Raw genomic sequence first — 72,089 nt, 5'->3', positions numbered from 1 at the left:
GAATTCAATTATTTTTATAAATAAAAAAATTATTTTTAAGAATTCAATTACCTATTTAAAAAAATTTTAATAAAAATTTTAGCGAGAATTAAATTATTTTGATAAATAATAAAAGTTATTATAGAATTTCAATTATTTTTCATACAATTTTAATTAAATTCCTCGAAAAATGCAATTATTCTTAAATATTTTATTAAAATTTATACAAAGAATTCAATTATTTTCAAAAATTTTGATACAATTCGTTTATTAGAATTTAATCATTATTTTTGATAATTTCAATTAAATTTTTCGTAACAATTCAATTATTTTCAAAAAAATTAAATTAATTTCTACTTAAAATTTAATTCACATCAAAAATTTTTCGAAATTTAGTTACTTAAAATATCTACTATTTCAATAAAATTTCCTAAAAGAAATCATTCTTCGTAGAAATTTAATTAATTTTGAAAATTTTTCGAAGTTTAATTATTTTTAATGTCTATACTATTTCATTGAAGTTTTCCAAAAGAATTCAATTGTTTACAAAATATTTTAACAAAATTCGTCGCAAGAATTCAAATATTTTTTTATAAGTTATAAATGTTCTTGGGCAAAATTCAATTATTTTCAAAAACTCTTAAAAAATTGTTTGGAGAAATTCAGTTATTTTTAATCCAATTTTAATAAAATTTCTTGATGATGGAATTTAATTATTTATAAAATTTAATAAATTTAATTTAATTTCAATTATTTTTAAATTTTAATACAGTTTTAATCGAATTCCTCGAAAAGAATAATTATTCTTAAAAATTTTATTCAAAGTCGTTGAAAGAATTCAATTATTTAAAAGTTTGATGATAAAATTCTTTATAAGAATTCAATTTTAAGAAATATTTAATTATTCAATAAATTATTTATTTTTGTACTTAAATAATTGAATTCTCGTTGAACTTTTAAATAAGAATTGATTTAATATTGAATTTCAGTAAAAAATCTTTGTTAATAATTGAATATTAGAAGCGATATAGTGTCGATTTTTAAAAAACCACAAGCTTTGAACGTTCAAATGAACAAAATAGGTACTGGTTATTAAAAATATTTTCATAAATTACTGATTGCAATAAAAAATAAAAACTTACATTAAACATTTAGAAACTTGATAATTAATTTTTTTAAAATGACTCAAAATAATTGCAAATAAAATTTTAAATTGGAGAAGAAATAAATAAATTTTGTTCATTTGAACGTTCAGAATTTTAGGAACATGATTTTTAGAAGTAATTAAATTTCAAAAGATTTTTTAAACGAAATCTTTAAAAAAATTTTATTTTGATATAAAATGATTAAATTTTTTAATAATTCTATTTAAAAATTCAAAGAAAGAAAAATATTTGAATTTTGGAAGAATTATTTTTTATTTAAAAAAATTAATTTTTTAGAATTACTATTTTCGGAGTAAATTTTCGAATTTTTGACAATGTAAAACCTATTACTATCAACAAAACTTTAATTTAACAATTAAAATAATTAAACAAAACTGAATATACTTAAGAAAAAAAGTCAGTACAAAAAAAAGAAGAGAAAAAAAACAAAAAAAAACGTCCTAAAGGACGTTTAGTACCAAAGGACATATGTTATTCATTCAAGAGTATGTGGGTCACGTGACGACTGAATAATATGACCTTAAATGTGACACTAAACTTGTTTCAAGTTTACAGAATTGAACCTTGAATAATTATCAAATTAAAATCAACAAAACGTTTTATTTGAATGTCATGAAGCGACCGCGACGCATCATTAGCGTGGGTTGCTATTGGCGTCGTCGATCTCGAAAGACGTCCTTTCGACCCACCTACAAAAAAATAAAAGAAAAAAAATAATAATAATAATAATAATAATGCGGACGTACAGCAATTAATTAATGCGTTTGCATAAAGCGTCAATCTGCATAATTAACTATCATCCTCATAGAAGTGTAGACTTGTCATTTAATCCGAATCCCACAGACTATAAATTGAATCCTATTTTAATTACATTGCGATGTATATGCGCAACAAAATCCCCCTCAGGCTTTCGAGATTCATTTAATAATTCGACTAAACAATTTCTAATAATGAAATATTCAAGTGCAAAACAAACGGTGCTTGGTGAATTAGAATTTGCTGTTGAGATGAAGTGTAGAGATGACGAGCGTGGGAGATTGAATTTCACGTGTCGTGCTCAAACTATACGTTTCTTTTAATATTCACGGTAAATTGATTTTAATTTATTATTATATTATTAATATTATTATCAAAGTCGGCAATATATTCGAATATTATATTTATTATCGAGCAGATAATATTGAGATTTAAATATTTTTTGTCGAGTAGATAATAACATGTTTGAATAATATTACATTTATTATCAAGTAAATAATATATTTAATATAAATAATATTACACTTATTTTCAAGTAGATAATATTATATTTAACAATATATAACAATATTTAAACAATATTTAGGAAATATATTTAAATAGCTTTCCTTTTGAAAAATATAAATTCTCTTTCAATCGTCGATCATAAAATAATAAAATTTATAAAGTTCAATGACGTCCAAATTGTGTTTGAAAATATTTAAAAAAAAAATGATGTAAACGATTTATTAATAACAAGTCAACAATTTTAATGAGGTCGTTTTGATAGATTTCGCGGAATGGTTCACACACGTTTCGTCAACTACTTTCTAAGACGACTATTGACCTTGTGTATCTCAGTTTACGCGCTTTATTGCGCAATTTCCAATAGGGATGTACAAAGCTATCATTAGACATCATAACTTGGTCCAGGGAATAAACAGCGGAGAAAAAAATTCGTACCATTAAAGCTCGGCAAAAAAAAAAAAGAAAAAAAAGAAAATGAAAATATACTATTGATGAGCAGAATTTAACTTTTATTATTAAATCGCTCTTGGGAGATTTATAAATAGCAATTTAGTTTTTTTATTTTATTTTTTATTTCTTCTCTGAGAAAATTTTCATTTTAATCCAAAAATATGTAGTCAACAAAAAAAATATGTTTGAATTAAACATGTTTTAGAATTGAATTAAACGTAATTTTTATTGATGTAAAATTCGTTTAACACAAATGTTATTTGTTAAAAAATTCATTTGACATAAATTTTAATTTTTACATAAAATTCATTTGACATAAAATTTACTTGACATTAATTTCATTTGGCACAAAATACTAATTTCAAAATTAAGCCAATCACAATATTTTTGATAATATCAGATTTGTTACTTTCAATATTAGCACTGATATTTTTATGACAAATGAACTTTATGTCAAATAAAAATAAATTTAATGTGAAATAAAATTTTGCGTTAATTGAACTTCACGTCAAATGAAATTTATGCTAAATGAATTTTACGTCAAGTTACATTTATGCCAAATGAATTTTATTCACGTTAAATGAAATTTATGTCAAGCTATTTTTGGTGTCAAATCAGTTATTTGTCGAATAAAGTAAATGTCAAATTAAAATTTAACTGAAATGAAATCAGGGTTGCCACAGGTCAGGGAAATCAGGGAATTCAGGGAAAAGTCAGGAATTTTTATTTAAGTAACTGGAAAAAATTGAATTTTTGAGAAGTTACAAATGATTGCAGAAATTCAATTATTTTCAAAAGTAATAAAATTCTTCGTAAAAATTCAATTATGTTCAAAAATTAAAAAAAATTCTCGTCAAAATTCAATTATCTTTGAAAATAATAAAATTCTTCTCCAAATTTCAATTATTTTCAAAAATTTTAATAAAATTCTTTGCAAAATTTCAATTATTTTCAAAAAATTTTTCTCAATTCAATGATTTTCAATATCTACAGTTTTAATAAAATTTTTCAAAAGAATTCAATTATTTAAAAAAAAAATTTTGATAAAATTCTGAGCAAACTTCGCAATAATTCAATTATTTTCATAAATAATAAAATTTTTTAACAAAAATTCAATTATTTTCATGAATAATAAAATTCATCATAGAATTTCAATTATTTTTAAATTTTTAATACAATTTTAATTGAATTTCTCGAAAAATTTAATTATTCTTGAAAATTTTTATTAAAATTTCTCGAAAAAATTCAAATTTGTTGATAAAATTCTTTATGATAATTTAGTTTCGGAAAACATTCATTTATTTAATAAATTATTTATTTTTCTATTTAAATAATTGAATTCTTGTAGAATTTTTCAATAAAAATTGATTTGAAAATAAATGTTAGTTAAAATTTTAGATAATAATTGAATATTAAAAGCATTGTAGCATGAATTTTTAAAAATACATAATTGATAAAATACATAATTGAATTCTTTCGAAGAAAATTTCTTTCTTTTTAACAAAATTTTTGAAAATAGTGACATTTTTTGAAGAATTTACTTAAAATTGTATTAAAAATAAATAAATAATTGATATCCTGTGAAGAATTTTATTAATTTATGAAAGTAATTGAATTCTTGCAATGAATTTTTTCAAAATCATTTTTAAATAATTGAAATAATGTAAAGAATCTTATTATTTATGAAAATAATTGAATTCGTGCATCGAATTTTATTACATTTTTTTAAATTATTGATTTCTTTTGAGAACTTTTATTAAAAAAAGTAGATTGTGAAAATATTTGAATTCCAACGAAGAATTTCATTTGATATTTTTGATATACTATTATAAAAACGGGGAAAAAAAATACATTTCCTCAGTTTAAATAGATTAGTAATATTGCTGAAAGTACTTTCGGAATAATTTGCAATCGCAAAGGGTTATTTTTTTTATCATTATGCGACTATGTGAAGATAGTATTCAAAGTTCCCGGATCAGAATTAATGGAAAATCGGTCTTCTGAATCAGCATTCGCCACCTCATCATCACATGAATTAACAGATGGTTGTGCTATTAAAATTTCTAATATTTATGACAACTTGAGTAACCTCGATTAATGTAATACGCAATTCATTGATATTTTGCTTATATGAAAACTATTTGCGGAATCATCCTGCAAATTCCTCTTCATCATCATCATCATCAACACCATCGCAGAATTATTACTGTTTAAATTTGCTCGTCATTAACTTATCTCTCCTATGTATAAATATGTGATGTATAAAATAGCCGTACTTGCGAAGGTTGCGTGCTGCCGACGTCAATCACCTGACGCAGGTATATATCGTCGAAAGAGGAATATTAATTTTTCTCATATCGGTATTAATTATCGTTAATGGAAGCACTCCCTAATGGGCTACAGACTTTCGCAAAAGGTTGTATATATGTATACGTAGTGGTTTATTGCTTCGAACGTGCAACATACACACGTCAATGCACTGCACGTTTCTCGGAATTAAAATTTTGTAAGATCCATGAAAAAAAAAAAATCTCTTGTATCAGCTGGAAAAATTTACACTCAACAATTCAGCGACATCGACAAATTTTTCACATTCCTTGATAAACAAAAATTTTTTCTCTACTTTTTATTTTTTGAGCAAAAAATAAATAACGTGTAGGTACAATTAAACAGACTTGAGTACTTGCTGATATTTTCTTAAATAATTTTCGAATGAAACATCAGAATAATTCGAAACTTTGAGATTCAGGATTAATTTCAGATGTCAGAATCAAAGTGGAAAAAAAATTTTCTTTACCAATATTTGCGATTTTTCGCAAAAATACTATATGTATTAAAAATACCGTATACAATTTTTCGATTTTGCAAAATATACACATATGCTGTACCCCTGAGATTCTGTATTTAAAATTATCACCTAAATTAATTTCTTAAGTAACAATATTATATTATACTCCAATAATACTTAAAAATAATAACTGATTAAATTAACCAAAGAATTTTGTGTGTATCAATTTTAATTAAAAATTGATTACATTTTATGAGCGTGCATCTGCGTGTGTACAGGTTCTGCAAACTAGAAATGCCAGTTTTGAAATCTCATACTATTTCTGATGTATGTAAAGATAGGTACTTATCTACACATTATTTATTTATTTTCTTCATTTTTTTTCGAAAATTATTATTTTTTTCTTTTTCTAAAAAGAAGATTTCTTACGATATATATATATGTGGTGAAAAAAATGGATAACAACTAGACCTACAATTTTACAGCAATTACGTGCGACTGTGGGGGGTCTTTCGCGTAATGGTTTGACATTTCGTGTAAACTTTGTGAAAGGTGACAGTACAAGTGGCGATGATAAAAAAAAAGGGATAAAGAAAAAATAAAATCTTGGACACGCTATAGGCACCACGATGCTCTCTTCTATAATAACGATGATAAATGTGGCGCGTAACTAATTGAAAATTAGCGTCAATAATCTTATCCTTTCTCCCTTAAAATGCGACATTTATTTACATTAACCATTATTTATTATAATTAATGAAAATATTTTCATTTCAATTTTCATTTTAATTCGATTTTAATTTCATTTCATTTCAATTTTCATTTCATTTAATTTTCATTACATTTCAATTAATTTTAATTTCATTTCAATTTTCATTTAATTTAATTTTCATTGCATTTCAATTAATTTTCATTTCATTTCATTTCAATTAAATTTCATGTCATTTCAAATGAAAGTTCTGTTTTTTATATTCGTCTCCATTTTTCACTATTTTGCTCATTTTTTGCTCTCTAAATTTGAATTAATTAATAATAACTAATTTGATAGTAAAAAGTCTGTAACTTATTCAAATCAGGGACCATCACTAAACAGAACAGAATTTAAATTCAATTTTTTTTTTAAATATAAAACAAAATAATAAAATCCGAATTTTAAACATTTATAAATTTTGTCTTTAAGACCGAATTGAATCATATTTAAAAATTTTTGGATAAAAATTTGTTAAAAATCGAAAACAGGAAAAAATGATCAACTTTTGTTTTGTTTAATAAAAAACATAGCTGACGAAACGAAAATTTCCTGTCGATTTTTGTAACACTGAAAGTTGTGTTTTTCTTTTTTCTTTTTGAGAATTTGCACTACTTCACATCGGCTATTAGTTAAAATAAAAAAAATTGTTCTAAAAATTTTTGTTTTATTTCTTAGAAACAATTCGAAACATTTGAATAAAATACTTTGGAACAAAGCAATTATCTTTAAACGCTTAAAAAAATTTTTTTTTTAAAAACTTAATTATTTTCATAAATAAGGAAATTCTTTATTGGCAATTTATTATCATCAATATTAAAGCTATTTTACTAATTAATTTATCAAAAAAATACTATAAAATTCTTCGCATGAATTCAATATTTTCATAAATAATAAAATTCTTCCCAGGATTTTAATTATTTTTAATAAAATTTAAAACGAATTCCTCGAAAAATGCAATTATTCATAAATTTTTTTTTTTAATTTTTCGAAAGAATTAAAGTATTTTTTTCAAGAATTTTGAGATAAAATTTCTTATCAAAATTCAATTTTAAGAACTAATCAATTATTCTATTATTTATAAATTCTTTTATTAAAATAATGTAATTCTCGTTCAAATTTCTAAAAAGAATTGAATTAATGATGAATTTTAGTCAATATTTTAATTAACAAATTGAATCTTAGAAGAATGATTTTCATGAATTTTTAGAAATAATTAAATTTTTAAAAGATTTTTGAATTGAAATCTTTGAACATTTTAATTTTTGTAAGACTTGTAACAATATTTAAATATTTATTGTAAAAAATTATTAATTTATTATTATTTTCTAAAAAATTCTTTTTTGCATCAAAAGAATATTCAATTATTTTTTATGCATAAAAAATAATTTAATTTTGAAAGAATTATACAGTTGCAATCTTTAGGAATTGTAAAAAATATCAAAAGACTTTTGCATTAAAATTATTAAAAATTTTAATTCCTGTGGAAAAATATATGAGAATAAGTAATTTATTCTATATTTTACAAAAATTATTGAATTTTCAAACAATTTAATTTAGAAATTAAAAGAAAAATTAGTCTTTTGGAAAATTGCAATTAAAATTTTTTATGGTAGTTAAATTCTCGTAAATATTAAACAAATTTATTAAATTTTAATATATTAGAAATTTTGTCAACTTTAATTGAATAAATTTAAGATTTTAAACAATTTTTTTTTATTTAAAAAAATTTTTTTGCGTCATTAATAAATTCTAATTAAAAATTAAAAATGATTTTTTTTAATAAAATTGTGTTTTTGATAAATTTTCGACTGCTACTTTTTTAATACTTTTTTTCAGTTTGAATTGGTACTTTTTTAAAAATAATTATCGAGTGCAAACTGTAAAGCCTGTTACTAATAATTAGCTATTTTTTACTAAAAGTAAGTCTCGATTTTATTAATAATTAGTCTGTTATTTTTAACTAGTTCAAACTTAGAGAGTGAATTTACTAAATTAAAACGAAATTATACGGAGAAAAATAGTGAAACCTATAAAAAAATTTTTTTTAATTTATTGCGATTTTTTTTTAGTATATAAAATTAGTTAAATTAACCACAATTATTAGTTGGAATTTTATATTTAGTTCTTCCTCTCTTAACTATATAAGAATTTTAGTCGACTTTTATTTTTGCTCTCTTGAAATTTTTTGTTTAACAATTTTTTTTTTTTGTTATAATAATTGGAAATTGTCGTATAAAAGTTTATTTTAAAAGAGGGGAAATTGAGAGAAAAAAGATATACTCAAGCTAATATACCACATCCTTTGATTAATTCCGTTATCTCCTGATTCTCAGAGGGATAGTTTTATATATGGGAAATAGCTGTTAATAATCAACGAAAAAATTAACAAATAAACAAAATGAAAATGAGAAAGAAAAAAAGTTGTTGAAGAATCATCATGAAAGATTCACGTTCTAAGAATGATTATGAGAAGGTCGTAGCTTCTAAGAAAAGTGGATACGGGGTTCTTTGCTCAGCACGCATTCAACGGAAATGATAGCCGTAAAGAGGGAAGTTTTTGTGCATTTCAATCGGATTCAAGCAAAGTATAAATTTAACCGCCTAAGCGGTACTTTGATTACGTCCCTTTTCTTTCATATGCTATTTTGCATTTATTTTCTCCTTATTTTCGGCATCAAAAAATTGTTTTTTTATTTTCAAATTTCATTTATCTTTTAATCAGATAATTATAATATTCATTTCTGATTATTGCATTTTTTTTATTCTAATGTTCATGGTATTTTTTGAATTTAAAATATTTTTTTGATATAAAATTCGAATATCTAACAAAAAATTAGAATTTTAAATTTTGTATGAAATTAGTATTTTTTTGTATGAAATTAGTATTTATTTTTTAATATAATAAAATAATGTGGAAAAAGTTAGTTTAATGATTCGTTGACTGAATTTTTGTGCTCCGAGCGACAAGTATTTTATTGCTAATATTTTTCACTGTAGATCAATTCAATATCTAGAGGCAAGACACTAAATCAATGCTATTAAATATGCACTTGTGATAAATCTCGATTTATCGTTTACTGATTATAAATCATATTTAAATATATACATCGCCTTGCGTACAAAACTTGATACAAGATTTAATATTCATTTCTAGACGCCAACTATAATAGGATGATACTAATTTGTGACGATTATTATTTTTTATTATATTGGCAAAGAACAAAATTTTATCTCAGCTCAAGTTTTACAGTGAAAGTATAGTAAAAGTTTGCTTTAATCATTTTTGCATTTAACATTAATTATTTCATTGGACAATAAAATTCGTTTGACATAAAATTCATTTGACATAAAATTTATTTGACATAACATTCATTTAGCATTAATTTCATTTAACAAAAAATTCATTTAACATCACTCTCATTTGACACACTTGACATTTTTATTAGGCTCAGAAAAAACTTGACACAAATTTTATTTATCATGAATTTCATTTAACAAAAATTTGATTTATCATGAATTTCATTTAACAAAAATTTGATTTATCATGAATTTCATTTGACAAAAAATTTGATTTTACGTAAATTTCATTTAACATATATTTAATTTGATAAGAAATTTATTTAACATTTGACAAGACTCATTTAACATAATTCTCATTTGACAAACACATCACTTGACATAAATTTCATTAGGCATAGAAAAAATTTGATACAAATTTAAATTAAGGTAAATTTCATTTAACAAAGTTCATTAGACACAAAATTCATTTGACGTATAATTTACTTGACATAAATTTCATTTTACACAAATTTCATTTGACAAACGTTTGTGTTTACGTTAAAAAAATTTAACATGCAATGAACTTTATGTCAAATAAAATTTGTCAAGTAATTTTTATGTTAAAGAAATTTAACATCCAATGAACTTTATGTCAAATAAATTTGTCAAGTGATTTTTATGTTAAAGAAATTTAACATCCAATGAACTTTATGTGAAATAAAATTTGTCAAGTGATTTTTATGTTAAATGAAATTTATGTCAGGTGGAATATTTATTCCTACCAAAAAAATGGAACGTTAACTATTTTTTTTTTCTTTGTAAATTGAATAATTTTTTGTGACGTCGCTGAAAAGTAAAAAAATAATAATAATGTCAAGAGTAGCAGTAAAAGAAATTTTGCATTCCAACTGAATCTAAATGCTTCTGTCACGGTTCGCAATAACTCTAATGGTTGAAACACGATGTTCCTGCTTCTGTGCGGAGGCACTGTCTCTAATTCATCGCACAGCATATATAAAGCCGGTAAAGGATATATCCTTGGATGAATCGTTGAGACTCCAACATGTGCCTGTGCTGGAGACTCAAATTTCCACATGACCTTTTCAGCCTCAAAGTTTCTTTAATTTATCTAGATCTGCCCTAACGGTGAATTCATGTAAAGTGAGAACAAAAGTCAGGGTAGAGACTATTAGGCATAAAGGAGTTGAAATTCAAATGGTTTTTGTAATTTTTTCATTGAAATTATTTTTACTAATAAGCAGGGTTGCCACAGGTCAAGGGAAGTCAGGGAAAGTCAGAGATTTTTATTTCTGAATTTTGGTGTCTTTTTATTTCCAAGTCATAAAATTCTTCGTAGAAATTCAATTATTTTCAAGTCATAAAATTCTTCGCACAAATTCAATTATTTTCAAAAATAATACAATTTTTTGTAGCACTTCAATTATTTCAACGAATTTTAATAAAATTCATGGCGAAATTTTAATTATTTTCAAAAATTTTCTTCAATTTAATGATGTCTAATAAAATTTTCAAAAAGAATTCAATTATTTAAAAAAGAATTTGATAAAATTCTACAGAAACATTTAATAATTTTCATAAATAATAAACATTTTACAAGAATTAAATTATTTACAAATTTTTTTATAAAGTTCTTCGCAGAAATTCAATTATGTTCAAAAATTAAAAAAAGAATACTCGTAAAAATTTCAATTATGTTTGTATAAATAAAATTCTTCTCAGAAATTCAACTATTTTCTTAAATAATAAAATTTTTTTTAGGAATTTAATTAATCATTGAAAATAATTAATTCATAGAAGGGTTTTAGTTAAAAACACTTAAAAAAATTAGATTTTCGAGAAGTTACAAATTATTACAAAAATTCAATTATTTTCAAAAGTAATAAAATTCTACGTAAAAATTCATTTTTTTTATAAAATTTTTTAAAAAATTGTCGTTAAATTTCAATTATCTTTATAAATAATAAAATTCTTCTCCTAAATTCAATATTGTTTTCAAAATTTTTTTCTCTATTCAAAGATTATATCTATATTATATTATATCTACTATTCTAATAAAATTTTTCAAAATAATTCAATTGTTTAAAAAAGTTTTAATAAAATTCTACGTAAACATTTAATTATTTTCGTAAATAATAAAAACTTCACAGGAATTCAATTATGTACGAATTTTTTTTTTTATAAATTTCTTCGCAATAATTAAAATATTTTCATAAACAATACAACAAATTTTTTTACACAGATTCAATTATTTTCATGAATAATAAAACTCTCTGCAGAATGTCCATTATTTTTATTAAAATTTTAGTCGATTTTCTCGAAAAATGTAGTTATTCTTAAAAATTATTATTAAAATACGTCAAAAAAATTCAATTACTTAGAAATTTGCTGATAAAATTCTTTATGAGAATTCCATTCTAAGAAACATTCAATTATTGAATAAAATAATAAAATTTGTTGCAATAATTCAATTATTTTCATAAATAACATTTAATTCGTCGCAATTCAATTATTTTGACAAACAACAAAATTCTTCCCATGAAATTAATTATTTTAAGGAATTTTAATAAAATTCTTTTCCAAAATTCAATTATTTCAATAAAATTTAATAAAATTCTTCCCATGAATTCAATTATTTTCATAAATTATTATTTGAATTCTTCTCGGGAATTCAATTATGTATTTTTAAAAATTTTAATAAAATTATTCTTCAAAAAGTTTTCAATTATTTTCAAGAATTGTTATAAAATTGTTTAATATAATAAATTTCAGTAAAATTTGAATTCAAATCCTTAAAAGAAATAAATTATTTTCAAAAGTTGTTAATAAAATTCTTCGTCAAAATTAAATTTTAAGAAACATTCAATTATCAAATAAATTATTTATTTTTGTATTTAAATCATTGAATTCTCGTAGAATTTTCTAATAAAAATTGATTTAGAAATGAATTTCAGTTAAAATTTTAGATAAGAATTTAATATTAAAAGCATTATTGGATGAATTTTTAGAAATAATTGAATTTTGAAAATGTTTCAAATTCAAATCTTTGGAAATCTAAATTTTTCTTATTTTTAACTAATTGATTGATAATAATAAATGATAATAATGATAAATAAATTGATAATAAATTAATAATAAATAATTGATTTAAAGAAGAATTTCAGTTAAAATTTTAGAAAATAATAATTGAATTTAAATGATGAAAATAATTTCCAAAAAGTTAGAGTTGTAATATTCTTATATAAAATAATAATTTTATCACTGGTTTGTTTTATAATAATATTCCCATAAGTTATTGAATTTCAAAAGATTTGAATTTGAATGTTTTGAAGAATTTTAATTCCCTTGGAAAATTAATAATTATTAAATATTTTTTAAAAAATAAAATTATTGATGTTTTCGAATAATTTTACAATATTAAAGAAAATTCTGACTAAATGTAATTGATTTTTTTTTTTTTTTGAGTATCTAATTTTTATAGTCTACCAAAATTTTCTGTAGGGTTATGGAAATAGTCAAAATTTTGTCTGTAAATCAGGGAAAAATAAAATAAAATTTTTGTATTACATTCTCATCACATGAGAAGGTATTTTTTGTAATAACTCTGTATAATAAGTAGACCTTGTCAAATTCAGATAGTTTTATAATTTTTTCCTTAAAAAAAATTATTTTTTTACATTTTTTTAAAATTTATTATTTTATTATTTAAATTTATCATTTTTAAATGATAAATTTTAAAAATTTTTCATACTAAAAAGTATACGTAATACTTAAAACTAAAAAGTGGACGTAATTCAGAAAAGAGTTTTTTTCTCAGTCAATTGGAAATAATTTTGGAAAAAAATTGTAATACACGTAACAGTTGGCGTAATTAAAATTGCAATTAAAATGTTGATTTGTTCTGTATGTGAATATATATATACAAGAAACTCTCTTCTGCATAACATAATTAATTTCCGCAATGGTTAACATCCTTTCGTCACACTTGATCGACGTTTATATACATTTCTCATCGTTGCGCGCATTTAATACAGGAATCATCATCTTTTACTGCGGCATATATTTAAATATATCGTACGTCGTAAGTGAATATAAATTTATAAATCATAGTTGAAAATTCGAAACACTTGCGTTATTCTATTATGGCAATTAGTGTGGCGCAGCTTCGTCGCGATTAGCCAAATGCTAATTAGAATCTCGAGCAGTGTTGAGATAAACTTGCGCCACACAAAAATTAGAAAGGCGCCTGCTTTCAATTAGATCGCGCTCACTATGAATCTCTCTCTCGATGATATTTCTCGAAGACGTTTTATATACTATATACCGTTCGAGAGTGAGAGATCCTTGCATATATATAAACTTCATGGCTCTCATCCTGAAATGCCTTAATTATGCTTTATGCATTTGTAATGCATGCCTCACTCATATGCACAATGATAGGCAACCAACCCGGTAGTTTCTGTTCCTCTCTCCGCATGAGATTCGTCTCACCTTATATTATCATAATCTACAATCTCGTTTGTGCTCCACTTTCTCCGATTCTCAATTTTAATCGATTTATGTTAGTAAATTGAAGTTTAATACGTCTTACACCATATATGCATGAAAGTATATAGATATATACAGCTTTTTGTTTGCAGGGGAGAAAAAAAAATATTCATACGGAAATCTCTTTCTCTCTTGAGAGATTTCAGATAGGAACCTTATAAACATGAAAACATGATTTTCTAAGTGGATTTATTTTCATCATTATTTTACGTAATCGATAAGAAACTTCTTTTTATGTATACTCTCACATGAAAAGGAAACAGAACTTAAAATTAACGCTACCAATGGACAAAAACGTTTTTAAAACGTCGTGTCAACTAAAAAAAATGTTCTAAAACATTAATTGAACATCCATGTTCTTAAAATGTTTTGGAACCTTATTTGGCGGACATAAAACGTTTTTGGAACAAATATGGTTTGATTTCAATTTAAACTACTTAAGTAAATCTTTTTTTTTAATTAAATAAATAATGTCACCTTACCGTGACGTGTTTTCAATAATTAATAATAATAATAAAATATGTAAAATAATAATTAATAACAGGGAAATCAGGGAAAAGTAATGGATTTTTATTAAAAGTACTGGAAAAATGTAAATATTTAGAATTTATAAAAAAAATTCTAAATTTTTGTTTCTTTTTCTTTGCCTTAAAACTATTAAATTACCACGAATTCTAATACAAAACTTTTAATTTTTGCCATTTCTGACAACATTTAATTTTAATTCCTGTTAAAATTAGTTACAATTTTAAAATTTGAAACGCAATTATTTGAAAGAATTCAACTATCTTAATAAATAATTAAATATTCAAATTTTTTACAGAAATTCAATTATTTTCAAAAATTTAAAAAAAAAAATTCTAGTCAACAATTTAATTAGCTTTACAAATCGCAAAATTCTAAGCTAAAATTCAATTATATTCAGGAATTTTTATAAAAATTCAATGTAAAATTCAATTATTTTCAGAAATAACAATATTCATCACGAGAATTCAATTATTTTTAAAATTAATAAAATTCTTCGACAAAATTCAATTATTCTTAAAAAATCTAATAAAAAAATTGTCGTCAACATTTCAATTATATCTTTACAGAAAAGAATAGCAAAATTCATCGACAAAATTCAATTATTTTCAGGAATTTTATTAAAATTCATTGCAAAATTCAATTATTATTTTCAAAAATAACAATATTCGTCATGAGAATTTAATTATTTTCAAAATTAATAACATCCTTCGCAAAAATTCAATTATTTTGAAAAAAATCTAAAAGAAAAGTTGTCATCAACATTTCAATTATCTTTACAAAAGAATAACAAAATTCTTCGGCAATATTCAATTATTTTAAGGAATTTTATTAAAATTCATTGTAAAATTCAATTATTTTCAAAAATTTTAATAAAATTCATGGCAAAAATTCAATTATTTTTGAAAATTAATAAAATTCTTCGACAAAATTAAATTATTTTGAAAAAATCTAAAAAAAATTGTCAACATTTCAAGTATATCTTTACAGAAAAGAATAGCAAAATTTATCGACAAAATTCAATTATTTTCAGGAATTTTATTAAAATTCATTGCAAAATTCAATTATTATTTTCAAAACTAACAATATTCATCACGAGAATTCAATTATTTTCAAAATTACTAACATTCTTCGCAAAAATTCAATTATGTTGAAAAAAATCTAAAAACAAAAATTGATCGTCAACATTTAAATTATCTTTACAAAAAAATAGCCAAATTCATCGACAAAATTCAATTATTTTCAGGAATTTTATTAAAATTCATTACAAAATTCAATTATTTTCAAAAATTTTAATGAAATTCATGGCAAAAATTCAATTATTTTGAAGAATTTTTTTAATTTCAATGATTTTTCAATATTCTAGTGTTTTAATAAAATTTCCCAAAAGAATTCAATTATTAAACAAAAATTTTGATAAAATTCTACACGAACGTTCAATTCAATTATTTAAAAAAAAAATTTAATAAAATTCTTCGCAAATATTTAATTATTTTTATAACTAATACAAATTTCATAAGATTTATATTATTTTCAAATTTTTTCGTAATAATTCAATTATTTTTATGAATAACAGAACTCATCGCAGAATTTCAATTATTCTTTATTCAATTTTAATCGGATTTCTCGAAAAATGTATTTATTTTTTTAAATTTGTTGATAAAATTCTTAGGGAGAATTCAATTTTAAGAAATATTAAATTATTCAATAAATTATTTATTTTTGTATTAAAATAATTTTATTCTAGTAGATATTTAATTAAGAATTTCCGATTAATTGAAATTTCGTGAAATTGAATTTTAAACAAATAGTTTTGAAAATTCTCAAAAAACTTTTTAAAAAGTTATTAAAAATAATTGATTGAAATAAGAATTTTATTTAAAAATTGTAGAAATAAAATAAAATTTGTGTGGTAAACTTGAATAATAATAGTAGTAATGATAATAATAATGATGGTGACAATAATAATAAAATTAATAATAACAAATAATAATTATTATTTACATATTGTTGATTATAATTGTTCGAAATAATAATTTCATTGTGTAATAATAAATTGTAACTTTTAATTGTAATTTACAAAATTGTAATAACAAATAATTTTTTTTTCTTTTAAATTAGGAAATTATTATGTACATTAAATTTTGCTTTGACTGTTCGTCAAATTCTTCCTAAATAAAAATAATTTGTAATCTAAAATAATTTAAAATTTTCATTATAATTGTAAAATTATTATTGTTAAAGTGCGCCTAAATTGGGAGGACGAAGGAAGGAACGAGGACAATGAGGATAAAAATCGTCTGACTAAATGCTGTCCTTACTACTTCACTGGATGGAAAGGAGGAGAATCTTGACGGTGAGTCCGAATTCTAATAATCACTTGAATTTCTAATAAGAATTGAATTATAAATTAATTTTAGTATAAATTTTAGTTAATAATCTTTGAAAATTTTATTTATTGTAAGACAACAATAAATATTTATATAAATACAGTAAATATTTACAAATTTACTGTAAAAATTTATTAATTTATTATTATATTTTCTAAAGAAAAATTATTCTTTTTTGCATAAAAAAAAATATTAAATTATTTTTTATGCATAAAAAATAAAATATTCTTAAAAAATAACAAATTTTTTATTATTAAAACAAAAAGTACGATTTTTGTGGTAAATTTTTTTTTGAAGAAAATTTTCTGAATTTATATTGATATGATATATATAGAGGCTAATTGAGTTAAATGTCAATGATATAAGAGATCACTACATAGGAAAAAGTGAGTACGAGTTTAAAATTGATAGATTTATTAGAAGTTAATGACGCGTCCTTCATTTTCGTAATTGCTCGATCTGAAGCCTTGTCTTCGTCATTAAAGTTTGATTGCAGCCGTTAAATATTATTGTTCATCATGAATTTCTCCTTCGAAGGAGCCAAACAATATTAATTCTTATTTCATCTCAATGATCAGTTGAAGAATAGCTTCTTCACTTTAATTCAACAACAGGGTGTCTACTAACCGGGAAATAGCCGGGAATTTAATTTGACCGAAAAAACCGGGAATAAGCCAGGAATTTTATGCCAAACCGGGAATTTTTTCACCAAATTAAAAAAACTTTTATAATTTTAATTTGTTTTAAAAAAATCTCTTTTTATTTCAATTTTTATAGATATTTTTATTTATATTTATATTTATTCTCTGAATTTGAATTAGTTACAAATAATTAATTTGATAGTAAAAAATCAGTCACTGATTGAAATTTAGTATGTAAATAAATTTTTAAAAAAATTATCGAATTAATAGAAATTTTGTGATATTCAACTGAAAATAATTAAATTTGTTAAAGAATTTCATTGAAAACTTTTTAACAAATCGAATTTTCAAAGTATTTTAATTTAATAATTGATAAATAATTGAATTTTATAAAGAGTCGCATTCTAATGTATTCATGTTTCTTAGCGCGAAGATTGATAATCAAAAATTTTTATTAGTTAATTTAAAAAAAGATACTTACAAATTTTTAATGTAATTGAATTTTTGCAAAGTTTTTTTAAAAATTCTGAAAAATAAGATTTTTGAAATTTTTCAATTCTATTGTTTCGAGATAATTGAATTTTTACAAACAAATAACTGGAATTTCTTTATATTCTATTAAAAATAATTAATTTCTTTTAAAGGATTTTATTTAAATTTTTTCGAAAAGAATTCAATTATTTCTAAAAACTGTAAAAAAAAATATTCTTCTCAAGAATTCAATTATTTCTATAAATAGCAAAATTCTTCAGATTTATTAAATTCTTTTGAATATCATTTTTAACAAAAAATTCTTCAAAAGAATTCAATTTTCAAAAGTAATAAAATTTTTCGCAGAAATTCAATTATGTTTACAAATTTTTTTTAAATTCTCTAAATTTCAATTATCTTTATAAATAATTAAATTGTTCTCCACAATTTAAAAATTCTAATAAAATTTTACGAAAACATTTAATTATTTTCATAAATAATATCATTCCTTGAAAGGATTCAATTACTTTTATATATAGTAAAATTCTTTGCAGAAATTCAATTAGTATCAATACATTTTAATAAAATTGAATTAATCAAATTTTCAATTATAGTTATTAAAAAATTCTTTGTTTAATTCAATCATTTTCCAAATTTTTAATTAAAATTATTAAAAAAAACATTTTTTTCAAAAAATTTAAAGAAACTCGTCAAAAGAATTTAATTATTAATAAAAACTCTAATAAAAATTTTTGAAGCTATTTGTAGATTTATTTATGTTCGAAATCAAGTAAATTTCAATTTAATGAGAACAAAAACCGGAAAAAATTAATTCAAAGCCGGGAAATAACCGGGAACAAAGTTAACAGACAATTAATATATATTTAAAAATTAATGCACTGAAAATTACTAAATTCTTGCAAAGTTTTTATCCAAAAATTTGAAAATATTTAGTCATTTGACGAATTTTATTCAAATTTTTTTCAAGTAATTGAATTATTACCAGAAAATTTAATTAAAATTTGAAAATAATATTGAATTCTCGCAAAAAAATATTATTATTTATAAACGGAATCGAATTCTTCCAAAGAATGTTATTAAAATTATTGAAAATAATTTAATTCTTATCAAGAATTATATAAAAAATTTTTTAAAATAATTGAATCTTTTCGTGAAATTTTATTAAAATTGTTTTGAAAATAATTGAATTCCTGCGATGAATTTTACTGTTTATAAAAATAATTGAATTCTTCCAAAGAATGTTTTATTAAAATTTTTTAAAATAACTTAATTCTTATCATTAAAAGTTTTTTTTAAATAATTTAATTCTTGCGAAAAATGTTATAAACATTTAAAAAAATAATAAACATTAGTTAATTATGTAGTTAATAGGTGAATTTTTTAAATTTTGATAAATCTGAAATTATTCAAAAATTAATGTTTATATTTGAAAATATAAAAAATTTTTTAATTTGCAAAAAAATAAATGGCACAGTAACATTTACGATAGTAATTAATAATTATTACATTTATTATTATAATCATACGAATGTGGAGAATAAAAATTATAATTTATTTTTAAACAATGGTTTATTTATATTTTATATTATTTAAATGTTTATAAATATTTTCATTATTGAAATTCAAGAAAAGATTTTTATTATTTACAAAAATAATTAAATTCTTGCCATGAATTTTATTGAAAAATTTTTTAAATAATTGATATTCAAATTATTATCTAAAACTTAAACTAAAATTCAATAGCAAATCAATTCTTATTAGAAAGTTCAACGAAAATTCAATTATTTAAATACAAAAATAAATAATTTATTAAATAATTGCATATTTCTTAAAATTGAATTCTTATACAGAACTGTATTAAAAATTTTTCAAATAATTGAATTTTTTGAAATTTTTGAATTGAATTGAAGAATTTTTTTTTAAATTAAAATTATATTAAAATTTAAAAATAATTTAAATTATATTAAATTCATTAAATATTTGAATGCCTGGTAATTTTGAGGAATAATTGAATTAAAAAATAATAATTAATTGTTATAATAAAACATGAAGATAGCGATTGCTCCGAGTCGAAGACTTGGAGTGATCGATTTCTTCATGTTTTTTATTTTCGATTTCGAAATTTTTTATTTTTCGATTTTATTTCGATTTTTGAGGAATTTTTGTCTTTCTTAAGTTTAGATAGTTTAGATACAGTATAAGTAGATATACATAAAAATGCGTATTCTCCGAAAAGATCTTTCTTAATTTTATGACAAAAAGTAAATTGAAATTTTTTTGAATTTATGCTCTCTGGATATTTCTCTCCGTTTTTATTGTTTTATGACAAAAAGGAGTATTAAATTCTCAAGAGTGTACAAACACCCGCGGTTCTATTTATATATCAATGCACGCGCCACAGCATATGTTACCGAGGTCAGTTTCAATAAAAGAAAAAAGAAAGGAAGAAAAAAAAACATTTTAAACAGTCCCTTTATTGCAGTTTATAATCACTCGTAAAGATGATTTAGTAATGTGCAATTACAGAACTTAAAAAAAAGTTTTCATGATTTCTAGGTTAATATTAGGTTCGCCGCAAAAGAGTTGAAATAATGAAGCAATCGGTAATCCCGAGTTGTCTTTTTTTTCTTGACCTTTCGTCGTTATAGTACTTAAAGTACTAATGGTCTCTGGAGTTTCAAACGTTGATTACAAAAGACAAACACTTGAAATTCAGTAGTTCTTTATTTATTATTTGATTTTTCGTCTCTCATCTCTATTTTTAGAAGAGGGGGGGAAAACTTTAAGAACTGTCACTTTATGATTGGAAAATAAATAGAAAAAGTGGCAAAAAAAATTAGTTTGGAATTTTTATCGAATACAGAATGGAAATTCCCAGAAATAATTGGTAATGTATGTATGTATAATATCTATGTGAAAAATTGTATCTGCCTGGCGCCAAGTGAGCGCATCACGAGTAAAATTATTTTCTCTTTGATGGTGATTTTTTGATTGAAACAAAACTTGTCGGTTGTTATCGGATTGTGTGTGCTTTTTTTTCTCTCTTTATTTTTCTATTGCAAAACGTTGTAATAACGCCGAAGGTAATAACGCCTATTTATAATTACACTTCACAGGTCAGTTTCTAAATAGAATTGTTATCGTGTAATTCATCAAATAAGAATCGCGCATAGGCGCATAAGCCATATCAACGAGGTGTTAAGCCATGTGGCGTGCAATTATTTATAAGCATGAAAAATTAAAAATAACTAACGACTATTATTATATTTCACGTTTATTTCTTGCACTTTTTTTTTAAATCTGATTATTATTAGACTATACAATTTTCTTCTTGTTTTCTGTTATATCAATTATTATATTATTCTACGGTTAAAATCAATTATTATCGAAATATTAACACACAATATATCGAATCAATTTTCAAAGAATTGCGTTTACAATTTTCATAAGTAGATGAACTTTAAAAGATTTTGATTTAAAATTTTGTATAATTTCAATTTTAAATGAATTTAATTAAAAATATAAAAAAACTTAGATTTAAAAAAAAATTTTTTTAACTAAAATTCTTCTGAAAATAATTTTTAATATATATTTAACTAGTTTTATTAAAAAATAATGGATTTATAGAAGAATTTTAATTAAAAGCACAAAAACAAATTGAATTTTAAAGCAATTACAATTGATTGCAGAAATTCAATTATTTTCAAAAGTAGTAAAATTCTTCTCAGAAATTCAATTATTTTCGAAAAATTTTAATTATATTCAAAAACTTTCCTCAATTTAATGATTTTTAATATCTAGTACTTTAATAAAAATTACTAAAAGAATTAAATTATTTTCATATATTATTCAATTATTTTCATAAATAATATTTTTTACAGGGATTCAATTATTTTCGCATGAATAATAAAACTCAATGATGAATTTCAATTATTTTTAAATAAAATTTTAATGAAATTTCTCGAAAAAATTTATTATTCTTAAAAATTTTATTAAAATTTATCAAAGAAATTTAATTATTTTAATAATCTTTGCTACAATTTATTTATTAGAATTAAAGTATTATTTGCAATAAATTTTTAATTAAATTTCTTAAAAGAATAAAATTATTTTCAAAAATTTTAATGCAATTCTTTGCGTAACAATTCAATTTTTTCAAAATAATTTTAATAAAATTCTTCGCAGAAATTTAATTAAGTTCAAAAATTTACAAAAATTATCGTTAAGATTTCAATTATCTTTGTAAATAATAAAATTCTTCTCCGAAATTAAATTATTTTCAAAAATATTAAAATTCTTCGAAGAAATTCAATTATTTTCAAAAATAATAAAATTCTTCGAAGAAATTAAATTATTTTTAAAAATTTTAACGAATATCTCGTTCAGAATTCAATTATCTTTATAAATAATAGCAAAATTTTTCGCAAAAAATTCAATATTATTTTCAAAAATTTAAATAAAATTCTTTAAAAATTTCAATTATATTCAAAAATTTACCGTAATTTATAATGAATTTAAAATTTTTAATATTTTAGAAATTCTAGTCAAGAATTAAATTATTGTCAAAAATTTTAATAAAATTCTTAGCAAAATTTCAACTATTTGAAAAAAATTTAATAAAATTCTTTGCATGAATTCAATTATTTTTATAAATTATTATTCAAATTCTTCACAGGAATTCAATTATTTTTAAAAATTCACAAAATTTCTTGTCATAGTTTCAATTATCTTTATAGACAATAAAATTTTTCTCCGAAATTCAATTATTTTCAAAAATTTTAATAAAATTCATGACAAAATTTCAATTACTTTCAAAAAATTTCCTTAAATCAATGATGTTCAATATCTACTATTTTTATAAAATTTTCCAAAGGAATTCAATTGCTTAATAAAAATTTTAATAAAATTCTACGCAAAAATTTAATTATTTTCATAAATATTAAAACTAATCATAGGATTTCAATTGTTTTGAATATAATTTAAAATAAATTCCTTTAAAAAATGTAAGTATATAAAAATTTTATCAAATTCTTTGAAAGAATTCAATTATTTAAAAAAATTTTGATATAATTTGTTTATTAGAATTTAATATTTATTTTTATGAATTTTAATGAAATTCTTCATAAGAATTCAATTTTCAAAAAATTTGAATAAATTTCTTCTTTGAAATATAATTAATTTAAGAAATTTTGCGAAGTTTAATTATTTTCAATATCCTATGCAATTTCACTAAAATTTCACAAAAGAATTCAATTATCTTCATAAGTTATAAAGTTCTTGGAAAAAATTCAATTATTTTCAAAAACTCTTATAATATTCTTTTAAAAAATTCAATTATAAAGTTCGTTTTTCAAAATTCCATTAGTTTTAAAAATTTTAATAAAATTCTTTGAAAAATTTCAATTATTTTCAAAAGTAATAAAATTCAATTATTTCGAAGAATTTTTCTTAATTTCAATTATTTTCAATATTTCTCTAAATCTTTGAAAATTTGAACTTTTCATATTTTTAATTAAGAATTCTATAGAATTAATTTTTCCCAATGAGTTCAATGGAATTTTTTTTAATTATTTGAAGTTTTTAATTTCTAATATATTTAATTGAAGAATGTCATAGAATAATCGAAATTTCGTTAAATTAAATTGTAAACAAAAGAATTTGAAAATTCACAAAGAACTTTTAAAAAAAATTTATGTTTTCGAATAATTTATGTAAACAAAAATATTTTTATTTTTAATATTATTTTTTTTTTTAATAACCTGAAAAAATTCCAGCTCTTTAACCTGAAAAATCTGAAAAAGTCAGGGATTTTGAAAAGAGTAAAAGCGTGAAAACCATTGAAAAAAAAGGAAAGAAGAAATAATTCAGTCAAATTGCTTGATAAGATTAAAAAAAAATTTCTCAGATTGCATTCCAACTTTGATGCATCTTCATTTGCTTGTAAGTACATTGAAGATATATAAGTTGGAAGAGCAATGGCGATAAAGTTATTTTAAGAACTTTTCAATGCCTAAAGTCCATGACCTTGTCAGGTGTCAGTGGCAATGTACTAAAGGCGTCGGGACGCCTCATGGAAAATGTGCCGACCGCATGTTCCAAAAAGCCTTAAGTGACGCACCGAGTGACGTTTCATTAGCGCTCACCAAGATATAGACTGTTAAGTGCAATTTACAATAGACTTAAATACGTTCATAAAATATTTTCAAACCAACTCTCTAAGAAAACCTGATGGATTATTGCCGTCACTCCCTTATTATATATCTGAAAAAAAGAACGAAAAACCTTTCTTCCTTTTTTTTTTGAAAAATAAAATTTAAATTACTAATTAATTTAAATAGAAAATTATTTTTTCTTCCATCTTAAATTAGAATCGTTAATGAAAACAAAATAATGTAATGATTTTAAGAAAATAAATATCTGTATACAAGTTTTCTTAATTTCTTGTAAGTCGTTTTTTCTCGAAAAATATTTTATTGTCGCAATTTTCAGCATGTCGATGTTAAAATGCGTTCGTAAAACGTTGTTGTTGTTTTCTAAGGAAGGAGATGTAGTATTAACGCAGCATGCTGCTTGCAACTTTCAATGATGGTATTGGTGGCACTGAAATTGAAATAACGCAAAAATTGTGTGGCAACATTAAAATCGGATCGTTATTTCAGCCACTACTATAGTCATGAAACTTTAACATGCTCCTCTTTTAAATAACTCCCCTCCCCCTGAGCCATATCAAGATGTAGTTAAAGGCTTTAGAGTTGTTTGGAATTCAAATTATTCGGATTTAACTTTTGATTGGTGTAAGTCTCATTCGTAAATTCAAACTTTTTTTATTTAAGAATAACTACAGTTGTTTAGAATTTAATTGCCAAATGCACTTTATTGTCATCTATATTAATAAAATTGAAAATTTATCAATACAATGCTAATAATTAATTTCAGAATTTTGAATAACAAAGAATTCAGAATTGAGAATAAAAAAATTCCTATACCTTCTGCATAAAACAGTTAAAATTTTATTTGTTCTTCTATTTATATTCTGAACTTGTGTAGCTATTTTTCTGTGCAATCCTATATTTTATTTCGTGATGATGATGATTTACAAAAGTTGCAAGGGAATATCTTGATGAAGGTACATACACATATTATCTTGTATATAGCATTGATTTCTTAATGAAATAGTAAATACTAAGTTAATTAGAAAAAAAATAATAAAACACATTTCTGCCGATTCTCATTAACGTCCTATGGCTTTTCAATTCAACGTTACAACGAAGACTCTAAAGGCGGATCGATTTATCTTAGCCCACGGGTTTCGCAGAAAGATCGAATGAATACGAGAAAAATCGTTATACAGTCACTGCAATCACAAAGATGTAAGATTCTCCTCCTTTAGCTCTGAAATTCCGTATAGCAATCGTTAGCGTTATTTTCAAATTACAAAGAATTTTTTTAACTCCGAGAGAATTTGTTTACTTCTTAGCAGTAGCACGGTGGGATTTTTTTCAATTAGTTTATTGTCTTTTCACTATCAACATTCTGCTTATTAATTTTTTTTCTAATTTTTATTTATAAAAAAAAATATTAAATGATATCGAATTAGTCAAAAGTCTAAACAAATAGTTATTATTGTCGATTTGAGAATTTTTCTGTTTGATACAAAAATCAGTTAAAAATAAATTCCTAGCTTTTACAAATAAAAACACAAAACTGTAACGACGATATAAAATTATATTTATTATTCAATATTATTACATTACATTCTGTGGAGTTAGGACATTTTGCTACTTGCAGAAAATTTACAAAGCAGGTTTCCTGCAAGCTTACATGTTAACTAGGTACAAGACACAATTTTTTTCTTTGCTCTTTAATAAGATCTGCTTCTTGAAGTTTAGGAGAAGTTTTATTTTTACTTAATACTAAATAATTTTCTGTTGACGAATCATCACCATTTGAAGTGGTTTCTTTGGTAGCAACAAATCGAAATTTTTCACATTGCAAAAAAATTGTATTGTTTTTAAGAATCGAATAGATTTTGTTAGACAAATCAGCATCATTGAATGTAATCTTTGGAATTTGAGAGTAAAGAGCATCTGATTCTTTAAACATTCGAGTTTCATTATACTTATAATCATTGTACTGCATTAAATATAATTTAAGAAGCCAACCACTTGTGTTTATCAAATATTTCATAATAAGATTTTTTTCATTGTTAACCATTCCTTTCATATTGAAAACATAGACAGATTTCTGATCAGTAACTTTTATCATATCATCAATATAATTTATTTTTAAAAAGCAAAAGAATTTGAGAAATTTAAAAATTTCTCTATTACTACAAAGAGAATATAAATTCGTATTATCCGTATCATTTATTGATATAATGTCGCTATAAGCATAATATAAAAGATCATTGAAGTACGCAATATTAACTAAATTAGTCATACTAAAATCTATATCGGTTCTATTATTTAATTTTCTCGAATATAAGCACGACAAATCAGTAAATAAATAGTTTCTGTCAAAAGAAATTTGTTGTTTTTTCAAAAAGTTACGAAATTCCTGAAAGTATGTAATGTTACCATGGCTTCTATAATGTTGATCGTAATTATTCACAAATTGTGTCAAATCATTGTAAATGAAAGCATATAAAGTAAAATATTTTGGAAAGCGGTTAAAAAAATCTTGATGAACTTTAATTAAATATGCGGGATTTATAAAGCGCGTCTCACTGTTTCCTGAAGATATGTCACGATAATCGAGTAGCGCAGGAATAACCGAATCATAATCATTAATACAACTTGATTCATTACGAGAAAAATAATTCCTAGAGTTTACAAAATAAAATACAACATTTAAATAATCTTTAATCATGTTGTATTCAAAATAGCCAATCAATGGGTTTTCTTGTCTGTTGATAGTCGTTGGGTAGACATAATAATGAGTATCATTGGATTGAACCAAATAAATATGTTTCATTATGAAATCGTACAAAAACTGTTCTGAATAATGAAGATCTTCTCGTTTTACTTTCGGTTCTACTCTACTAGCTCTTATTTGGTTAACAGTTCTAATTCCTTCTCTCATACTCTCTGTCACGATTATCACTAATCTCTTGAATTTCACCGCAAGAAGTAGATCATCAATTGTTTTCCAATGTTTGTAAATTGTACAGGTTGAAGAGAACATAAGGTCATCATTGTAATTAGTATTTGCACCCTGTAAATAACGAATATTCAGAATTAAAATTTCAAAATTTTAAAAATTGTGGAACTTACCCCATATTAAATTTTTTGAAATGTTTAGAAAATTTTGAAAAATCCTTTGGTACATTTATTTTTTTCTATCAAATATAACAATTTCACCAAATTACAGATTAATCCGAAGACCCCATGCAAATTGTAATATTTCTGACCGAGTCTTACCCAGCAAAAACCCAAATATTTGAGTAATTAAAAAAATAGTTTTAAATAACACAAATCTTTTGTAAAATAAATTAATTTATTAGGTTCAATCAATTATTTACTTCAAGCAATTAAGATTTGTCATTTAAATAATTGTACTTTAAATAATTCAGGTTTTAAAAAGCAAAGTACAAAATGTTTAGATCTAAATTAAAAATAATTGAGTCTGGTAAATCTTTTCCAAATAGTTTGCATTTATTGAAGTAAATAAATTTTGTTTTCAGTGCACATTTTCTACTACTTTGCCATTTATTCCTTCTACATACTGATGCATAAAATGTTTTATTTTGAAAAATGCAATTTAAAACTTACCAGAGAATCCTTAACAATATTATATGTAATATTCATTACATTTCTCCAATTGTTGCTTGAATATAGCATTCTCCGTTTAAGAACATAAAGTAAGGAAAAAATGGAATTGTTTTTAAAAAAATATTCTTTTTTATACAAAAATATCACTCTGTTAAACCAAGATAGTTTGCCTATCAATGATTTTGCAACATATTCTTTTAGGGCTTCTATCCACGCTGCTGTGTTGTGAGATGTAACTTCTGATATTCCTGTTATAAAACAAAATAATTTAAATGTGCCTATTTTGTGTTCATTTTCACAAAGACCGCCAAATGAATTATCATTGCTTTTCAATGAAGATATAGTGTTATTGATCCAATTCAAATAATCAATGCTGACCATAACATCTTTTACACCGCTAACATAACTCAAAAATTGATCTTCTGTCACTTCGAAATTTCTAGACTGAAAGCAAGTTAAGCTTCTTTCTACAGTACTTCTTTTTTTAATTTTTTCTATACTCTTGCTTTTGCTTTGAATTTGCTTCAGTAATAAGTTAAAACGCAAATAGGAATTTAAACTTTGAGAATTTAAGTTGAATCCCATCGAAGCACAAATGTTGTCATTATCGAATGCATTAAAAGATAAGTTTTTTGTTTTTTGTTCTTTGAATAATTGTTTACGTAACTGGAATAATTCTGCGAAGCTCTCACCCTTCTGTAGTTTTTCCTTTACATAATTTACAAGAGGGCAATTGGTGCAGCTTGGTTCCAATGGAATTAAAATATCTTCATAGAAAGAAGACTCTTTCTTTACATTAACAAAATCAAAGGTTATGCCTAAATTGTCCTTTAATAACTTCTTTTGGGAATATATGGTCAATAAATGGTCTTGAAAGTCTACTGGATAAATAAAATAATATGTGTCGTTCGCTTGTAGTAAATAAATATTTCCCAATATAGTTTGATGTAACTGCCTATAATAAGGGTTGTACATGATCCAATAATTATTTAATACTCTTTTGCTCGCACTTAAATTTCTAACTCTGTTTATACCGTCAATGAATTTTTCTGCTATAATTACTACCAACGGCTTGTACTTTCTTTCAAAAAGCACAGAATCAATTATTTTAGAGTTATCATAAATGGAACAGATATCATTTTCAAACGTGAGTGATTTAATTTCCGTTTCTTCTACCTGTAAAATACTCATTTTGAGAAACATTCTCTTTAAGATGTATCCTTAGAGTAAAAAATATCAACTCATTTTTTATATATTTCTTTTATAATATATAACGTTAATGAGTCACTTCTTCTAAAACATATTTTCTAATATTTCTTTTTCCTAAAGAAATCCATTTATAAAAAATTGCATTTATATACAATGCTCTAGAAACTTCTAATTTATAAAATTAATTTCTGTAAACACATTTATTTTGTAATACATAAATTATTATTTGTAAATTTGTCAGAATAAAAAGTTACTAAATCGATTTGAAATTTATTCTGCGTTCATTTTCGTTATTTTTTCGTTCATTGGAAAAATAATTTGAATGTACACTTATACGAATTAAAAAAGTTGTTCATTTCGTTATCAGTTAGCTTCTTCATTATGTTAAACAAATATTTTTGTGTGAAAAAAAATTTCAAAGATCAAATTTGTTGACAAAACATACATTGTTTCATAGAATGTGTTAAGCTAATAATTTACATTTTGTTGAAAAATATTAGTAATAACTACTCTAATATTATTAAGTAGCAAACTATACTGTCTAGTTTACTCTATTTCCTAAAAAAGCAAATAAATAATTTTCGTTCATTTGAACCATAAGGGAAATTTTTATTGGAAATAGCAATAATTAGAAATTGATTCTCATTAGAAAAGAAAAATTAGAAAATAAATTTTATTAGAAAACTAATTAGAAATTGAACTTCATTACAAAAATAACATTAGTAACTGAATTTTTTAGAAATTAAAGAGTACATTAGAAATACATTAGAAAATTATATATTGAAAAATAGTTTTTATAGAAAAACTGTACGCCAATCGTAACAGTATTCACAAAATGTTATCGTTTTGTATATTTCTTAAAAAAGACAAATATTAACGTTTCACGATTCCTTGATAAATATTCTTTTGTAAATTTACAGAAAATTATTAAATTTTCAACAAATTTTTTTATCGTTTTTTCATTTTTTAACATTAAATATTATCATTTATGAAAAATTCAAGTAACAGATATATAAAATTATGACATTATTTATAAAAAAATATTTTTAAATTATTTCAAATTAATTTATAAAAAGCAGTATTATTGTTAATTTCTGAAACTATTATTATATACTAGATTAATAAAATAATTTGACACCTCCCGTTGATAAAATCTTATTTCAATTGTTTTATGTATTCTAGGATAATCTTCCAAGCCCCTACATTGAGAAAACGATTCATTTGATTCAAATAAATTTTGTTTAAATCAATCTTAAAATATCTTTGCTATACAGTAAAGTATATTTCAGTTTAATTCAAACATGTTTTTCGATTCATTTACAGAAATAATATATTGAATTTAAACATAAGTTATGGTTGATTTTAAATTATTTATAACCACTTTTTAAGTTTGAAGCAAACATAAAATTTTTAAACATATTTTTTGTTTCAACCAAAACAGAATATTTGTTTTAATTAAACATAATAATTCAAACAAAATAATATTTTTGATTCAAATTTTACAGCTAATTTTAATAATTTATTTTATTATTTTTATTTAGGATTTTATTTCAGTAATAATTATTAACAATTAAAAAATGCAAAACATTACAAACGAATTTTATTATTTTGACAATTAAAATAGGCTTTTATCAACGGGATGCGTTGAATTGTAATAATAAACAATATATTTTTGTAATCTCAAAAAATCGAGACTATCATTAGTTTTTGTTTTAATTTTCAACAAAAAAAGTACAATACAAAAATGAAAATAATGAATAAATAATTTAAATAAATTCTTCTCTTCTTATACTTACATTGTTTTCTCCATAAATTGAAATTTGGCCAGCCATCAATAAAAAAATCAAAGTAAGCGTTATCGAAAATGTACTTTGAGAATGCATTTTTGGTTTTTTCATGAATATACTTTCTTTCAACACTTGCACTGATATAGCATTAAAATCGAAAAATGCATGTTTACATACGTAAAAAATCATAAAATATAATCAATTTTTTTAACAACTTTAATTTTATGTGATTTTTTACTTTTAAATTTTAATCTATACAACTTGTTTTGAGCTTTTCAAAAACTTATTTGAAACAAAAAGAAGTAAATAGTTTATTAATTTTTTTATTAATTATTTATTAGTATATTATTAATATTTAGATAATTAATGGTATGAATAATTGATTTTAAATCAAATTAAATTAGGTAATTTAAATTGATTAAAATTATTGTCTATTTATACTATTATTAATTAGTTAATAATTTTTTAATTGAAACTCGAAATTTTCGATAATCAAAATTTATAAATTTACTCTTAATTTCTATTTTTCAAGGCCTTTTTTTATATGCTTTTTCAGTTTTTAAAAATCAATAATGAAATTGATTTTGAAAAATAAAAATGAAACAAAAAAATGGTAAAATATTAAAAGAAATTATCATTTTTTTTTTGTATTTTTTAATTCATGTGTATTATAGGTTCTGAAAAATGCCAAAGAATTTTCAGTGCTAAACGTGGTCAATTTTGATTGGCTCAAAATTTTACTGTAGTGATTATTTTAAAATTCAACATCTATTATCTTTCATATTTTTCAATGTTAAATTTAATAAATTTTTTTATTATTCTGAACAATCAGTCGCATAAATTGTATGAATTTTGAAAAAAGTTAATATTTTAAAAAAATAAAATTTATATTCGGTTAATGAAAATATTCGAAATATTTTATAATAATACAAAATTATTTTACTTTTTATTTATTTATTATTATTTCAAACATTTTATACAATTTGTTGCTTAAAATTAATCATTTTGTCTTAAAAAAATTTCATTTGAAAAATAATAGAAATCCTTTATTTTAAAAATTTTTTTTGTTTGTCAAAAAACGTCTAACATTTTTAAATTTAAAAGATTCCATTATAGTACCTAATACTATTTTTTTAAACCATTAATGGGCTTGGTTTAGAAGAAAATTATTAAAAATTTCCACTAATCTTTAGTAGGCTACATTTCACTCATATAAAATTAGAGAAATACATGTTATTAGGATACAAGATTTTTAGAAAAGAATCTTATTTTCTCTTATTATTAAATAGATATTTTAACAAAGAATCACCATTTAAGGTTGATTTTAATGAATTTTAATGTAATTCAAATCAAATAGATGCTAATTCTTTACATTTCATAGACATCGTGATGTTTTTAAAAATCGAATAAATTTTGTTAGACAAATCAGTACCATTGAAGGTAATTTTTGGTATTTGTGAGTAAAAAGCGTCTGTTTCTTTAATCATTCGAGTTTCATTATACTTATAATCAATGTAATCCATTGATAGTAATTTTTGTATCCATGCCATCGTTTTTAACAAATATTTGGTAATAATATTCTTCTCATTTGCAGCAATACTTCTCATAGAGCTGATTGTATCAGATTCCTGACCAATAACTCTTGACATATCATCAATATAATTTATTTTCAAAAAACAAAAGAATTTAAGAAATTTAAAACTTTGTTTATTACTACAAAGGGATTTTAAATTTGTTTTGTTTCCGTCATTTATTGATGTTATGTTTTTATAAGCAGAATTTGTTAAAGAATAAAATTCGAAGACATTAGAATATTTAGTAATATTAAAATTAATGTGAGTTTTATTATTTAATTTCCGGAATAATAGGCACGGTAAACCTCTAAATAAATATTTTGTGTCATAGGAAACTTCTTTCTTATTCAAAAATACATAAAATTTCTGAGAATATTTACGGTAGGAGATAGTGTTTTTGACAAGTGAATCGTCATTATTTATAAATTCTGTCAAGTTATTGTAAAAGGAAGCATATAAAGAAAGATATTTTGGATAGCGTTCAACAAATACTTGATGTACTTTCATTAAATATGTGGGATTAATAAATCGCGTTATACATTTTTCAGATGTTAGGTTACAAAAATCTGGTAGTGCAGGAATAACCAAATTATTGTTATCAAATCTAATTCGTTCATCTAAAGAAAAATAATTCGAAGAGTTAACAAAATAAAATACAACATTTGAATAATCTTTAATCATTTTGTATTCAACGTAGCTAATCAGTGAATCGCGATGTCTGTCGGCAGTCATTGGGTAGACATAATAATAAGTATCATACGATTGAACCAAATAAATATGTTTCATTATGAAATCGTACAAAAACTGTTTTGAATAATGAAGATCTTCTCGCATAACTTTCGGTACTACTCTGTTACCTCTTATTTGTTTAGCAATTCTGATCCCTTGTTTCATGTCATCTACCACGATTATCACTAATCTCTTGAATTTCACCTCAAGAAGTAGATCATCAACTATTTCCCAATATTTGTAAATAAAGCAGATTGAAAAGTACACATGGTCATAATTGTAATTAGTATTTACACTCTGTAAACAACAAATATATAGAATTACATTTTTTGGTAGAGTATTTTTTATAGTTCGTTTAGTACTTCAGGTAGTTTAAATGATCCACAAAATGTTATAATGTGTACATTACAGATTACAAACTTACCAATGACTTCATAAAATGCTGATAAGTCATATTCATCACATCCTTCCAATTTGCAGTTACATTTAGCATTTCCTGGTTAAGATTAGCAAGCGCGGAATAGGTTCGATTTTTGTACATAGTATATTCATTTGTATACAAAATTTTTAAGCTGTTAAACCATTTTAGTTTGCTTGTCAATGGTTTTACAACATGTTCTTTTAGGGCTTCTATCCACGCTCTTTTGTTGTGAGATGTAACATCTGATATTTTGTTCATAAAACAAAATAATTCAAGTATTTCTATTTTGTGTTTAGTTTCACAAAGACTGCCAAAGGAATTGTCATTACTTTTCAATGAAAGTATGGTGTTATTTATCCAATTTAGATAGTCAATCACAATCATACGATCTTTAATATGAAGTTCATTTCTAATATCTCCGAAAACTACATCTTCTGTTACTTCCAGATATCTTGACTGAAAGCAAATTAAGCTTCTTTTTTTACTTTTTTCTATACTCTTGCTATTGATTTGGATTTGTTTTAGTAATGAGTTAAAGTGCAGTAAAGAACTCATGCTTTGAGAATTTATGTTAAACCCAATCGAATCACAAATATCATAATCGTTGACTGCCGTGAAGGATAAGTTTTTCGTTTCTTTTTTTCTAAATAATTTTTTTCGCAACTCGAATAATTCCGAGAAGCTTTCACCTTTTCGTAGTTTTTCATTTACATATTTTACAAGAGCGCAATTGGTGCAGCTTGGTTCCAATGGAATTAAAATATCTTCATAGAAAGGAGACTCTTTCTTTACATTAACAAAATCAAAAGTAATACCTAAATTGTTATGTAATAACTTCCATTGGAAATATATAGTCAAAAAATGGTCTTGAAAGTCTACTGGATAAATAAAATAATACGTGTCGTTGACTTCAAATAGATAAATATTTTGTAATATAACGTCATAGAATTGACTGTAATAATTACTGTCTTTGATCCCATCATCATTTAATATTCTTTTACTGTCACTTAAATTTCTAACTCTGTTTATACCGTCAATAAATTGATCTGCTATGATTAGTACTAATGGCTTGTAATTTCTTCCGAATAACATATAATCAATTACTGATAAATTATCATAAAGGGAACAGATATCATTTTTAAACGTGAATGGCTTGATTTTCGATTCTTTTATCTGTAAAATATTTATACTAAAAAATATTTTCAAATTTTTTGGATCTATCCTTTGAGTAAAAATATCGATTCATTTATATGATTTACTATTTTTTTATAACATGTAACAATAGGGAGTCATTTTTTCTAAACCTTTTTTGCAATAGGTTTTTTTTCTAAATAAATGTTATTTTTTAAAAATTAATTAAATAAAAAAATTCGAATTAGAGAATAAGTAGAAATAATTTTATAAATGTCTTTTATTAGAAGAAACAATAATTAGTTATTAATCCTTATTAAAAATGCAAAAAGTAAAAAAAAACGTTTTAAAAAAATCATTATTAGAAGAATGTTATTGGAAAAAGAAAATTAAAAAATTAAATTATTAAGAAATACAAATATTAAAAATAATATTCGAAAATATTTGTTTGAAAAAGTTTACTCCAATCGCAATGTTAGAAAATCATAAAAAGTTATCATTGTTTTATTTCTACAGAAAATTTATAGAAAAATATTATATAATTTTTAACAATTTTTTTGCGTTTTTAATTATGAAAATATAATAACTATTGGTAAAAATTGTAATTATAATATTACAATAATATGATTTTTAATTAATAATAATAAAGTACAAGTGTCCTACAATACGTTGATTCTTATTAAAATTTTATTTTACTTCTTTTCATAAATAAAAATTATTTAAAGATTATCACTGGTGAAATGACACATACAATAAGTCAAGTTATTCAATGAAATAATTAAAAATAGGTATACGCGCCGATAGCATAGTGGTTAGACCGTTAGACTACGAGTCTGTATGTCGTAGGTTCGACAAAGTGTGATAGTGATAGTGATAGTTTTGTCAATAAATTATCAAAATAACTATCGTATTTTATTTTTAAAGATTGTTTTACAGTGCAAATATTCTTTGTTTGCTTAGAAACTAAAAATAAGTAACTTATTTAATTTAAATTATTTTTGGGCAAACTTACCCGACTCTCCTCTACATTGTCTTCGTCAAAAATAGAAATTTTTCCAACGAGCAATAACAGAATCAAACCAAATGCTGTTAAAAATTTTCCTCGATAGTCCATGTTTCGTTTTCTTTCGAATATACTTTCTTTTAACACTTGTACTGATATACTGTTGAAATAGAGAAATGCTTGCTTATGTACATGAAAATTGTATCATAAAATGTAATCAATTTTTTAACAACTTTTTTACTTTTAATCTCTAAAACTTCTTTTGCGCTTCACGAAAATTCATGATTTATTTGCCATTTTTTATATCCTTGTTTTATAGTTTTGAACAAAGATTAAAAAAATTGATTTTAAAAAGTTTCAATTTTTTCAAAAGTTTTCGCAAATAAAAATGCAAAGATGTAACGATATAAAATTATATTTATTATTCATTATTATTACATTACATTTTGCAACTTACAGAAAATGTACAATGCAGGTTTCTTGCAAGCTTACATGTTAACTGGGTACAAGACACAATTTTTTTCTTTGCTCTTTAATAAGATCTGTTTCTTGAAATTTAGGAGAAGTTTTATTTTCACTTAAAACTAAATAGTTTTCTGTTGACGCATTATCTACATTTGGGGTGATTTCTTCAGAAACAGCAAAACCTAATTCCTGACATTGCAAAAAAATTGTATTGTTTTTAAAAATGTAATAGATTTTGTTATACAAATCAGTACCATTTACAGTAATTTTTGGTATTACCGAGTAAAGAGCGTCTGATTCTTTAATCATTCGAGTTCCATTATACTTATAATCAATATAATCCATTGATAGTAATTTCTCTATCCAACCCATCGATTTTAACAAATATTTGATACTAACATTTTTCTCTTTTACAACAATACTTTTCATATGGTAAACTTTTAAAGAATTCTGATTAATAACTTTTAGCATGTCTTCAATATAATTTATCTTTAAAAAACAAAAGAATTTAAGAAATTTAAAAACATTCTTATTATTACAAAGAAAATATAAATTAGTATTGTCTCCGTTATTTATTGAGGTTAAATTTCTATGAACAGAAGATAGCAAATTATAAAATTTAAAAACATCGACATATTTGGACATACTGAAATCAATATCGATTCTGTTATTTAATTCCCAAAATGATAAGCACGGCACATCAGTAAATAAATCATTTAGGTAAAAAGAAATTTTTTGTTGTTTTAAAAAGTCTTGAAATTCCTGAAAGTATGTAATGTTACCATGGCTTCTATAATGTTGATCGTAATTATTCACAAATTCTGTAAAATCATTGTAAACGGACGCATATATAGGAAAATATTCTGGAAAGCGGATAAAAAAATCTTGATGAACTTTAATTAAATGTGAGGGATTTATAAAGCGCGTCTGTATGTTTCCTGAGGAAATGTCACGATAATCGAGTAGCGCAGGAATAACCGAATCATAATAATTAATACAACTTGATTCATTACGAGAAAAATAATTCCTAGAGTTTATAAAATAAAATACAACATTTGAATAATCTTTAATCATTTTGTATTCGAAATAGCCAATCAATGGGTTTTCTTGTCTGATGGTAGTCGTTGGGTAGACGTAATAATAAGTATCATTAGATTTAACCAAATAAATATGTTTCATTATGAAATCGTACAAAAACTGTTCAGAATAATGAAGATCTTCTCGCCTTACTTTTGGCTCTACTCTTCTAGCTCTTATTTGCTCAACAGTACTTATCCCCGTTCTCATATCATCTGCTATGATTATCACTAATCTATTGAATTCCATCTCAAGAAGTAGATCATCAATTGTTTTCCAATGTTTGTAAATTTTGCAGGTTGAAAAGTACATAAGGTCAGGATTGTAATTAGTTTTTACACTCTGTAAATAACGAATATTCAGAATTACAATTTCAAAATTTTAAAAATTGTGGAAGATATATAAGATAAGATAAGATATTTGTTAATATTTCCCAAACAATACAATGGATTTTAATAATATTGAAATATTTTATTCTTAAAATCATGTCCTTTCAAAATTTTGCAAAAATAAATTTTTTTTACAAAAATAATGAAAAAAAAATTTGGAATCGATTTATAGATTTCAGGTTTTATAGAGCAAAATACAAAATTTTTAGATTTAAATTAAAAATAATTGAATCTGATAAATCTTTTCCAAATAGTTTGCATTTATTGAAATAAATAAATTCTGTTTTCAGTGCACATTTCCTACTACTTTGCCATTTATTCCTTCTTCATACTGATGCATAAAATGTTTTATTTTGTGAAATGGAATTTAAAACTTACCAGAGAATCCTTAACAATATTATAGGTAATATTCATTACATTTCTGCAATTGTCTCTTAAAAGTAGCATTTTCCGTTTAAGATCATCAAGTGAGGAAAAAATGTAATCGTTTTTTAAAGAATATTCATTTTTATACAAATATATTAAGCTGTTAAACCAAGGCAGTTGGCTTATCAATGTTTTTGCAACAAGATGTTTTAGACCTGCTATCCATGATATTATTTTGTGAGATGTAACATCTGATATTCCTTTCATAAAACAAAATAATTTAAATATGCCTATTTTGTGTTCATTATCACAAATACCGCCAAATGAATTATCATTGCTTGTCAATAAAGATATAGTGTTATTGATCCAATTCAAATAATCAATGCTGACCATAACATCTTTAACATCGCTAAAATATCTCAAAAACAGATATTCTGTCACTTCCAAATTTCTAGACAGAAAGCACATTAAGCTTCTTCCTGCAGTACTTCTTTTTTTACTTTTTTCTATACTCTTACTATTGTTTTGAATTTGATTGAGTAATGAGTTAAAATGCATATAAGAATTCGCGCTTTGAGAATTTAAGTTGAATCCTATCGAACCACAAATGTTGTCATTATCGAATGCATTAAAAGATAAGTTTTTTGTTTTTTGTTCTTTGAATAATTGTTTACGTAACTGGAATAATTCTGCGAAGCTTTCACCCTTCTGTAGTTTTTCGTTTACATAATTTACAAGAGGGCAATTGGTGCAGCTTGGTTCCAATGGAATTAAAATATCTTCATAGAAAGGAGACTCTTTTTTTACATTAACAAAATCAAAGGTTATGCCTAAATTGTCCTTTAGTAACTTCTTTTGTGAATATATGGTCAATAAATGGTCTTGAAAGTCTACTGGATAAATAAAATAATATGTGTCGTTCGCTTGTAGTAAATAAATATTTCCTAATATAGTTTGATATAATTGACTGTAATAAGGATAGTTCTTGATTCTATAATCATTTAATATTCTTTTGCTTCCGTTTAAATTTACAACTCTGTTTATACCATCACTAATCTTATCTGCTATAATCACTACCAACGGCTTGTACTTTCTTTCAAAAAGCATAGAATCAATTACTTTAGAGTTATCATAAAGGGAGCAGATATCATTTTTAAACGTGAGTGATTTGATTTCCGTTTCTTCTACCTGTAAAATACTCATTTTGAGAAACATTCTCTTTAAGATTTAGTCTTAGAGTAAAAATATCGACTCATTTTTTTATATATTTCTTTTATAATATGTAACGCTAATGAGTCACTTCTTCTAAAAAAAAATTTTCTAATATTTCTTTTTCATAACAAAATCTGATTCTAAAAAATTGCATTTATACAATGCTCTGGAAACTACTGATTTATGAAATTAATTTCTGTAAAAACATTTACTTTGTAAAACATAGAAAATTAGAAATTGATTTTCATTAGAAAAGCAAAAATTATAAAATAAATTTTCTAAGAAAAATAATTAAAAATTGAACTCCATTAGAAAAAGAACATTTTTAACAACTGAATTTTTTAGAAATACAGAAATTAGAAAATTATACATTGAAGAATAGTTTTTAGAAAAACTATACGCCAATCGTAACAGTATTTATAAGATATTAGAGTTTTGTCTATTTCTTAAATAAAGCAAATATTAAATTTTCACGATTCCTTGATAAAAATATTGTTTTGTAAATTTACAGAAAATTATTAAATTTTTTTATCGTTTTTTTTTTATTTTTTGATATTAAATATTATCATTTATGAAAAATTCAAGTAACAGATGTATAAAAAAAAAGTTATGACATTATTTATAAAAAAATATTTTTAAATTATTTCAAATTAATTTATAAAAAGCAGTATTATTGTTAATTTCTGAAACTATTATTATATACTAGATTAATAAAATAATTTGACACCTCCCGTTGATAAAATCTTATATCAATTGTTTTATGTATTCTAGGATATTCTTCTAAGCCCCTACATTGAGAAAACGATTCATTTGATTCAAATAAATTTTGTTTAAATCAATCTTAAAATATCTTTGCTATACAGTAAAGTATATTTCAGTTTAATTCAAACATGTTTTTCGATTCATTTACAGAAATAATATATTGAATTTAAACATAAGTTATGGTTGATTTTAAATTATTTATAACCACTTTTTAAGTTTGAAGCAAACATAAAATTTTTAAACATATTTTTTGTTTCAACCAAAACAGAATATTTGTTTTAATTAAACATAATAATTCAAACAAAATAATATTTTTGAATCAAATTTTATAGCTAATTTTAATAATTTATTTTATTATTTTTATTTAGGATTTTATTTCAGTAATAATTATTAACAATTAAAAAATGCAAAACATTACAAACGAATTTTATTATTTTGACAATTAAAATAGGCTTTAATCAACGGGATGCGTTGAATTGTAATAATAAACAATATATTTTTTTAATCTCAAAAAATCGAGACTATAATTAGTTTTTGTTTTAATTCTCAACAAAAAAAAGTACAATATAAAAATGAAAATAATGAATAAATAATTTAAATAAATTCTTCTCTTCTTATACTTACATTGTTTTCTCCATAAATTGAAATTTGGCCAGCCATCGATAGAAAAATCAAAGTAAGCGCTGTTGAAAATGTACTTTGAGAATGCATTTTTCATTTTCTTGTGAATATACTTTCTTTCAATAGTTGCACTGATATAATATTGAAATAAAATAATGCATGCTTATATACGTAAAAAATCATAAAATATAATCAATTTTTTTAACAACTTTAATTTTATGTGATTTTTTACTTTTAAATTTTAATCTATAAAACTTGTTTTGCGCTTTACAAAAATTTATTTGAAACAAAAAGAAGTAAATAGTTTATTAATTTTTTTATTAATTATTTATTAGTATATTATTAATATTTAGATAATTAATGGTATGAATCATTAATTTTAAATCAAATTAAATTAGGTAATTTAAATTGATTAAAATTATTGTCTATTTATACCAGGGACCGTCTCGAAAGTTTAGTTTCGTTTTAGTGTTTGAGTTGACACGAAACTAAATTAACAAAGTGACTTTTGTTTCAAGTCGACACGAAACAAAATTAACAAACTGAGTTTAGTTTCGTGTCGACCCGAAACTAAATTAATAAATTAGATTTAGTTTCGTGTCGACTCAAAACAAAAGATTGAAAAACATAATTATTTAGTGTCAATCATAGAAAAATTGTTTCCCCTGACTTACGTAACTAGAGCAACGTAAGTAATTACTGTAAGTTATGTAACCAGAGTAAATTACGTAACTATAGTAATTTACATAATTAAAGGAAGTTACGTAACTTACGTAAATGTGATTATTTGAGTTAATATGGTAAATTCCACTATTTACGTTAGTTACGTAACTTGCGTAAGCTTGATTAATTGCGTAAGCTATTCTAGTTACGTAACTTACGTAAGTTTGACCATTTACGCAAGTTACTGTAGTTACGCACTTTACTCTAGTTCCTGTAGTTACGTACTTTACTCTAGTTACGTAAGTTATTCTAGTTACGTAACTTCCTTTAATTATGTAAATTACTATAGTTACGTAATTTACTCTGGTTACGTAACTTACATTAATTACTTACGTTGCTCTAGTTACGGATGACAAGGGAAACAATTTTTCTGTGATTGACACTAAATAATTGTGTTTTAGTCTTTTGTTTTGAGTCGACACGAAACTAAACTCATTTTGTTAATTTAGTTTCGTGCACGGAAAAGTTTTGGGGCGAGCAACTCTATTTGCTCTAGTAACGCTGCGCAACTTCACTTTGGTGCAGCAATAGTCGCAAAAAGATAGCGCAGCAGGCCAGCATTGGACGAGCTGCTCTACCAGTCGTGTATCTACCACTGACTTTCAGCGCAGCTCGTCCAACACTGGGTGAGCAGCGTTCCCAGTAGAGAGAGAAGCTCACCCATTTACAAGGCGATATGCCTTCTCTCTTTTAGGAAAAACCTTCTCTACGCGCGGAGAACGCAGCTAGCCCGAAAACTTTTCCGTGTGTCAACTCAAACACTAAAACGAAAGTAATTTCTATTTAGTTTCGTTTTAGAAGCGGTCCCTGATTTATACTATTATTAATTAGTTAATAATTTTTTAATTGAAACTCGAAATTTTCGATAATCAAAAATTATAAATTTACTCTTAATTTCTATTTTTTAAGGCATTTTTAATATGCTTTTTCAGTTTTTAAAAATCAATAATGAAATTGATTTTGAAAAATAAAAATGAAACAAAAAAATGGTAAAATATTAAAAGAAATTATCATTTTTTTTGCATTTTTTAATTCATGTGTATTATAGGTTCTGAAAAATGCCAAAGAATTTTCAGTGCTAAACGTGGTCAATTTTGATTGTCTCAAAATTTTACTGTAGTGATTATTTTAAAATTCAACATCTATTATCTTTCATATTTTTCAATGTTAAATTTAATAAATTTTTTTATTATTCTGAACAATCAGTCGCATAAATTGTATGAATTTTGAAAAAAGTTAATATTCTAAAAAAATAAAATTTTTATTCGGTTAATGAAAATATTCGAAATATTTTATAATAATACAAAATTATTTTACTTTTTATTTATTTATTATTATTTCAAACATTTTATACAATTTGTTGCTTAAAATTAATCATTTTGTCTTAAAAAAATTTCATTTGAAAAATAATAGAAATCCTTTATTTTAAAAATTTTTTTTGTTTGTCAAAAAACGTCTAACATTTTTAAATTTAAAAGATTCCATTATAGTACCTAATACTAATTTTTTAAACCATTAATGGGCTTGGTTTAGAAGAAAATTATTAAAAATTTCCACTAATCTTTAGTAGGCTACATTTCACTCATATAAAATTAGAGAAATACATGTTATTAGGATACAAGATTTTTAGAAAAGAATCTTATTTCCTCTTATTATTAAATAGATATTTTAACAAAGAATCACCATTTAAGGTTAATTTTAATGAATTTTAATGTAATTCAAATCAAATAGATGCTAATTCTTTACATTTCATAGACATCGTGATGTTTTTAAAAATCGAATAAATTTTGTTAGACAAATCAGTACCATTGAAGGTAATTTTTGGTATTTGTGAGTAAAAAGCGTCTGTTTCTTTAATTACATTATTTTCTCCATAAATTGAAATTTGGCCAGCCATCGATAGAAAAATCAAAGTAAAAGCGCTGGCGAAAATGTACTTTGAGAATGCATTTTTGATTTTCTTGTGAATATACTTTCTTTCAATAGTCGCACTGATATAATATTGAAATAAAATAATGCACGCTTATATACATAAAAAATCATAAAATGTAATCAATTGTTTTAACAACTTTAATTTTATGTGATTTTTTACTGTCAATCTATAAAACTTATTTTGCGCTTTACAAAAATTTATTTGAAACAAGAAGAAGTAAATAGTTTATTATTTTTTTTATAATATTTGTTTATTTATAACACTAGAAGAATAATATACTTTACTTACTATTATTAATTATTAATATTTACTTTATTAACTATTATTAATTAGTTAATAATTTTATAACTCAAACTTGAAATTTTCGATAATCAAAAATTAAAAATTTACTCTTAATTTCTATTTTTCAAGGCCTTTTTTTATATGCTTTTCCAGTTTCTAAAAATCAACAACAAAAGTGATTTTGAAAAATAAAAATGAAACATAAAAGAATGATAAAATATTTCAAAACTGTAGTATTTTTTACTTTTTTTAATTCATGTGTATTACAGGTTCTGAAAAATGTTAGAATTGTCAGTGCTAAACGTGGTCAATTTTGATTGTCTCAAAATTTTACTGTAGTGATTATTTTAAAATTCAACATCTATTATCTTTCATATTTTTCAATGTTAAATTTAATAAATTTTTTTATTATTCTAAACAATCAGTCGCATAAATTGTATGAATTTTGAAAAAAGTTAATATTTTAAAAAAATAAAATTTATATTCGGTTAATGAAAATATTCGAAAAATTTTATAATAATACAAAATTATTTTACTTTTTATTTATTTATTATTATTTCAAACATTTTATACAATTTGGTGCTTAAAATTAATTATTTTGTCATAAAAAAATTTCATTTGAAGAATAATATGTATATTTTGCTCTTTTTTAATTACTATTTCAATAATTTTAAAAAAGAATCTTATTTTCTCTTATTATTAAATAGATTTTTTTTATAAAATCATTAACATTTAAGGTTAATTTTAATATAATTCAAATTAAATTGATTCCTTACATTTTAGAGAGATCCTGTAGTTTTTCATAATCGAATAAATTTTGTTATACAAATTAACACCATTTGAGGTAATTTCTGATATTTCGGTGTAAAGAGCATCTGATTCTTTAAATATTCGAGTTTCATTATACTGATAATCAATGTAATTCTTTGATAATAATTTTTCTATCCAACCCTGAGTTTTTAACAAATTTTTGAGAATAACATTTTTCTCTGCTTCAACAATACTTTTCATATAGTCAATTACATAAGATTTCTGATTAATAACTTTTAGCATGCCTTCAATATAATTTATTTTTAAAAAGCAAAATAATTTAAGAAATTTCAAAACATTCTTATTACTACAAAGAGAATATAAATTCGTATTGTCTCTGTTATTTATTGAGGTTAAATTTCTATGAGCATAAAATAACAAACTATAAAATTTAAAAACATCGCCATATTTGGATATACTAAAATCAATGTCAATTCTGTTATTTAATTCCCAAAATGATAGGCACGGCAAACCTCTAAATAAATAGTTTGTGTCATAAAAATGATTTTGTTCTTTCAAAAGAATATAAAAGTTCTGAAAGCAACCAATGGAACCATGGACTTTATTATGTGAATCGTAATTATTAACAAACTCTGGCAATTTATTGTAAAAGGAAGTATATAATAAAAAATATTTAGAAAAGCGGTTAAAAAAATCTTGATGAACTTTAATTAAATAAGAGGGACTTATATAGCGCGTCTTATAGTTCCCTAAAGTTATGTTAGAATAATCTGGTAGCGCAGGAATTACTAAATCATTGTAATCGTGACCAATTTGTTCATATGAAGAAAAATAATTCGCAAAGTTTACAAAATAAAATACAACATTTGAATAATCTTTAATCATTTTGTATTCGAAATAGCCAATCAGTGGGTTTTTTTGTCTGTCGTCGTTCGTTGGGTAGACATAATAGTGAGTATCATTGGATTGAACCAAATAAATATGTTTCATTATTATGTCGTACAAAAACTGTTCTGTAAAATGAAGATCTTCTCGCATAACTTTCGGTACTACTCTGTTACCTCTTATTTGTTTAGCAATTCTGATCCCTTGTTTCATGTCATCTACTATGATTATCACTAATCTTTTGAATTTCACCTCAAGAAGAAGATTATCAACTATTTCCCAATAATTGTAAAAATTGCAGATTGAAAAGTACATAAGGTCATAGTAATGATAAGTATTTACACTCTGTAAACAACGAATATTTAGAATTACGATTTATGTTAGAGTATTTTTCATAGTTCTTTTAGTACTTCAGATACTCTCAATTTTACTCTGTACGCACAGAGCAAAATTTTAATTGTAATAAATATAATTGACTAGAGTGAAATTACTTTCTATTTGACTTAGAGTCTGCTAAATTCTTCTGCTAAAGTCTTTTGTTTGAAATAAACTATTCGAAACGATTAAAATTTTTATTTTAACTACCTTAGTATACTGAGATGCGAAAGCTTTAGTACATTTCGATAGATTACTTGCAAATTCTTACTTTACTTCAAATTCAGATATATTTGTTGTCAAATTCAACCAAATGTACTGAAACTTTCTGATCACAGCATAAATATTTAAATGATTAATATATTTTAATTTATCGTATTAAGTAGATAGTAATATTTATTATAATATCACTATTTTTTATTGCTTTCCCATACTGATGCATAAAATTATATAATTTGTAGATTATAGGTTTAAAACTTACCAAAGAACTCCCTATTTTCTCATAGGTAATATTCATTACATCTTTCCAATTTTCACTGACATTTAGCATTTCCTGTTTAAGATAAAAGAGTTCGGAGGATATTCGACTTTTTTCAAATGTATAATCATAATTATAATAAATCATTAAGCTATGAAACCAACTTAGTTTGCTTATCAATGGCATTGCAACAAGTTCGTCTAGGGCTTCTGTCCACCCTGTTATGTTGCGAGATGTAACATCTGACATTTCTTTCACAAAACAAAATAATTTAAGTATTTCTATTTTGTGTTCATTTTCACAAAGACCTCCAAATGAAGTATCATTGATTTTCAATGACAATATAGTTCTGTCAATCCAGTTTAAGTAATCAATCATAATCATAACATCTTTTACATCACTAACATAACCCAACAATTGATATTCTGTTACTTCCAAATTTCTAGACTGAAAGCAAATTAAGCTTCTTTCTACAATACTTCTTTTTTTACTTTTTTCCATACTCTTGCTATTGTTCTGAATTTGTTTTAGTAATGAGTTAAAACGCATATAAGTATTCGCGCCTTGAGAATTTAAGTTGAATCCTATCGAAGAACATATGTTGTCATTATCGAATGCATTAAAAGATAAGTTTTTTGTTTCTTGTTCTCTGAATAATTGTTTACGTAACTCGAATAATTCTGAGAAGCTCTCGTCTTTACGTATTTTTTCGTTTACATAATTTACAAGAGGGCAATTGGTGCAGCTTGGTTCCAATGGAATTAAAATATCTTCATAGAATGGAGACTCTTTCTTTACATTAACAAAATCAAAGGTTATGCCTAAATTGTCCTTTAGTAACTTCTTTTGGGAATATATGGTCAATAAATGGTCTTGAAAGTCTACTGGATAAATAAAATAATATGTATCGTTGACTTCAAATAGATAAATATTTTTCAATATAATTTGATAAAACTGACTGTAATAAGGGATGTTCTTGATCCCATAATCATTTAATACTCTTTTGTTGCCACTTAAATTTCTAACTCTGTTTATACCGTCAATAAATTGATCTGCTATTATTACTACCAACGGCTTGTACTTTCTTTCGAAAAGCATATAATCAATTAATTTAGACTTATCATAAAGGGAACAAATATCATTTTCAAACGTGAATGGCTTGATTTTTGTTTCTTCTTCCTGTAATTTTACAAACATTCATTCTGAGAAACGTTGTCAAACTTTTTGAATGCATCCTTACAGTAAAAATATCGACTTATTTTTTATTTACTATTTTTTATAACAAGTAACAATATGTAGTTACTTTTTCTAAACAATTTTTTTGTAATAGGTTTTTTTCTAAATAAAAGTTTATATTGTATTTAAAGAATAAATTTCGAATTAAAAAATAAGTAGAATTAATTTATAAAATGACTTTATATTAGAAGAAACAATAAGTAGTAAATGATCCGTATTAAAAATGCAAAAAATAAATAAAGAACCTTTCCGAGTCAAAATTTTAGAACCTGCTTTTGACCTATTTGATCCTATTGTTTCAATATTTATGTGGACCAATTTTTATTTTATCAAATCATAAAAATTACGTAGAATTTTTATTAAATAGAATTTTTTGGAAATTTTTGGCAACTGATTTAATTAGTGAATTATAAATAATATTAATTTCTATAATTAATAAATATTTGTTTACCTACATTAATTTACATTATTTACATTGTCCTATTCGCATACTATTTTTAAAATAAAAAAAAATTATTAGAAGAATTTAATTAGAAAAAGAACATTTAGAAATTGAACTTTTTAGAAATACAAATATTAAAATAATTATTTGAGAATATTTTTTTGAAAAACTCTACTCTAATCGCAAAGTTACAGAGTCATAAAAAGTAATCATTGTTTTATTTCTACAGAAAGGAAAATATTTGCAATTCACGATTTCTTAATAAATATTTTATTCTAAAATGTAAATAATAAATTTATAGAAAAATATTAAATTTTTAATAAATTTTTTTATTGCTTTTTTAATGACGAAAGTATAATAACTGTATACTTAAAAACTAACTATAATATTATAAATATTATAGTAATATAATTATATTATATACATATATTAATATAATGCTTGGTAATGTTCTCACAAAGCGGACATAAACAATGTTGCGACAATAGTACATCAACATTACCTGACAATATAAGTTTTTCTTAATAAATGATCCAAATAATTATCCTATTTTATTTTTGAAAGCTTTTTTTACATTGCAAAATGCTTTATTTGCTTTGAAACTAAAAATAAGTAACTTTTTTTTGGCGAACTTACCCAACTCTCTTCTACATTGTCTTCATCAAAAATTGAAATTTTTCCAACGAGCAATAACAGAATCAAACCAAACGCTGTTAAAAATTTTCCTGGATAGTCCATGTTTAGTTTCTTTTTGAATGTACTTTCTTTCAACACTTGTACTGATATACTATTGAAATAGAAAAATGCTTGCTTATGTACATGGAAATTGTATCACAAAATGTAATCAATTTTTTAATAACTTTTTTACTGTTAATCTCTAAAACTTCTTTTGTGCTTCACGAAAATTCATGATTTATTTGCCATTTTTTATATCCTTGTTTTATAGTTTTGAACAAAGATTAAAAAAATTGATTTTAAAAAGTTTCAATTTTTTCAAAATTTTTCGCAAATAAAAATGCAAAGATGTAACGATATAAAATTATATTTATTATTCATTATTATTACATTACATTTTGCAACTTACAAAAAATGTACAATGCAAGGTTTCTTGCAAGCTTACATGTTAACTGGGTACAAGACAATTTTTTTCTTTGCTCTTTAACCTTTAAAGTGCTAAGTGTTGAAAAATCACGCTCAGTGCTAACCCCGGTCTGTCAGACCGCTATTCCCTTTTGACAGTTTTTTAGTCATTTATAATTTTTAAGAGACAACTATTATAAATATTTTTTACTTTTTAACAAAAAAAGTCATTTCTGTATTATGCATTTATGTATTTTATTTATTTTATAAATACAGTCTATGAGAACTGTCAGTAGAACTAGCTGCGCGTCAAGTTGCGCAGACGTTACTCATGGGAATATACTGGAATATACTTTCATTTAAAGCTAACCCCGGTCTCACAGACCGCTATACTTCAAATATTTATTTATATTACAAAATTTAACGAATAACAATTTTTGAAAAAGTTGTCTCCTAACAGATTTTCATTAAATATGAAGCTACTAAAAAGTTCAAGTTCTTATTATACTTTGAAAAAAAGTTACAAGCAAAGAAAATTTTAATAGCGATCTGTCAGACCGGCATAGCACTTTAAAGGTTAATAAGATCTGTTTCTTGAAATTTAGGAGAAGTTTTATTTTCACTTAATACTAAATAATTTTTCGTTGACGCATTAACTACATTTACGGTGATTTCTTCAGTATCAACAAATCCTAATTTCTGACATTGCAAAAAAATTGTATTGTTTTTAAAAATGGAATAAATTTTGTTAGACAAATCAGCACCATTGAAGGTAATTTTTGGTATTTGAGAGTAAAGAGCATCTGATTCGTTAAACATTCGAGTTTCATTATTCTGATAATCATTGTTATTCATTGACAATAGTTTTTGTATCCAACCCATCGTCTTTAAGAAATATTTTATAATATCATTTTCCTCATTTTCAACAATACTTTTCATATTGGAAATGTAATTAGATTCTTGATCAATAACTTTTAGCATGTCGTCAATAAAATTTATTTTTAAAAAGCAGAAGAATTTAAGAAATTTAAAAATTTCTTTTTTACTACAAAGAGATTTTAAATTAGTATTGTCTCCGTTATTTATTGAGATTATGTTCGTATAAGCAGAAATTAGTAGATCATCAAAGTGCAAAGCATCGTTCAATTTAGTGATACTAAAATCCATGTCCGTTCTAAGATTTAATTCCCGTAACGATAAGCACGGCAAATCTCTAAATAAATAATTGATATTATAAGAAATTTGCTTTTGTCCCAAAAATTCATAAAATTTTCGAGAGTATTCAATATAGTAACTGTCTTTATGCTGTGGATTGTGATTATTTATAAATTCTGTCAATGTCAAGTAAAAAGAAGCATATAAAGAAAAATATTTTGGAAAGCGGTTAAAAAATTCTTGATGTACTTTCAATAAATATGAGGGATTTACAAAGCGTGTCTTACAGTTTCTTGAAGTTATGTTACAAAAATCTGGTAGCGCAGGAATAACCAAATAATTATAATCAAGAATAATTTGTTCATCAAGAGAAAAGTAATTCAAAAAGTTTACGAAAAGAAATTCAACTTTCGAATAATCTTTAATCATTTTGTATTCGAAATAGCCAATCAATGGGTTTTCTTGTCTGCTGGTAGTCGTTGGGTAGACGTAATAATGAGTATCATTGGATTGAACCAAATAAATATGTTTCATTATGAAATCGTACAAAAACTGTTCAGAATAATGAAGATCTTCTCGCTTTACTTTTGGTACTATTCTACTAGTTCTTATTTGGTTAAAAGTTTTAATTCCTTGTCTTATATTATCTGTCACGATTATCACTAATCTCTTGAATTTCACATCGAAAAGAAGATCGTTAATTGTTTTCCAATGTTTGTAAATAGTGCAGATTGTATTGTTGATAAGTCTGCTGTTATTATTATTTGCACTCTGTAAATAAAACATGTTTAATGTTACAATTTATGTTAAGGTATTTTGAATAATTCTCTTGGTACATTAAATAATGTTAACCATAGAAATAGAACAGCTTTATTTGTTTTAAATAAAATTGATCAGGATCTCATATAACATACTGATATATAGAGAAAAATTTGTTTGAACCAATTTTATAAATTTTATAAATTAAAGGACTACAAATCTACCTCCACGAGGAAGCAAAATTATTATCTGCGAACCAAAGAAAATTCATTTGAAATAATAAAAAGTTAAAAAGCCTCTGAATTAAATATATTTTGCTACTGTTTGTAAACATACGTTAGATTCATTTACCTAATCAACGCAAAAAAAATTCCATTGGGTCAAGAAAATATTTTTCAATTAAATATGAACTTATTTAATCGAGCATATTTGTTTCAGTGCACAGATATTAGACCTTCTTTTATTCTCATAATGATACAAAAAATGTTCTATTTTGTGAAATACAATTTAAAACTTACCAGAGAATCCTTAACATTATTATAGGCAATATTCATTACATTACTCCAATTTTCGCTTACAGTTAACATTTCATTTTTAAGATAATTGAGTGCGTAGAAAATTTGATTCTCGCTCATCGTATATTCATAATTAAAATAAGACATTAAGCTGTTAAACCATTTTAGTTTGCTTTTCAATGTTTTTGCAACATGTTGTTTTAGGGCATCTATCCATGCTGTCACGTTGTGTGATGTAACATCTGATTTTTTCTTCATAAAACAAAATAAGTCAAGTATTTCTATTTTGTGTTTATTTTCACAAAGAATCCCAAATGAAATATCACTGTTATTTAATGAAGATGTAGTGCTATAAATCCAATTTAAATAATCAATCATAACCGTAACATTTTTTAAATCGCTACCATAGCTCGAAAGCAGATGTTCTGTTGCTTCCGAATTTCTAGACTGAAAGCAAATTAAGCTTTTTTCAACTATTCTTTTTTTTATTTTTGCTATACTCTTGCTATTACTTTGAATTTGATTTAGTAATGAGTTAAAACTCATTAAAGAATTCGCGTTTTGAGAATTTAAGTTAAATCCCATCGAAGTACATACGTTGTCATTATCGTCGAATGTACCAAAAGATAAGTTTTTTGTTTCTTGTTCTCTGAATAATTGTTTACGTAACTCCAATAATTCTGAGAATCTTTCACCTTTTTGTAGTTTTTCATTTACATAATTTACAAGAGTGCAATTGGTGCAGCTTGGTTCCAATGAAATTAAAATATCTTCATAGAAAGGAAAATCTTTCTTTACATTAACAAAATCAAAGGTAATTCCTAAATTGTCATTTAATAGCTTATTTTGGCAATAAATGGTCAAAAAACGTAATTTTAATTTTAATGGATAAACAAAATAATATGTGTCGTTTGCTTGGAATAGATAGATATTTTCCATTATAATTTGATATAACTGACTGTAATGAGGGTTGTTATTGATCCCATCATCATTTAATATTCTTTTGCTCCCACTTAAATTTCTAACTCTATTTATACCAATACTCAAGTTAGCTGCTATTATTACTACCAAAGGTTTGTACTTTCTTTCAAAAAGCATAGAATCAATTACTTTAGAGTTATCATAAAGGGAACAGATATCATTTTCAAACTTGAGTGACTTGATTTCCAATTCTTCTACCTGTAAAATACTCATTTTGAGTAATATTTAATTTGTAGGATGTATATCCTTAGAGTAAAACTATTGACCCCAGAAAACTAGAGGTTTGGAATAGCATCAGCTATTGGAAAATATTCTAAATATTGAAATACACCATTCACAGATTTTTCAGTATTGTAACAGAACAGAGTAACTTTTTCGACAAAATATTGAAAAAATGAGAAAATAAACATTTGAATCAAACATATTTAAGCTTATTAACTGACTTTAATTAAACAGAATCATTTCAAAATATTTTTGCACGGAAGAAAGGTTTCACGAAAGTCTTAACTAAAACAACTAGTAATTTCGTTAACATAGTGAAATTTGTAGTTGTTCCATGTGAAACTTATTTTTCTGTGTGTACCTATAAACTTTATTTGAAAAATAATTATTAGAAATTGAATATCTTTAGACAAAGGTTAAAAATCGAACTTTTTAGAAATACAAAAATTTAAAATATAAAATATTTGATAATAATTTTTAGATAAACGGTTCATCAATCGTAAAGTTATAGAGTCTCAAAAAGTAATCTTTTATTTTATTTCGGAAGGAAAGGCAGTTGCCTTCTATTAATATACATAGTTATGTATATTTCACGATTCCTTAAAAAATATTTTTATTGTAAACTTACAGAAAAAATGAATTCTTTAACGACTTCTTGTATTACTTTTTTATTTTTCGACTTTATATCTTATCATTTATGAAAAATGCAAATTATGACAATATTTTAACCCAAATAGCACAATATTTGAGTCCAATATTGTATCATTATTGCATGGAAATATTCGTTTTTTTCAATAAATAATTCTAAGAATTATTTCTTTTTATTTTTAAAAGTTGTCTTTTCAGTGTAAAATGCTTTGCTTAGAAACTAAAAATAAGTAACTTTTTTTAAAATTTATATTTGTTTGGGCGAACTTACCCGACTCTCTTCTACATTGTCTTCATCAAAAATTGCAATTTTTCCAACGAGCAGTAACAGAATCAAACCAAACGCCGTTAAAAATTTTCTTCGGTAGTCCATGTTTCGTTTTCTATCGAGTGTACTTTCTTTCAACACTTGCACTGACTTACTATTAAAATACAAAAATTCATGCTAATACATATGAAAAATGTATCATAAAATATAATCAATTTTTTAACAACTTTAACATTTTTTATTACTTTGACATTCATAAGTTTATGACATTATTACTTTTAATCTATAAAACTTGTTCTGTGATTATCAAAAATTTTGAAAAATTCTTGTTTTATTAATAATAACCAAAGAAAAAAAATATTTCACACTGAATATGAATACTTTTGTTTTTTAGGATAAATTGAGAGAATATTGTCCTCATAATTTGAAATTAATTTATTCTGGGTGTGAAATAAATAACTTTTGATTCTTTTTAAATTCAAGTTTTATTACGATTATAATCAATGTCGACTACTAATTAAAATTAGTACAAATTTCCACTAACCCCTAGTGGGCAACTTTTTACTATAATTTTAATGTAGAAAAATACATGTTAATTGGGTACAAGACAACAACAACAACAACAATAATTTGAGTAAATTGCAAAATACCTCCTGTGGATATCCGGAAATTATGATATCGGTAGGATATCCCAGAGAAGTCCTTGAATATATTGTGAACATCCTGGAGATATCTTAATTTCCGGATATGACTAGGGTGTTCATAGGATTTTCTGTAATATTTCTTAGGATAGTACATTGCAAAGAAATCTTATTCTTCTTTAAAATTGAGTAGATTTTGTTTGACAAATCAGCACCATTTGAGGTAATTTTTGGTATTACGGAATAAAGAGCGTCTGATTTTACAAAAATTAGAGTCTCATTATATTTATAATCATTAAATTGCATTAAAAATAATTTATGAAGCCAAACACTTGTGTTTTTCAAATATTTCGTAATAAGATTTTTTTCATTGTTAACAATACTTTTCATATTGGAAACATGAACAGATTTCTGATCAGTAACTTTTAGCATATCATGAATATAATTTATTTTTAAAAAGCAAAAGAATTTGAGAAATTTAAAAATTTCTCTATTACTACAAAGAGAATATAAATTCGTATTATCCGTATCATTTATTGATGTAATGTTGCTATAAGCATAATATATAAAATCATGGAAGTACATAATGTCAACTAAATTAGTCATACTGAAATCTATATCGGTTCTATTATTTAATTTTCTCGAAGATAAGCACGACAAATCAGTAAATAAATAGTTTGTGTCATAAGAAATTTGTTGTTGTTTCACAAAGTCATAAAATTGCTGAGAGATATACGGGTAATATTCGTTTTTATAATGTGAGTAGTTATTATTTATAAATTCTGTCAAATTATTGTGAAAAGTAACAAAGAATGGTAAATAATGTGGAAAGTTGTAATAAAATTTTTGATGGAGATCAATTAAATATGAGGGATTAATAAAGCGCGTTTTACATTTTTCTGAAGTTGTGTTACAAAAATCTGGTAGATCAGGAATTACTGAATCATTGTAATCGTGACCAATTCGTTCACCAAGAGAAAAATAATTCTTAAAGTTTACAAAATAATATACAACTTTAGAATAATCACTAATCATCTTGTATTCAACGTAGCTAATCAATGAATCGCGATGTCTGTTGGTAGTCATTGGGTAGACATAATAATGAATATTATTTAATTGAACCAAATAGATATGTTTCATTATTGTATCGTACAAAAATTGTTCTGTATAATAAAGATCTTCTCGCTTTACTTTTGGTACTACTCTACTAGCTCTTATTTGTTTAGCAATTCTGATCCCTTGTTTCATGTCATCTACTACGATTATCACTAATTTCTTGAATTTCATCTCAAGAAGTAGATTATCAATTGTTTTCCAATGTTCGTAAATAGTACAGATTGTATTGTACTTAGTTTTATAGTTGTAATTAGTAATTTCACTCTGTAAGCAACAAATGTTTAGAATTACAATTTATGTAGAGTATTGTGATAAAATTATTAACTTGATAGAAAAATTGTGTTGAACTTGATACTTTCAATTTTACTGTGTACACATATAGAAAAATTTTCATTTAAATAAAATTATTTTTGTAAATAGCAAAACTAAAAATATTTGAACCAAATAATTATTTTTATGACTTTCCCTTACTAATCCATAAAATGTTATAATTTGTACATTATAGGTTTCAAACTTACCAAAGAATCCTCAACATGCTCATGGGTAATTGTCATTACATCTTTCCAATCTACAGTTACGTTTAGTGTTTCCTGTTTAAGATAATTGAGTACTCTGACAATTTCATTTTTACTCATAGTATATTCATTTTTATACAAATATATTAACTTGTTAAACCATTTTAGCTTGCTTTTCAATGTTTTTGCAACATTTTGTTTTAGGGCATCTATCCATGCTGTCACGTTGTGTGATGTAACATCTGATTTTTTCTTCATAAAACAGAATAATTTAATTATTTCTATTTTATGTTCATTTTCACAAAGACCGCCAAATGAATTATCATTGCTTTTCAATGAAGATATAGTGCTATTGATCCAATTCAAATAATCAATCATAGCCATAATATCTTTTAAATAATGTTTATTGGCAATACTTCTCAAAAACTCACCTTCTGTCTTTTTCAAATCTCTAGACTGAAAGCAAATTAAGCTTCTTTCTACAATACTTTTTTTCTTACTGTCTTTAACACTCTTGCTATTGGTTTGAATTTGTTTCAGTAATGAGTTAAAACGCAATAAAGAACTCGCGCCTTTCGAATTTAAGTTGAATCCCATCGAAGCACAAATGTTGTCATTATCGAATACATTAAATGATAAGTTTTTTGTTTTTTTTTCTCTGAATAATTGTTTACGTAACTCGAATAATTCCGAGAAGCTTTCACCTTTTCGTAGTTTTTCATTTACATATTTTACAAGAGCGCAATTGGTGCAGCTTGGTTCCAATGGAATTAAAATATCTTCATAGAAAGGAGACTCTTTCTTTACATTAACAAAATCAAAGGTTATGCCTAAATTGCCCTTCAGTAACTTCTTTTGTGAATATATGGTCAATAAATGGTCTTGAAAGTCTACTGGATAAATAAAATAATATGTGTCGTTGACTTCAAATAGATAAATATTTTCCAACATAATTTTATATAACTGACTGTAATAAGGGTAGTGCTTGATTTCCTTATCATTTAATATTCTTTTGCTCCCGTTCAAGTTTCTGACTCTGTTTATACCGTCAATAAATTTATCTGCTATAATCACTACCAACGGCTTGTACTTTCTTTCGAAAAGCACAAAATCAAATAAAAGAGAATTATCGTAAAGAGAACAGATGTCATCTTCAAATGTGAGTGGCTTGATTTTCGTTTCTTCTACCTGTAAAATACTCATTTTGAGAAACATTCTAAAATTTTTAGAATGCATCCTTAGAGCAAAACTATTGGCTCATTTTTAAGAGTGTTATTTTTATAATTTTACTGAGAAAAGTGGAGGTTTGGAATAAACATCTGAATTATTTAAGCAATTTTGTTATTCGCAATAAATTCTGGTCCTGAAGGGATTAAGAGTTTATATTTTAGATTCAGCTATTGGAGAATATTTTCTAATATTTCTTTTTTCTGAAAATAAAAAGTTTCTAAACAATTGCGTTCATAATATTTTCTATAGATTGTTCTAATGTTTATAGAATATTATAGGTACTATTATAATTTTCTAAAATTTTTCATTCCTGAGAAAACCATTTCTTTGAATTAACCATATTATTATTTAAAATAATCCTGAAATATCTTTACTATAGAGTCAAGTATACCTCAGATTAATTCAAACATATTTTCTGATTCATTTTTGAAGAAATAATATATTTAATTCAAATATGAAATATAAATTATTATTGATTTCAAGTTACACGGAATAAATTTTTAAGTTTAAATAAAAAAATGTTAAAACGTTATATGTATGTTTTACTTTAAACCAAAAAAGAATATATTTTTGAATTAAATATAATTTTTCAAACAAATGATATTTTTTAAATTAAAGCACTTAGATATTTTCTATAATATTGGAATTATAAGCTTATAAACTGACTATAATTATAATCAGTATCATCTAAAATTATTTTTGTATCTAAATAAGGTGTAATACTTTTAATTTGTAAAATATCCATAAGTTTTAAAATTTGTCAAAATAAAAATTTTCTTGTTGGACTTTGGATTAGTTCTAGTTTCTTTAAAATTAGTTTTCCTTTTTCTAAAGAGAAATTAATTAAATGAACAAGTGCCATTTATCAGAAGAAACAATAAATAATTGGAAATTGATCTTTATTAATAATAAGAAAATAAACTTTATTTGAAAATAAGTATCAGAAATTTAATTTCTTTAGAGAAAGGAAATTTAGAAATTGAATCTTTTTAGAAATACAAAAATTAAAGTGTATATAAAAAATTTGAAAATATTTTTCAGAAAAACTGTATATTAATCGTAATGTTTGACAGTCTTAAAAAATAATCTTTTTTTATTTTTATGTTAAAAAGTTAATATCTGGATTTCACGATTTCTTAATAAATATTTTATTGTAAATTTGCAGAAAAATATTTTTTAACAAATTCTTTTATTAATTTTTTTATTTTTTGGCTTTATATTTTACCATTTATGAAAAATGCAAATTAACAGATATATACGTATATAAAGTTATAACAAAATTTATAAAAAATATTTTTAAATTATTTTAAACTGTATTTAAAAAATGCAGTTTATTACAAATTTTTTAAAAATATTTTATGGTTTATTTATTACTAAAACTATTATTATTATTCCGATTATTAACATAATACAGTGTTTAAATAAATAAATGTTATAATTTACAATCTCTTTTTAACCTAAAAAAATCTTTTATGTTATTATTTATTATTTTAAAAAAATTTTTCTTCTATTTCTCTATAAAAAAAATCTAAATAGTACAACACTTGAGCGCAAAATCATTAATAAATAATTCAAATAACTATTTCTATTTATTTTTAAACAGTGTCTTTTCAGTGTAAAATGCTTTGCTTACAAACGAAAAATAAGTATAATTTTTGTAATTTAAATTTGTTTAGACAAACTTACCCGACTCTTTTCTACATTTTCTTCGTCAAAAATTGAAATTTTTCCAACGAGCAGTAACAGAATCAAACCAAACGCCGTTAAAAATTTTCTTCGGTATTCCATGTTTTGTTTTCTTTTGAATACACTTTCTTTCTACACTTTTACTGATATGCCATTCAAATAGAAAAATGCTTGCTTATGTACATGAAAAATCATAAAATGTAATCAATTTTTTAATAACTGTTACATTTTTTATTTCTTTAACCTTCGCATTCATGCTTCTAATCTCCAAAACTTTATATTTTGAATATTTTGCACTTTGAAAAAAATTGACGATTTACTACAATGCAAAGAAATTTTTATTCTCTTTTAAATTTAAATAATTCTTTTTTTTTGAAAATCAGCTTTATTTTTACCTTAGATGAATTTTCTGTTAAATAAAACTTATGTCAATTGAAATATTTGTCAAGTGATTTTCATGTGAAATAAAAGTCGTGTAAAGTGTATTTTTACGTTAAATGGAAATTATGCTAAATGATTTTTATATCGAATAAAAATGTATGTTGAAGTAATTCTATGTCAAATGACATATATGTTATTTAAATTTTATGTCTAATGAAATTATGTCAAATAAATGGATATCATATTTTAAATGCCATTCATGCAATATAAATTGTATGTTCTATGTTTAATGAAATGTATGTCAAATAAATTTCAAATTAAATTTTTTTTATACCAAATAGATTTTATGTCAAATGAAATTTATGTTAAATGTTTTTATGTCAAATAAGATTTCGGAAGTAGTCATGCGACTCTTTTTTTTAAAAAATAATTCTGTAATATTATTTGAGTTGAGAAGTATGAAATATGTCATCAATTGGAAGTATAGATATAACCGGAAGTGAAATAATAAATGAAGACAAAGTGGCTCAAGAGTTTTCTCATATCTAGGTTCGTAATATGTAAACGACGCGAATGGAGGAAGCCACGAATCGTTTCCATCGTGTGTGGGCAATGACTTCGTCATGCCATATCCTAGACTTTATTGTCCCCTTATATCCACTGCATATCACTATTCTCTTGATGCTCCTACACAAGAGAAGACGAGAGAGAGAGAGAGAGAGAGAGAGAAATCGGAAAACTGCATTATGCCATTATAGGAGTGGAAGTTCATATAATGGAAGAAATCTCTTGTTACTGCATATATTTATACTTATATACAGAACCGATCTCGCAGAATTATATATGTATAACACTGAAAGTCACTATTATTAATGCCACTTCGACCTTGTATATATATAGTTTCTTCCTTTACTATATATGAGACACGTGGAGACCATGAATAATGATCAATTTACGAAGGTCAATTACTCTGCACCCCAACATTATCATCTTCTTGATTTATTACACTCTCATCCTTATAGTGCTTCTTATCTATTCACTTTTTAGCGAAAAATTTTCTCATATTAAATTTCTTTTTGCGCCACGACGATGAATGCACACTTGAGCTCACAATCGGGGTACATTTTTTTTTTTTTGTCTTCATCTAAACAAACTTACATTAAAGTGAAATAAAAATTATTTCTCAACTTTTTTAATAAATTTTCTTTTTTAATGTTTTCAATTTTAAAAATGAATGCACTAAAAATTACTAAATTGTCAAATAATTGAATTCTTTCGAGAAAATTAAATTAAAATTTTATTGAAAATAATATTGAATTCTCGCAAAAAATATTATTATTTATAAAAAGAATCGAATTCTTTTAAAGAATGTTATTGTAATTATTGAAAATAATTTAATTCTTAACAAGAATTTTATTAAAAAATTTTTAAAATAATTTAATTCTTGCGAAAAATATTTTTTTGTAAAAATGTTTTATTTATTGATATTTAAATGTTTATAAATATTTTCATTATTGTTTAAACAAAAAACAGTTTTTTTGAACCAAATAAAATTTACTTGAATCAAGTTTAAAACAAATAAAATTTACTTGAATCAAGTTTAAAACAAATAAAATTAAATTTAAATTAATTAAAGTAAATAATAATTTGTTAATAACAAATTAAATTTTTATTTATTCAAAATCAAATTCTTATGAAATAAAAATTAATTTCAGCAAAATAAACTTTCATCAAACACAAATTAACTTCCGTTTAAATTAGTAAAATTTATTTAAAGTGAAGAAAACTTTTTTAAACCAAATAAAAGTTTTTATTTTCAAATATGAATTATTGAATAATTTCAGATTCAATAAACTTTAAAAAATTCTATTATTAACTAATTTATTAATTAATTTCAAAAATTTTAATAAAATTCTTCCCAAAAATTCAATTATTTTCATAAATAATAACATTCTTCGTAAGGATTAAATTATTTTTATAAATAGTAAAATTCTTTGCAAAAATTCAATTATTTTTAATACAATTTTATTAACATTTCATGAAAGAATTCAATTTTTTGCTTAATTCGTTATTAAAAATTTCAATAGAATTCAATTATTTTCTCAAATTTTAATAAATCCTTTGAAACAATTGAATTATATTTATAAATAGTAAAATTCTTTGCAAAAATTCAATTATATTCTTAACAATTTCACGACAGAATTCAATTTTTTTCTTAATTCGTTTTAATAAAAAAATTCATTGAAATTCAATTATTTTCTAAAATTTTATAATAAATTCTTCGAAAAAATTAAATTATATTGAATTATATTAAAAGAATTAAATTTTTTTCTTAATTCGTTATTGAAAATTAGAATTCAATTATTTTCTCAAATTTTAATAAATCCTTAAAAAAAATTCAATTATATTAATAAATAGTAAAATTCTTTGCAAAAATTCAATTATTTTCAAACAATTTTCACGAAAGAATATTCCATTTTTTTCTTAATTCGTTGTAATAAAAAATTTTATTGAAATTCAATTATTTTTTCTAAAGTTTTATAATAAATTCTTCGAAATTCGATGATTTTTAATACATTAATTTTAAAATTAAAAATATTTAAAAAGAAAAATGATTAAATAAGTTAAAAAACAAAAATGCAAACAGCAACTTAATTCAAATTACGAATAGCTTACCGAAATACAACGATTATTAATAAAGATTATTTATACAAAAAAATGGAATAGCTACACTGAAAAAAAAATTTATTTGATTTAAATTAACCAATTAATTGACTATTATAAATGTACTATTATCAATTAAATATTTGCTTTAATCAAATAATATTTATTGGAGTCAATTAAATGGTATTTGAACCAATAATTTCAGTATTTGAAGCAAATATGAATTGAACCATTTAATAAATATTATAAATAATAAATAAATATTATTTGATTCAATTAAATATTTAACTGATAATAGTCAATTAATCGGTTATTTAAATCAAATAAATTTTTTTTTCAGTGCAAGTTTTTAATATTTGTAAAAAAAACAATAATTGAATGAAATTAAAAAAATAAATAGAAATTAACTCTTTAATATGTATCAAAAATGTTATTTCAATTTATGATGAAAAATATTATGAAATTATTTCGAATAAAATTTAAGAATAAAAAAAAAATTATTTTAAAATGAAATTTATTTAAAAAATGTTCTTCTGTTGTAATAAGTAATTCTGTTTAATAGTGAATATTATTCGGAATGATTTATTTGTTTTTTCATCATTTGTGTCACTGAAACTAACAATATATCCATCTGTCGCTCAAAACTCGACACTTTATTGTTGCTGTAACATTTATAGAAGTCTCAAAGGCATTAATAAGGAAGGGAATGGAAATGCCGCAGTTTTGCTTGGACTTTTGCATGAATTACGAAAGTACAACCATCTGTATAGTCTGCGGTTTGCCACCGCTACCTACTTCTTTTATAAACCGAGATTTAATAATAACAGTAAAGGCACCGACGACAACTGTTATTAAACAGTTTCAAGATGTACAAGAAATTGCTATTTGAACAATTTTGCATTACATTAAAGTAACAAATTAATTGAATTCGACCCTTCAATAAACAAGCGTTTTTATTTTACTAATAAGTAGCAAAAAAAAAAATTTGTTTCAAATAAAAACTTATGTTATAAAAAAATATTTTTCATACTAAGAATATTTGTCTTAATAAAAATTAAGAAAAAATTAATTCTGGTTATAAAAAAAAATTTTTATTAACAAAATAAATAATTATAAAATATAAAATACATTTATAAATATGTAAATTCATATAAAAAGAAGAATATATATTCTCGCCGTTAATAAAGAAACATCCAAAGTTTATCTAGATTTTAAAATTTATCAAGTGTGTAAATTTTGATTCTCAACGGGTGGTTTTGTTTCAGGAAATTTTTTTTCTTCGTGAAGTGATTCGTATAAAATAATATAATTATCGCGCAGTTGAATTAAACGATGCCATAAATTTATGTGCGTTATTTCTTCATTTGTTGCCTGTTCTTCGTTAATAATCTGACACTGAAAAAAGTTTTTTAATATAAGAAGAAAACAAAAATATTTAACTATAAAAAATAATAAAAATATTTCACAGTAAAAAATAGTAAAAATATTTCACAGTAAAAAATAATAAAAATTTTTTTTTTATTATTATTAAAAAATAATAAAAATATTTCGCAGTAGAAAATAGTAAAAATATTTCACAGTAAAAAATAAGAGAAATATTTCACAGTAAAAAATAAGAAAAATATTTCACAGTAAAAAATAATAGAAACAATTAACAGTAAAAAATAATAAAAACAAAGTGAAAAAAAATTTAAATATTTTTCCAGTAAAAAATAATAAAAATAATATAATATACAATACAAAATTATTGAAAAAATAACAAATAATTATATTTAATAAAAAAATTAAGTTACCCTGTCGATATTTCTCATGCGAGTCACTTGAAGGCATTTGAGATGAAAATATAATTCGTAACCCCAGCAATCGATTGTTTCCGTACAACGTGTTATTTGTAGTAAATCTCGTGACAATTCTGGTACCGGCGACATTATTGATATTGCTTGAAGCCAACGTTTTAACTGTAGAATTATTTATATTTTTTGTATTTTTTAGTAATTATTACTATTTGCGGAGTAAATTTTACCGCAAGATGGTAAATTTTGCTATTTTTGAAAGCAATTTTTACTATGCCGAAGTAAATTTTGTTGTTTTCGAAAATAAATTTTAATATACTAAAGTTAATTTTGCTATTTTCGAATGTAAACTTTACTGCGCGGAAGTAAATTTTACTCAACCGAAGTAAACTTTGTTATGCTCGAAAATAAATTATACGACACTTATGCAAAATTTGCTATTATCGAAATTAAATTTTACTATACTGAAATAAATTTAGATATTTCCGAAAGTAAATTTTACCATGCTGAAGTAAAATTTACTATTTCAAAAAGTAAAATTTACTATTTCAAAAAGTAAATTTTACTATAAGAAAATTAATTTTATTATCTCCGACAATAAATTATACTACACTTGAGGAAATTTTACCATTTACGAAAATAAATTTTACTATAGCAAAGTAAATTTCGCTGTTTCTGAAAGTAATTCTTACTACACCGAAGTAAATTTTCGAACACCATAGTAAATTTTTTCTATTTACAAAAATAATTTTGACCGTGTTAAAGTAATATACTAACTATTTCCGAAAATAAATTTTGCTACAGTATAGGAAAATTTACTATACGAAAAAAACTTTACTTACACCAAAAGGAATTTTTCTACCCCAAAGTAATTTTTACTATACAGAAAAAAATTTTTCTAAACCCTTGTTAATTTCACAAGTTCGTGAGTAAAAATTTTAGTGAAAATTAGTAAAAATTTTATTTTGCCGAAATAAAAGTCAATTTGGTCTTTACTGTAAAGGATAGCAAAAGTTACAATAACCGTTCTTTCCGTGTGAATAATTAAAATTAAAAATTAAATGTGCAGAATATTTTTTTTTTTAAGGGAAGAAAATTTATGAGACTTTGTATTCACCTGTTGTGCAATGCAAATTTTGTATTCCGCGGTTATTTGTTATTTTATTTTCTTACCACAGTTGTGTCTGCAATTAGTTGCACAGCTGCCGGTCTCATGACACTTATTAGATTTCCAATCACCGAATTGTCCTTCTTGCGTGTTGTAATATAAGTTGTTAATGAACTATTCCAATCCGCTGATGGTCCACATTGTACGCTTTTTAAATGTCGTCTATTTTTTAAAAAATTTTTTATCATTTCCCTTCATGTCACACTTGAAAATTTACTTAATTTTTTTTAAACTTAATTAACTTTAATTGGTTACTAATTACGTTTAATTAATTTATTAATTAACTGTTAACAAACTATTCGGTAATTGTTAATTAATTATAGTAATTGTTAACAAATTATTAAATAATTCTCAATTAATTATTAATTGTTAACAAACTATTAAGTGATTTCCAACTAACTATTATTAATTAATTTTCAATTCCTCGTTAACAAAAGTATTAAGTTATTCTTAATTAATTTTTAATTGTTAACAAATTATTAACTAATTTCTAATTAAATATTTATAAATTGTTTACAAGCTATTATAATCAATTGTTAATTAATTATTAATAAATATTTAACAAACAATTAAGTAATTTCCAACTAATTATTATTAATTAATTTTCAATTGTTAACAAATTATTAACTAATTTCTAAAAAATTATTAATTAATTGTTTACGAGCTATTATAATCAATTGTTAATTAATTATTAATAAATAGTTAAGAAACTATTAATTAATTTTTAACTGACTGTTAACAAGCTATTAATTGATTAATAATAAGTTATAACTAATTAATAATTAATTGTTAATTAGTGTAAATAATTGGTAATTTATTATTGGTAAATTATAAACAAACTATTATGTTAGTAACTGTTAATTAATTATTAACAAAATATAAAGTGACTGATAATTAGTCATAAGTAAATAATAATTAATTGTTAACAATCGATTAAGTAACTTTTAATGAAATATTAACTAATTGTTAACAATCTTTTAAGTGATTAATAATTAGTTATTAATAATTAATTGTTAACTATTATAAGTAAGTAATAATTTATTATTTGTAAATTATAAACGATGTGTTAAGTTACTGTTAATTAATGGTTAATTAATTGTTGATTAATGGTTAATTAATTGTTGATTAATGGTTAATTAATTATTAATTAATGATTAATTAATGGTTAATCAATTATTAATTAATGGTTAATTAATGGTTAATCGATTATAAATTAATGGTTAATTAATTGTTGATTAATGGTTAATTAATGGTTAATCAATTATAAATTAATGGTTAATTAATGGTTAATTAGATGAGGTAAGATGAGGTAATTAAATTACTAAAAATTTTTATTTTAAAATTAAGAAAATTAAAATTAGAAAAATTATTTAAATTATTATTTTGAAAGTAAGGAGAATTGGTAATACTTAAAAGAAACTAAAATATAGTATGAGGAAAAAATTTGAAATTAGTTATTAAAAAAAAACTCACTGATGAAATATAGTGGACATTATTCTGTCAATGACATAGCAGGATGGACCCACAACTAACTGTTTTGTGCATGTCGAAAGTTTGGACACGAGAAAAGCCAGTAATTGACCTAGAGGTCCTGGTCGTCGACGAAGCATAGATCCTTCGAAACGTTTCAAACGGTAGATTTTTCTTTTATGAATTCCTCGCCTCGTGTGTCTTTGATCATAAGTCGACAGTGAATAATAACTCGTTACTAGATAAATAAACAGGGAAAGTGTTAAAAAAGGGAAAATTTTTTTTTTTTATTAGTAGCTTCCTCTAATGGTAGATTTAAATGGTGTAAATGTTTATTAATTATGAATTTATAATTTTTCAATAATTATTACACTACAATTTTAATTGGTATTGATTGGTAATTATTGGTATTAATTAGTCTTAACCCAAGTGCGAAATGCCAAGACTGCAAAAACGGCCCATCATTGGTGCAGTAATGTCTGCCGAGAATTGGCAGTAGTTACTGGGCCATTATTGGTAACCAAAACGTCCCATTACTGGGCCAATGATGGTGCCGATGGTCAGAATTTCAAATTTTTTAAGACTGGGCCAGCTCTCGGCCCAATAACGGCACATTCATGGCAAAGTTTATCAATGTTTAATGTCAAAAGACAATTGCCAGTGATGTGCCGACCATCGGCCCAGTAATGGCTCATTATTGGCACTTTAATGGCAAAAAATTTGTATCGTTCATGGCAAATTATAATTACCAGTATTGGGGAGTAGCTTGGCTCAGTAACGGCATAATATTGGCAAAGTTGATCAATCTTTAATGGCAAAATTCAATTGCCAGTGATGTCACGAAGATCGGCCCATTAATGGCACATTAGTGGCACTTTAATGGCAAACATTTTGTATCTTTGATGGCAAATTATAATTGCCAGTATTGGGGCGTAGCTTGGCCCAATAACGGCACGTTATTGTCAAAGTTGATCAATCTTTAATAGGAAAATTCAATTGCCAGTGATGTGACGAAGATCGGCCCATTAAAGGCACATTAATGCCATTTTAATTTGGTATAATTTTTTATAAGAATTGAAATTTAAGAAACATTCAGGTATTCAATAAATTATTTATTTTGTATTTAAATAATTGAATAAGCTTGAAAAGGATTCAAATTAAAATATTTGAAACTTTGAATTTTCTATATTTTTAACTGTCAATTTTAAAGAATTAATTTTTTTGAAAAAGTTTAATTAAGTATTAATTTAAAAAAGAAGTTATTAATGTTTTCATATAATTTTACAATTAAAGAAATTCGTAAATAAATGTTACAGAAACCTTTTTTTGAGTAAAATTTTTCCTTTATTATCTAAAAATTAAGAAATTTTCAATTTCACTTTCAATTAATATTTGCAATTGACAAATAGAATTTATAAACATTTTTTTCCTTCATTTTTTAAAAATCTTTGAATTTTTCTTAAAGCAATTGTAATTAAGAAATAGAAATGATGCAAATTATTTCCTTAAGAAAATTTATTGAATAAATGAATGTTTTTTAAAATTTAATTCTCATAATTCAATTTTAAGAAACATTTAGTTATTCAATAAATTATTTATTTTTGCATTTAAATAATTAAATTCTCGTAGAATTTTGTAGTAAAAATTGATTTCAAAATGGATTCTAGTCAAATTTTCAGATAATAATTAAATATTAAAAATATACCATGAATTATGATATTAAAATTTTTTTAAATTCAATCGCCAATGATGTGACAAAGATTGGCCCATTAAAGGCACATTAATGGCACTTTAATGGCAAAAATTTTGTATCTTTAATGGCAAAATATAATTGCCAGAATTGGGGCGTTGCTTGGCCCAATAATGGCACATTCACGACAAAGTTGATCAATCTTTAATGGTAAAAGACAACTGCCAGTGTTGTGACGAAGATCGGCTCATTATTGGCACTTTAATGGCAAAAAATTTGTATCTTTCATGGCAAATTATAATTGCCAGAATTGGGGCGTTGCTTGGCCCAATAATGACACATTCACGACAAAGTTGATCAATCTTTAATGGTAAAAGACAACTGCCAGTGATGTGACGAAGATCGGCTCATTAATGGCTCATTATTGGCACTTTAATGGCAAAAAATTTGTATCTTTCATGGCAAATTATAATTGACAGTATTGGGGCGTAGCTTGTCCCAATAACGGCACATTCACGGCAAAGTTGATCAATCTTTAATGGCAAAATTCAATTGCCAGTGATGTGACGAAGATCGGTCCATTAATGGCTCATTGTTGGCACTTTAATGGCAAACATTTTGTATCTTTGATGGCAAAATATAATTGCCAGAATTGGGATGTAGCTTGGCCCAAGAATGGCACATTAATGTCTATCATTTTGTATCTATGATGGCAAATTATAATTGCCAATATTGGGACGTAGCTCGGCCGAATAATGGCACAGTATTGGCCAGTGTAGTGTAGCTTATAAGAACCCTTTTGCTTCCTCGACTTCAAGTCAGAGTAGCAGAGTGGTCAGAGTGTTAGGCTGTGGAGCGTCAGGTTCAGGTATCGATCCCCGCGAGAGGTAAGAATTTTTCAAATATTTGTAAGTTTGCGTTTAAATTAGGGAAATAAGCCGTATAAATGTTATAAATTAATTAGTTAATTGAATAAAAAAAAATTATTTTTATTTTTTTCTAATTTTGTCAACACTGGGGGAGTAATGGCAGCCAATATTGGGCCATTAATGTCTGCTGAGATCTGGCTGCCAATAATGGGCCATTAATGTCTGCCGAGATTTGGTGCCAATATTGGGACAGTAATGTCTGCCGAGATCTGGCTGCCGACGTCCAACCGCGGTTAACACCACAAGAGTCGGCGCAAAGTCGGGCCAATATTGTCTGCCAAGTCTCGATGCCAGCTTTGCCAATACTGGGCCAGTGTTGGGCCGCGTTGGTTTTCGCACTTGGGAATCTGTATTAATTAATTAATTGGTAATAATTTGTATTTATTTGTATTTATTTGCATTTATTTGTATTTATTTGCATTTATTTGTATTTATTTGTATTTAATTACATTTATTTGCATTTATTTGTATTTATTTGCATTTATTTGCATTTATTTGTATTTATTTGTATTTATTTGCATTTATTTGCATTTATTTGTATTTATTTGTATTTATTTGTTTTTATTTGTATTTATTTGTCTAAATGCTATTAAATTTAATTGCTATGAGTCCATATTAATTGGTATTAATCAATACTAATTAATATTTATTCGAAAAAATTTGTATGAATTTGGAATTGATATATTAATTGGTATATTAATTTATACCCATTAGTATTAATTCGTTAAATAGTTTACCTGATAAAATTATTACTAATTGTCATTCATTTAAATTCATTGTTAATTTGTTTATCTTACAAAATAAGTATTAATTAATTAATTAATGTTAATTGGTATTTATTCGTATTAGTTAATATTAACTGGTATTAATTCATATTTATTGTACTTAATTAATACTTTCTTTAATCGTATTAATTAGTTTAACTGAATTTAATTCAAATTGATTGTTAATTATTGGTATTAATTCGTATTAATTCGTATTAATTGGTATTATTTGTATTATTTCGTATTAATTCGTATTAATTGGTATTATTTGTAATATTTCGTATAAATTCGTATTAATTCGTATTAATTGGTATTAAATTACTTTAAAAAAATTTGTTAATAATTTTCTTTCCGAAAAAAAAGTATAATTTATTTTGAATTAATTTGAGAATATTTACCATCGATTTCTGGTCTTGTAGTCGAATTATAATTTCCAATAGTCGATGATACTGACCCTGCTGTCGATAAGCGGGCTGTACTTCCCCTGGAAGCTCCAGATTTAATATTCGGTGGAGTGTAGGTTTCAATAATACTATTTAATTCTATAACTTTCTTTGGAAATTCATTTAAACAGTTGAGAGCCTAAAAAAGATTTTCAAATTCATTATCCTTCGCAATTTTTTACTATATTTTCGAAAAATTAAATTGAAATAATAAATCAAATATATTTATGTAAATAAAATATTTTTAAAAAATATCAATGAGATGTATTTAAATAAATACAAATAATATTTAAATTTAAGTAACATTTAAATAAAATATTTTAAAAATTATATTTAATTAAAAATAGTAAAAATAATTTTATTCGAATATTAAAAAACATTTTTATTTATTAAAAATATCTAGATACATAAATGTAGTAAATATGAAAAAAAAAATGAAAAATAGAGTGAAAGAGAATAAAAATTTGTTTTATTTTGCATTTCTAGTTATTACGTAAACGATGAGAGGAATTTATTGAAGTAAATTATGTCAGTATATAACACAAAATAGAAAATAGTAAACTTTTATGACACCTTAAATTACGTTATTAAAATTAGTGTTAAGGCCATTCAGCCGACTCTACCTTTTCGGGATGGATTTGTAAATTACATAAATTATAAGTACCGTAGACTTTATATTAACTACCAATAAATATAATTATTTTAAAAGCAATAGTTCTGTAAACACATTTATTATTATCATAAAAAAAAAATTGGGTTGAAATATATTTTTTTTTTATATTTCTTCACGATGAATCTTGTCATGTAATTGAACGTTCTTTCTGTATAGAGAATTTTATTACAATAATTATATTTTCTTTTTACCCTTGGATGAGAGGAAAAAAAATGAAATTATTAACTTAACGTTTATTTATAACCTTAATGTGTCTATATGATTTTTAAAAAATACATTTCAAGTTGTATAAAATAAGGTAAAATGGCGATAAACAAATTCTTTATGGGAATTGAAGGTATAAAATTGAAAGGTTATAATAATTCGTATAGTATAATGATTGTGTATAACGATTGTGTCTAATGATTGTGTATAATTAATTTTGTAAATTACGGTTAGATTTTATTTACGAACCTCTGTTTGCAATCTCTCAACACATGGATTATTAATTTGTACTTCAGAATTCATTTTATTATTTTCCGAATCAGCCATTATTATTCTAATTTGTGAATTACACATGAATTTTGACAATTTTTCATTTTGTCATTGCAATTTTAAAAACAGAATTATTTTTCCCCTCTCTCCTTCTCTCTCTCTCTTCTTCACTGCAAATTCAATTTACAAAATGCAAACAATCGACAGACTCGGATTTTAACCTAAATTTAAAAATTTAGTCTTGTAAAAAATTTGCAGATAAATGCTTTTAATTTTTCCTTCTATAATAATTTATTCATTGGAATTAGAATGACAGAAAAATTTCATGGCCTACGAAATAATAAATAAAATTTAAAAGGAAATTAAGATTTTTTGCTTTGAAAATAAATAATGAAAATGGAAGTTAGTGATGCGGGATAAAAAAGTGGTTAGTTTATTACGATAAGGAAATTATATTTTAATTTAATATTTATTTAATTTTAATATATAATAATAATAATAATAATAAAAACCACAGAATAAATTTTGCAGCAAAGTCAAAAAATTAATTTCACTTTGAAAAATAAATTTATAAGCAAGATAGAAAAACATAATTTTGTTTTGTAGAATAAATTTGGGAACAAAATAAAAACAATTAATTTTTTTCCTAAAAATAAATTTAGAAGCAAAAGTGACAAAATTAATTTTCTTTTGCAGAATAAATTTAGGAGCAAAATAAATAAATAATTTTCGGTCTAGGAAAAAATTTATAAACAAAATAAGAAAAATTGCGGTTATTTAAAAAAAAAATGAAAATCATAAAAATAGTTTTTCTAATCATACGTTGATTCATAATAAAATTAAATAAAAAATAAAAAATTTTCTAATCTAGAAACTGATTCAAATTAATAATT

The 72,089-nt window shown here is 23.4% G+C and overlaps 7 protein-coding genes across 8 annotated transcripts; all 7 read right to left on the bottom strand.

Moving 5' to 3' along the window:
• Window positions 1-26,009: 26,009 nt before the first annotated feature.
• LOC122510628 lies at window positions 26,010-31,210 on the bottom strand. Its single transcript, XM_043625401.1, has 3 exons — window positions 31,066-31,210; window positions 28,061-29,236; window positions 26,010-27,503 (listed from the first exon to the last, which is right to left on the bottom strand). The coding sequence occupies exons 1-3, from the start codon at window positions 31,165-31,167 to the stop codon at window positions 26,115-26,117; spliced, it is 2,667 nt and encodes an 888-aa protein (XP_043481336.1). The 5' UTR covers window positions 31,168-31,210; the 3' UTR covers window positions 26,010-26,114.
• Window positions 31,211-32,176: 966 nt separating this feature from the next.
• LOC122510633 lies at window positions 32,177-36,066 on the bottom strand. Its single transcript, XM_043625407.1, has 3 exons — window positions 35,924-36,066; window positions 33,784-34,953; window positions 32,177-33,656 (listed from the first exon to the last, which is right to left on the bottom strand). Exons 1-3 carry the CDS (start codon window positions 36,023-36,025, stop codon window positions 32,406-32,408), a joined length of 2,523 nt encoding a protein of 840 aa, XP_043481342.1. The 5' UTR covers window positions 36,026-36,066; the 3' UTR covers window positions 32,177-32,405.
• Window positions 36,067-36,313: 247 nt separating this feature from the next.
• Window positions 36,314-41,455, bottom strand: LOC122510630. The gene is made up of 4 exons (XM_043625404.1): window positions 41,242-41,455; window positions 40,810-40,937; window positions 38,224-39,399; window positions 36,314-37,798 (listed from the first exon to the last, which is right to left on the bottom strand). The coding sequence occupies exons 2-4, from the start codon at window positions 40,894-40,896 to the stop codon at window positions 36,410-36,412; spliced, it is 2,652 nt and encodes an 883-aa protein (XP_043481339.1). The 5' UTR covers window positions 40,897-40,937; window positions 41,242-41,455; the 3' UTR covers window positions 36,314-36,409.
• Window positions 41,456-44,396: 2,941 nt separating this feature from the next.
• On the bottom strand, window positions 44,397-48,793 carry LOC122510634. 2 transcript variants are annotated; one of them, XM_043625409.1, is made up of 4 exons: window positions 48,568-48,793; window positions 46,257-47,432; window positions 45,577-45,745; window positions 44,910-45,088 (listed from the first exon to the last, which is right to left on the bottom strand). In XM_043625409.1, exons 1-4 carry the CDS (start codon window positions 48,667-48,669, stop codon window positions 45,048-45,050), a joined length of 1,488 nt encoding a protein of 495 aa, XP_043481344.1. In that variant the 5' UTR covers window positions 48,670-48,793; the 3' UTR covers window positions 44,910-45,047. The 2 variants fall into 2 exon arrangements, with proteins under 2 accessions (XP_043481343.1, XP_043481344.1); XM_043625408.1 differs by having other exon boundaries at window positions 44,397-45,745; window positions 48,568-48,792.
• A 740-nt stretch (window positions 48,794-49,533) lies between these two features.
• LOC122510631 lies at window positions 49,534-53,700 on the bottom strand. The gene is made up of 3 exons (XM_043625405.1): window positions 53,563-53,700; window positions 51,444-52,619; window positions 49,534-50,937 (listed from the first exon to the last, which is right to left on the bottom strand). The coding sequence occupies exons 1-3, from the start codon at window positions 53,662-53,664 to the stop codon at window positions 49,582-49,584; spliced, it is 2,634 nt and encodes an 877-aa protein (XP_043481340.1). The 5' UTR covers window positions 53,665-53,700; the 3' UTR covers window positions 49,534-49,581.
• A 370-nt stretch (window positions 53,701-54,070) lies between these two features.
• On the bottom strand, window positions 54,071-58,884 carry LOC122510632. Its single transcript, XM_043625406.1, has 3 exons — window positions 58,748-58,884; window positions 55,835-57,019; window positions 54,071-55,580 (listed from the first exon to the last, which is right to left on the bottom strand). Exons 1-3 carry the CDS (start codon window positions 58,847-58,849, stop codon window positions 54,294-54,296), a joined length of 2,574 nt encoding a protein of 857 aa, XP_043481341.1. The 5' UTR covers window positions 58,850-58,884; the 3' UTR covers window positions 54,071-54,293.
• Window positions 58,885-63,013: 4,129 nt separating this feature from the next.
• LOC122510641 lies at window positions 63,014-71,253 on the bottom strand. Its single transcript, XM_043625418.1, has 6 exons — window positions 71,176-71,253; window positions 70,005-70,188; window positions 66,227-66,461; window positions 64,759-64,915; window positions 63,586-63,750; window positions 63,014-63,187 (listed from the first exon to the last, which is right to left on the bottom strand). Exons 1-6 carry the CDS (start codon window positions 71,251-71,253, stop codon window positions 63,014-63,016), a joined length of 993 nt encoding a protein of 330 aa, XP_043481353.1.
• Window positions 71,254-72,089: the final 836 nt, after the last annotated feature.

Source organism: Leptopilina heterotoma, unplaced genomic scaffold (assembly GCF_015476425.1).
Source record: "Leptopilina heterotoma isolate Lh14 unplaced genomic scaffold, ASM1547642v1 Lhet_71, whole genome shotgun sequence".
Taxonomy (NCBI): Eukaryota; Metazoa; Arthropoda; class Insecta; order Hymenoptera; family Figitidae; genus Leptopilina; species Leptopilina heterotoma.
The sequence above is the reverse complement of the archived record's forward strand: the minus strand, read 5'-3'. Positions and strand labels throughout refer to the sequence as shown.

Bases quoted from the DNA above. Each gene is read 5' to 3' on its own strand.
- LOC122510628 (XM_043625401.1), bottom strand. From the start codon at position 31,167: ATGAAAAAACCAAAAATGCATTCTCAAAGTACATTTTCGATAACGCTT. The intron at 29,237-31,065 runs GTAAGTATAAGA...AGTATTTTACAG, and splicing joins CAATTTATGGAGAAAACAAT to GTAGAAGAAACGGAAATTAA. The intron at 27,504-28,060 runs GTAAGTTTTAAA...CGTTATTTACAG, and splicing joins ATATTGTTAAGGATTCTCTG to GGTGCAAATACTAATTACAA.
- LOC122510631 (XM_043625405.1), bottom strand. From the start codon at position 53,664: ATGGACTACCGAAGAAAATTTTTAACGGCGTTTGGTTTGATTCTGTTA. The intron at 52,620-53,562 runs GTAAGTTCGCCC...AGTATTTTACAG, and splicing joins ACAATGTAGAAGAGAGTCGG to GTAGAAGAATTGGAAATCAA. The intron at 50,938-51,443 runs GTAAGTTTTAAA...TTTTATTTACAG, and splicing joins ATAATGTTAAGGATTCTCTG to AGTGCAAATAATAATAACAG.
- LOC122510630 (XM_043625404.1), bottom strand. From the start codon at position 40,896: ATGCATTCTCAAAGTACATTTTCAACAGCGCTTACTTTGATTTTTCTA. The intron at 39,400-40,809 runs GTAAGTATAAGA...AGTATTTTACAG, and splicing joins CAATTTATGGAGAAAACAAT to GTAGAAGAAACGGAAATCAA. The intron at 37,799-38,223 runs GTAAGTTTTAAA...CGTTATTTACAG, and splicing joins ATATTGTTAAGGATTCTCTG to AGTGTAAAAACTAATTACAA.
- LOC122510641 (XM_043625418.1), bottom strand. From the start codon at position 71,253: ATGGCTGATTCGGAAAATAATAAAATGAATTCTGAAGTACAAATTAAT. The intron at 64,916-66,226 runs GTGAGTTTTTTT...TTTAAAAAATAG, and splicing joins ATGTCCACTATATTTCATCA to ACGACATTTAAAAAGCGTAC. The intron at 63,751-64,758 runs GTAAGAAAATAA...ATAATTCTACAG, and splicing joins TAATTGCAGACACAACTGTG to TTAAAACGTTGGCTTCAAGC.
- LOC122510634 (XM_043625408.1), bottom strand. From the start codon at position 48,669: ATGGACTATCCAGGAAAATTTTTAACAGCGTTTGGTTTGATTCTGTTA. The intron at 47,433-48,567 runs GTAAGTTCGCCA...GTAAAATTACAG, and splicing joins ACAATGTAGAAGAGAGTTGG to GAAGAAGAAACAAAAATCAA. The intron at 45,746-46,256 runs GTAAGTTTTAAA...CGTTGTTTACAG, and splicing joins AGAAAATAGGGAGTTCTTTG to AGTGTAAATACTTATCATTA.
- LOC122510632 (XM_043625406.1), bottom strand. From the start codon at position 58,849: ATGGAATACCGAAGAAAATTTTTAACGGCGTTTGGTTTGATTCTGTTA. The intron at 57,020-58,747 runs GTAAGTTTGTCT...AGTATTTTACAG, and splicing joins AAAATGTAGAAAAGAGTCGG to GTAGAAGAAACGAAAATCAA. The intron at 55,581-55,834 runs GTAAGTTTGAAA...TGTTGCTTACAG, and splicing joins AGCATGTTGAGGATTCTTTG to AGTGAAATTACTAATTACAA.
- LOC122510633 (XM_043625407.1), bottom strand. From the start codon at position 36,025: ATGGACTATCGAGGAAAATTTTTAACAGCATTTGGTTTGATTCTGTTA. The intron at 34,954-35,923 runs GTAAGTTTGCCC...AATATTTTACAG, and splicing joins ACAATGTAGAGGAGAGTCGG to ATAAAAGAATCGAAAATCAA. The intron at 33,657-33,783 runs GTAAGTTTGTAA...TGTTGTTTACAG, and splicing joins AGCATTTTATGAAGTCATTG to AGTGTAAATACTAATTACAA.